The sequence below is a fragment of the Aulonocara sp. 'chitande type north' Nkhata Bay genome, linkage group LG11, assembly GCF_057382095.1.
Source record: "Aulonocara sp. 'chitande type north' Nkhata Bay isolate Kocher_YH1m ecotype deep benthic linkage group LG11, A_spYH_male_GT1.1, whole genome shotgun sequence".
Taxonomy (NCBI): domain Eukaryota; kingdom Metazoa; phylum Chordata; class Actinopteri; order Cichliformes; family Cichlidae; genus Aulonocara; species Aulonocara sp. 'chitande type north' Nkhata Bay.
Window position 1 is genome coordinate 36,487,340 of NC_141354.1, and position 72,089 is coordinate 36,559,428.

A 72,089-nucleotide genomic window follows, 5' to 3' on the forward strand; every position below is an offset into this window, starting at 1 on the left:
AGAGTGACTTCACAGTATTCAAACTCACCAACGGTTGAATCACAGGGCAGAAAAATGAATCACCTTCACTTCACTTCCTCATGTACAAACCAGCGACCCCCCTCTGGTTCGTCAGAGGAATGGTGCCTGCTGTAAGAGAGATGGGAGCACAGGGAGCAGGAGGGGGAGGAAGCAGAGGGGGCGGTGTCTCCATCTAAGAAGGATGCTGTGTAGTAAGTGAAGGGGCTGGAGGAGGGGAGGAGGAGAGTGCAGCTCTTTGCTACTACGTCAGCGTACATCACAGGATCGCACAGGACCTTTTTTTGCTTCCAATAGTCGGGGTGACTTCCTTGCGCTGAAAATCCCGGTCACCCTAAAACCTCCCAGTAAGGTAAGAAAATGAATAATCTGCTCTGATCAGATCATTTTGTCTTTGCGTCACTTCTTTAATTTTCATAACTGCGTTGTTCCCAAAGGCGAATGACATTCGGGAATATCCGTGTATTTCTGACACAAATCGAGATCTATTTTCCACTAAAACACGAGTTTATAGGCCTGCGCTGCGCAATGCGTTGACCCCTACACATGCATCCAAAGACAGTCAATATTACGCAGAGAATTAATAAGAAACATTACAGCTGGAGAGAAATTAAGGCTAATTTGGGAGTAAAAGGCGCCGTCCGCTCTTGTTCCTGCGGGCAGGTCTTGTGCGCTAAGAGCCATTCTCGTCTTCATCCGTCCCGGCGCACAGATTTCAGACATGAAGAGAAGGATAGGAGCAGATATGAGGTTATATTTTATTACCTTTGAACAGTAAAGAAGACCAGCTTCAAATCACTGCTCCAGTCTAATTAGCGGTGTTGTTGGCACCAAATGCCCTTGCCCTTCCTGCCTCTCCTGTTCCGCCTTCCGCTACCACTACACGGTCACAAATGTGCCACCTTAAACCAGCTGCACTCTTCTCTCACTATTTAGAAAGTTTCCGAGCTTGAGTTACGTTTAATTTGTGCGATCAGCTCAAAGGTGCCCGTGTGGCCGGGGTTTCGTGCGCTGCGTCGTGCACCAGAATGACCTTGTAGAAACCCAGCGGGAAGAACGTGACGGAGAAAGAGTGATGGGCATTTTTTTTCTGCTTTCCTCTGTGGTTTTGCTTTGCGGTGGTTTGTGTCAGCGGTGCTGAGAGGACTCTTCTCTGAGAGGATGCTGTTTGGTGTTCATGGCCACAAAATGCTGTAAACTGCGTTTTGAAGGCGGAATATTGCAGTTAATGGATGCGGGAAAACAAATTAGTGATTTGTTTATCGTAGATGATGCATTTTACAACTTTGCATGTGTGATGTCTTGTCCCTGCGGCAGCCATCACTGCAGCTCAGTCAGCCTCTGAGCTATTTATGCATCCAGCCAACAGGAGGGGTTGCAGATACTGTTTCAAACATACAGGATTACTGACAGCACTTAAAAAATGTAAATATTTATCCCCCTATTTAGGCTCGAAACACAGCGCTTGTTACAGGATCTATAATTTGTCTTTCATGTATCTGACATCCAATGACGACCAGTTTATTCTTCAGGAAATGTGTCTTCTGTGTGCAGTTTTCATCCAGTGCAGCTTGTTCTGCATGCAGATGCTTTGGACCTGCAGGTATGGGTGTTTCCACTGAAGCACCAGGAGGGGATGAACCATGCTTACATTTCTAGGCAGAGAGGCCCAATCCAACTACTGCAGTCAAATCCAAAGTCAAATTCAATTCAGTTTTAATTATATAGCACCAAATCACAAAAACAGTCACCTCGAGGTGCTTTATATTGTAATTTTAAGACCTAGAATAATATATACTCCCTCAAACAACCTGGCTGTTGTTGCAGATATGCAACAGAAAATGATTGCTTCAAACATTATTAGATGATTTTGGTAGGCACCAGGAATCAAATACATAAGATAACACTTGCTTCCTTTATTTATGGTGTAAGATTACATTCTGACATTTTCCAAACAAAAGACTGATTAAAAAAATGTCAGAATGTAAACAATCTTAATCTCTAAATGGGTAATTTGGCTGTTTTCTGAATTTTTCAAAAGATTTGACAGAATTTATAAAAGCCTATCAAGATTTTGTATAGTTTATACACCGAAGCATCACTCAAGGCTCTATAAAAACAGGCTGAGGTGCAGGTGAAGGTGTTTGCTAAGCTTGATCCAAAGGAGCAAAGGGAGCTGCTCTGTTTGGTGTTCTCATTTTGTGCCTGCTACCCCTGCTGATTGGGCCGTGCTCCGGTGTGTCCGCTGAGATTAGCCTCATCACAAGTTACAACTCGCCTCTCCCTGCAGCTGGGGGTGGTGGTGCCGGATATATTTGCATAATGGCTGAAAAAATGCATTAAATAAGTAGGTATGACTGTCTGCGGCAGTGTGGAACACAACTACACACCTGTCAACTTCTCCATCCGGGTGTTGTAAAGTTCAGCAATTAGCACAGCTGTTCCACCACTTCAGTGAAACGCTTCATGGCTTCTCCAGACAGATCAGCTCTTGGCTCGTGATGCTGCTGCTGCTGAGACACTACTCCCTGCTGAAGATTTACTGCAAGGGTGAAAGATAATCGATGGCCTTTTCCCTCATCTCCACATGGTGGTGGGGGGAGTTCAAGCAGCAATTAATGTCAAGCACATAACTCTCCATTAACAACTGAAAGTGCATTTGTTTGTTATCGGCCAGAACCAATATTGTCTCTTCTGCTTTTAATTAGCCTTCAGAAGCTCTTTTATTTTTTCATTTTTGATATACAGTATGGAGTTATGTAATAAATGATTGGTGGTAATAAATCTTAGAGTAAAAGTTCCAAACCTTCCATCATAAAAATTATTTCACAGGTTGAATTTATTCATACCTGTCTCTGGAAAGACTGAGCGACTCAATGGTAATAAATCAGACTAATTATTACATGATTTTACAGACGTGACTGCATATTTTAGAATGAAATATTTCTGTCACTGAAATTCTACTAGCTTTTTCTATTACCTCAAACCTGCTGGTTTATTTCTATAAATTTCGGATAAAAAAAAATTTTTTTAAAAGAAGCGCTCTTTTAGTCATTCCTGTGTTTTGTTCTCAGACAGAAAGGGAAGCACAGAGTAGAAATATGATATACTTTATTGGTCTTTGTGGGAATTTAATCCATTACAATCATTAGAGGCTGTGGGAAGCCAGTGTACAGTACCCAGGGACGCCAGTGACTTGGTCAAGGTCACAATGACTGAGCATGTTTTCATTGTGGCAGAAACCAGAAGTGCTGGAGGAAACACACAAAAGCACAGCGAGTAGTGGAGATAAACCTGTGTTCTTTATAATCCCAGCAGGGGGGCAAGTCATCATGTTGTATGGAAATTTACAGGAAAATGGGTCTCAGTTCCCTTATGTTCTGACCTCCACATACAGTAAGGGATCTGCAAAATAATAAAGAAAGACCAGAAAGATTAGAGGATAAGAGAGGGAATCCTCATTAGCTAATGACTTTTCAGTTTCAAGTCTAGTTTCAAAACAGCAACATGGCAATGGGGAAAGCCATCAGCTCGAGGATTCACAGGGCTTCACCAACCAATAAGAGACGTCGTGGTGACTACATGCGTCTGTTATAAACGGTCTCTGGTTTGATCCCAGGATCGTGTCCTTTGAGGCAACAGTGCTGATCCTCATAAACACAGCCTGGTATTATTACCTTGTGAGTGTGGATTAAGCAGATATACTGAGAATTAGCAAGCTTTACCGGTGCTGCGTATATTTTGAAGCAATAAAAATAATCCTGGAGGAAATTCTCAGCTAACTAATCATCTTCTGCCTCCAGGTAAATATATAGTTATTGTTATGTACCAGTACTGACCATAACTGTAATAATTAAAAAAATAACTTTTGGTTCCTCACAAAATATTGATATGAATATTTTGTGTTTCTTCATTTAGTTTTGATTTATTTGCCTTTGTATCACTGAAAGTGTTAGTTCAGATCTTCTCCACTGTAATATTTGACTTATTGGAATACATGGAAGGATTATGAAGCAGATTATGAAGAAACCATGGACGCTGTAATTTAGCACCTCTTCTTCTTTCCTCTTGCTACTATAAATACTGTGTCCAGTAGAATAAAACATGCTCTGTTATGAGATGAAACTGTTTGCTGCTCCAGTTTTACACAAATACCTTTCATGTGCAGGGACCCAAGAGCAAAGCTTGTAGTGGCAACAATCTAATTCACACAAGCATGAAAAAACATTGCACCCATTGTTCACTGGGAGAGAAGAGCTACAGCAGAGTATCTGCAAAGTGCACTGCTAATGATATCTACATGCTGAGTTTGGCCTACAGCAGCTTTATAGCCTCCTTGTGTAATCCCTGCAGCATATTCTTGGGTGTTGGGAAGACTTTAGCTCCAGCCACGGTACGGCATCCTGCTGGAGCAGAACTCCACAATGCACACCTTCACAAGGATGATGCAGAGTTCTTGTCACTGGATTCTAAAGCGTAAGCATGCAAACGTCTAGACCCCAGGGGCCACGGACTCCAGAGGTGTCATTTTTCTTCTTTCTAAGATCATCACTGATGTAATGATCATCTAACAAATATTCTCTTTTGAAGGTCACTTGCTATTACGACATGTGCTTTTGGTTGTCATGGTTGCATCCTGTTCCCAAATATTTACTTTTCTGTGACCTCTGATTATACCTTCATACTTACTTCTTTATAACTGCTTGTTCTCACACTGCCTTCCAGCCTAAATTATCTTCAGCACAGCCACATGTTCCCCAGCTATAGGGCTGGATATTATGACCCTTATTTAAATAGCATTGGGTAAATGAAACCTTAGGAACCCCAACTTTTTACCACCCCCTTGCAGAGCTTCCTAAGTGATGGTGTAACGTTGAGTGCACTTAGTTTTCATTCACCTGTTCCAAGGATGTTTTCATCCTTCTCGAAAAGAATTCCATCTTATCATATTTTATCATTTCAATTTCTTCAAGACTGCCTGCTCAGAGGCTCATCATGGTCATATTGTGAAACAAACCCCCCACCCCACCTCACCCTACGGACAGTGGCTCTTCCAGTTCCTCTTGGTATGATGCAGTGGGACTCAAACCTTCCAAAACCTCATCTTTGGATATTTTCCAAGATGTTTTTTGGCAAATGTGAGACAAGCCTTTGTGTTTTTTTTGGTCAGTAGTGGTTTTCTTCTTGAACTCTTCCATGGAGGTCATTTTTGCCCGGTCTCTTTCTTATGTTGAATAATGAGCTCTGACCTTAACTGAGACATGTGAAGTCTGTGGTTCTTTTTTGACCTCTTGGATGAGTCGTCGCTGCAGTCCTCGGTCACTCCTCAGAAGCTTCACCACTGTTCTAAGTTTTCTCAGCTTGTGGCTCTCACCCTGGTTAAGTGGAGTCCCAAAGCCTCAGAAATGGCTCTGTTACCCTTCCCGGACTGATAGATTTCAGCGGCTTTGTTTCTCAAGTGTGTCTTTAGATTGTGGCTCGATGTGTTGCTGTTTGAGATATTTTAGCCCGCTTTACTTTATCAGACAGGTTCTAGTTAAGTGATTTCTCAAGTGATTCCAACAGGTCTGCCAGTAATCAGGCCCGAGTGTATTTATGGAAACTGAACAAAAAAATGTGGTCAATCACAGTTAATTCACCATTTAACAAGAGGTGCAATTACTTTTTCACACAGGACCAGGTAGGTTTGGTTACTCAGGTTATCTTTGTCTAATATTAAAATTTGTTTGAAACATGTGAGTGTGACAAATATGTAAAATGCTGGGAAATCAGGAAGGAGGCAAACACTTTTTCACACCACTGCATCAAATCAATGACTGTGATATTTGCACCTCCAGTGCAGTTTTCATCCCTCCTTGCACCGCTTACAATCACGCTGGCAAGTGGGGCATTTAATGTGCAGTAGGTCTCTTATTTTGAAAACCGAGCAGGTTCTTTATTCTGTTTCCTGTCCTTTTCATCTGCTCTGTGTAGCTGGATGTGATTGTGATGTGTCTGACTGAGTTGCACCAGCTGTATATCCAGGATTAAATATCTCAGTTATTACCCACAGAGGATAAATCTCACAACTTTCCACCCAGCACTTTATAAATAAGTCCAATAAGTGAACATATCATTCGTTCTTCAAGGCCATCAAGTTAAACCCTACCACATTTCACTTTATCCCCCCAAATCAGGGGTGCTGATACTCCTCTACTCATTCAACTGGAAGATCTTATATAGAGTACATCTGTAACCCGCGCTCACCCCAGCTCGCACTTCCATGCAGTTTGTGTCTGAATCCCGCTTGTGTTTATTGTGATAATAGCGGCTCTGTTCTGTACTGTGCTGCTTTCCCTGCATCAGAGTTTCCACATATGGAAAGTCGTTGAAGTTTGAAAGCAGACACATGCTGACAGATATACTGCAGATGGAAATCTGCTTTTGACTCTGGCAGTATAATACTGCAGTGTGTCTTTGTAACCCCCCACCGAGCTGTCGTTATGGTTGTAGACTTCTAGCTTATCGTGTCATTAATGCTTAATTCGCTGTAACTGACACATATTTGTACATATTTGTCAGTTTCTAACAAACACACATTCAGCTGCACTGAAACTGCAGTGGACTTGTGGAGACGGTGCACCAGTGCTGAATACTAATGAACTAAAATGACAATAAAGTGAGCTGCTGTAATATGTTCATGTTGTCCACACAGCTTTTTCAGGAATTGAGCTGAACCTCTGCAGCTGCCCTGGGTCTGACTCCTCTTCAGTCCATTTTGCAGCGTGGAAAGCCAAAATGGATGCAGAGAGCTGACGTCACAGTGTTTGACACGGTGTTGCTAGCCACTTTGGTGCCACCAGGGTGACGGTGCACACTGAGCAGGGAGCAGTGATGTGAGTCATGTTAGTTGGGCTGCAGATTCTCCCAGAGGGGAATTGTGCATGCACAACCTAGCTTTGGGATGGGGGTGCAATCTAGTCAGTCTATACCAACCAAACATCGCACCCTCCTCTTATGGCTTTACCCTGGATGGGCCCGAGGCCATGCAGGAACGTGGTGCAGCTGAATAGCTGTCACTTCCTGTGTGACCCTGTGCAGATGTCTCAGTGCGGCTGGTGCGGATGAAAAAGCAGGAACTGGACAGAGATGGTGAGAAGTGGTTTATCGCACCAATACATCACTCCTGAGGGACGAGCCGAATCAGGCACCTCTGTCCTTGTGGCCAGAAAACAAGACATGAATAATTGATGGAATATTCACATGGTCTCAGCTGGAGTTCCCTGGATGCTTAGACTAGGCTAGCTGATAGAAAAATGATGAATGAGGAAGGATGAAAAATGCCGGGTGAAGCTGCCTGAGGAAGATTGGCTGGAGCAGGCTGATGAGTAAAAGCCAGTGTGTTTGTGTGCAACACCTTCAAAACAATGCAGATTGTTCCAGCTCACCCTGCTTAAGACTACAGGGCATTTCAGTGACTTTTACAAGCAGGGGACAAAAACACATACATGAGGATTATTATTAGTGGCAGATATTAATGTTGATGATATCAGACCCGTAGAATGAATAAAAAATTAGCCAATATAAATCACTTTAAACAAAAAACGAGTCAGTTTAATGAGGAGCTTTATATCATTTGTAGTAAGATCTTATTTATGAGTGATGATTAAATGGAGTTGGTGGGTCAGGGCAGTTACAGTTGTCATTATCTCTGGGTAACTGTACCAATACAGCTTACAGATTTAACACATTATTGTTCTGGGAAAAGTGTTTTACCTTTAAGGCAAGCTTCTTTATTTAAATCTAGAAGATTCAGATTAAGCAGCAACCTTTGATGCTGAAAAAAAAGTGACAGCTCTTAAAAATGGCAGCTCATCAAAAGTGTGCCAGTTTGCAGGTTGATTGGCTAATTGGACTCAGGTGAGACACATTCAAACAGGGGAAACTCGTAAGTGCGGGGCAGGTGATTACAAGGAGGGAAAACCTCCAAAGCAAAGCAAACAGAGACACAGAAAGAGAGCTGGTGCCAAAACGGAAACAGGAAGTATGGTGAATATCAGAGACACAGACAAAGAAACACAAGCGACATGGACAAGGTGAACAATGGGGAAACACAATAAAAACAAAATAACTTGGATAAAAAGGCAACATTAGACTATCAGCGCCATCTCCACTTATTTTTCCCATAAACTGTCTTTAGATTTTCATAACTGCTCTGTTTGTACAGCCTCCCACAGCCAGTGAAACACATACAGTATATAGACAGTCAGCTGGCACGTCTCGCTTTTCCACTTTAGTGAGCTGATATGAAATGAACCCGTGGCTGAATGTAATCTCCTCCTGTGGTCTGAGCTCATAATGGCAGCGGAGACCGTGCTTTATTATGAGCATTGGTGGTTGTTGACTGAGTATTTGGGAGGGGGTGGGTGGACCTTACTGACCCCACCCAGAATGCAATGCTCCCGATGCACTCAAGAGAGCAGAAAAGACTGTATGTATCTGAGATATCAGTAGGCTGAGAATGAACACACAGCTGTCTGTGTGCTCGGGAGGATTTTATGTGCATCTTAATGGGCTGTGAATAATTAGTTAGATTAGACCTGTTTCCCCTTATTTTCCAGTGTTGATTATAAAGAAAAAGTGTCCAGCAAATGATGGAAGGGCACAGGAAACTGGACTGAAAGCTGGGTGTGAGAAAGCACCACTGAAAAGCAGTTATAACGCCTGAGTCGCCTTGATGAAAGGCCTTGGCTTTAGTTCTACTTGTGTTGACTTCAGAGGGGATTGTGACAGCAACTTACCTGGCATCATGATGATTGCAGTGCTTGTTGTTGCCAAGAAACTGAAAGGTTTGTCCTAAAATACCTTGGTACCAATGAATTTGACACCACAACCTCAGACACCCCCTCAGTCTATTAACACCACGGATTGAGAATGTGATGTGTAATTTGAAGGCCAGCCCGTGAAAGGTACACAATATTGTGAAATACACTGAAAATTATATTAATTTTAAGCCGATTTAATGTCTTTTTGATTCTGGAATGAATCTTTTTCTATCTATCAGCATGTCATCTTGATCAAGATGTGCTGAGCCACAGGGACAATCAGAGGAGAATATTCACTACGTGCGTCACAGCATGAAATCAAAGATGTCAGGAGGAATGAATTCAGTGCATGACATTACCAGCCATCTGCAGCTTGCAGGAATTACCACTGGGCCGTCTTTGGCTTTTTCACACTGCTTTTTTTTAATCACTCTGACTCTGCTCGTAACTGACATTAACTTGGATGTGGGGGGCGATCTGATCCCACCTGGATCACTCACTTAAGGTCAGGTGTGGAAAAGGCTTTCAGCTCTCTAAGGCTCACCTCTACGTACAAACATTTGCAGCGATTCACAGAGAAGCTCTCATCACTCAGGCTCGTCTCTGTCACGCTTGCTAATTACTGCGTCTGTGCTGTCAAATGCGCAACAAAATTCAGTGTGTCAATAAGAGCTTGGGTAATAATTATGAATATTTACTGGGTTCATGTTGGTTAGCTTTTTATAATAAGTTGCAAAAATCGTTGCAAGTTATCTTTTAATGTAATGACTGTTATATTTTGCATGGATTGCCATATTGTGCATTGTGCAAGCTGTGCAACAAGTAACATAAATGCTGGTGAGGGTAGTTTTTTTTTTTTAAAGAAGTTTTGGTCTTCAGTAATGACTCTGCAATCATTTCACCACTCAAGTGGAGAGATGATGGGACAGCTAACCTTTCAGGTCATAGGATTGTCGTGTTTTAGAAGCAGGACAGAGAGGTGTGGTGAGTGCAGGTGAAGGTTTACGTGTTGATGACGACAGGTAATTAACAATGTGCAGTGAAGGGTGGGGGGTGTTACGTTATGTGACTCTGGAAAACACACGGCTTTGCAGTGAGTGTTGCATGTGCTTCATTGTCTAAATTGCACTGCACTTGTCCCACTGAGTTTTATGACCTCTTGTTGTCTTTCACTTTATCCTATAAACTCACTTATTCATGTAAATTCTGGTGCCAATAATCAGTTTGCATTGGCAGTGCACAACCTAATTGGGGGCTTGATATATGAATCCTTCTCAGGTCACTAACGAACACAGTGCAGAGCCTAAAAAGCCCAGTCCTGTCTGGGTGGAGAGGACGATCAGGTGGTTTATTGTATCAGGTTGAAGAGTATGACAACACTTGTCATAAACAGCTGCTGATTGATGAGAACAAACCAACCAGTGAAGCTGTGGTTCAGGAAACCAAAACAAACTGTTGCAAAGATGCTCTCCAAAGAGCCGAGGGCAACTCACTGCACTGTGTGTCAAGTGTGATGGGATCTGATCGAAGCCAGTCTGTTCAGATGATGTTTTCAGTGTTGTTTTATAAAGTGGTTTAAGGGTGATGCTGCTGCACGATGAACTCTGCATTGGTTTCTTCTACGTCATCCATCTCCTCTCAGCACACCACTGCTTATCTTTTTCTGGGCCGAAACCTGTCTGCTGCTAAGTGGGTCTTGGATTTCCACAAAATAAAATGTCTCATTCTTATCAGTGCGTGCCACAGCCTGGTGTCAATGACAACATCCATTTTATTAGCTCAGTTTAACAGATGCTTTGGATTTTTTTTCTCTGTATGAAAGAGTAACTGTTGAAAGCTCAGGGCCATCAGCGAGCGTTATGAATGGTGGTTATACGCTGCTGTCGATAGAAGTGCCTCATCATTTAGACTAATTTAGTGGCAGATGGGAATCTCCAGTGCTCTTTGAAAGGAATATCAGTGAGGCTTACAGTTTAAAATACCACCGGTTATATGGATAGCTGCAACAAAACAGATTAATGATCACATTATCTTGTCTTAACGAGGGGAAAACCCAAAGTCTGGTTTTAAAAGGTCAATTCTCACAGATACAAACAACATTATGCTTCTTCCATTATCCCTGTAGTGGTTTTTATTTGGAGCAGGTTCAAAGGTGCGCTCAGAATTTAAGGGCTGATGTACTTTGTCTGAGATTCATTACTTAAGTAATTTTTGGTCACAATATATTAACACATGAACACTTTATTCTAACCTGCGAATCTGTTAAGTGAAGCAAATAAAGTCACAAAGATTGCAGTTCCTCAAATGGCCACTTGGGGCTTACTTCAAATGGATGTCAAGCTGCATAGGCTTGTTTGTAAAATGCCAACACATTCTTGGTCCCATAACATATTACGCTATGTGACAAGTTGTCAGAAAATGCCTGACTTTAGAACAAAGATAAACAATGCTGATTTTCTCCTACATAACAACAAAAGAAGGTGAATTTTCATAAAATGCAGATTTAAGGTTTAAAGGTATGCATCATTATAACACTCTGCCTTGACTGACGTGTATTTCCGCTAGCTGTCTGCACTCTTCCACCTTAGTTTATTTCAGTCACTGAACTCTTGACTTTGTGGTGTTGTAACTGTTTGGACAAGTTTACCAGCAGAGACCTTTTAGGCAGGCGGCCTGGTTGGTAATGTGCGCGATGTAGTTGTGCTGTTGCGGGAAATGAGAGACCACACCTCACTGCTTGGTCAAAGAGTGAGAGTAGCAAGACTGTGTGAGAGACTATGGCAGCCAAAAATGTGTCTAGATAGCTTAATTTGAGGTAAGACAGTTATCAACCTGCTGCATGCTGTGTTTGATGCCTTTGGAAAAGGTCAAGTTTGCTGCAGGTTTGCATCGATGACTCTGCTCGTCTCGCCATTTCTTCAAATTTGTCTGTGATTATGAGCCTCGGGTCCACTGAGGTATCGATGTTTGTGTCAAAATGTGGGGACCTGTCCATAAATACACAAACCATGTGCGATGTAAGGCTACATCCATCTATTGTATTCTTTCTGTGATTCATACACATTTAGGAACCACAAGTAACAACAGTATTTATGGATTCATGTTTTTGACCACATGCCAACCGTACGTCCAATATCACAGCTCCTTTTAGCTCTCTTTGTCTCCACCAGCTCCTGAATTACGTACTCATTTACCAGTTCTGCAGCTGGTGGTAAAAGAATGAGCTGTTAATGGTGAAAATGTATTGGCCTTGAATGCAAATATGGCTTTCACCATAAGTAGCCTACTGGCATATTCATTTATTAGAACTAAGATCCTCATGTGTTAAGTTGTTTAAGCAGATGTTTTTCTATTTTCTGAAGCAGTTCCTCCACCCGAGTGTGTGACTTGTAACTGTGTGACTTGTGCAGTCTAGACTGCAGTGTAGCTCCAAGACAGCATCATTTATTTAACTCCCATATTTTTTGTTTTGTTAGCATGCTTTTAGGCTGCCGCATTTTATGTTGCATGTGTGGCTGTGTGTAAGGCAGTGCTTCCCAACCCTCTGGCATTGTCTCTGCTCACTGGAAGAAAATAGGATTACATAATTAAGTCTTTCATCAGCAGCCAACGACAGGCGGAGTATTTGCTCGGTTCCCCATTTGACTGTTAATTTATTATCATTTTACACGTCTTCGGAGATGACAGAGCAGTTTGGGAAAATGCTTTGTTTCACAATAATTCTTTGCACTGCACAACTCAGCCAGCCATTTCTGTAAAACTCCCAAAGGCCAGCAAAAGTGTATATTTATTGAAAATCTGTGAACAGGGAGATATTTTCAGTGCTGAGGAAGCAGCCACAGCTGCACACTAACCCTACAAATGCACTCCACCAAACTGTTTGTTATTCATAGGCAGCGAGTCAAGCAGAACACACTCTCATCTCAGCGTCTCCGGCTTGTGAAAGGCTTATCATAAGGTGATGGGATACTTCGTTATATTCAGATGGGCCTCAAGAGTCCCCTGGTACAAAGGTTGTGACCATGGTGATGAAAGAGGATCAGTTATTCGGTTGGCTTCTTAAAGAGTGGTTGATAATAGATTGAGCCATATGCAAACATGGATGTAGAACATTGTGGCTCTATAATGGCTAAAAATAGAGAAACAGACAAACAAATTTGTCATCTGACATGTGACGTAGCTAAGGTGATGCAGGATCAAAAGGTCAGAAATAAGTTAAGAGTTAATGTTACCAACAGTGATAGTAACAGCCTAACACAGTGGTAAGACCCGCCTCCATGTCCTTTTTTGTCACAAGTCATAAAGGTAGAGAGTGGACTGGTTGTTTTGACTGGCTGCTGTCATTTCAAATGACTTCTTCTACTGCAAAGCATTTTCAGTGTTTAGGCAGCTCACTTCATTAGGATGAGTCAGCATTTAAACACTTGAATGCACTGTACTCCAGTCCATTTAAGAGTGTATATTTTCCCTTTCAGATCATCTCTTTGATCCTTTCTAATTTGTGCTGCAGTCTTTACGCTACAGAACACAGACAAAGTGTCTTCCTGCTCTGTCGCACAGTGATTCAGACAGGATGGTGGATAAAAGCTGGAGTCTCAGGTTTATCACTTCTCTCTTTGCAGCCGTGAAATTCATCTTTTTCTGCAGCAGCAAGCACAGCCATCACGGCTGACGTGTTTCTTAATGTGTTCTTGGTAGAATCGCTCTCAAAATTGCTTCTAAAACACAGATCAGAGGAAGTTAAAGCTTTAGACTCAAAGGGGGAAAACCATATACACTTTATACGCCCATCTCTGGCAGTTATCTTCATTATATGAATTCATCCAACACCATCAGGTTGGTGCTAAATTCTAAATTTTATTAATAACGTGTGTTAATTAGGTAACACTTACAAACAGGTTCTGATATTGATGTCGGACAATATGAGACCAAATGGCATTATTTACTTTTTTAATCTTTTGCATATTGTAAGTTCCAATCATATTAAAAATTATACACTAATCAGCCAATTTACTATAGCCAAACCTTGCTAGTACTGGTTTAGACCCACTTTTACCTTCAAAACTGACTTTTGGTTGACTCAACTAGCCAGTTAAGATGCAGGTCATATCCATATTTGTCAGATTGTTATATACAAAAGAGTCTGTAGAATTTAATAAAAGGTCTGTTTAACTGTTTTATGCTTGGTTGTTAAATCTGATAAGCAGTCACTGCTTTCAAATACGAATCTGCAAAGATGTGTAGATTCTTCACACACATCTTCAACCCAGTGACAGAGAAGACCCCCGTTTTAAAGTGTCAGTGTAAAATATGATCTCCACCCTGGCGTCCGGTGCTGCGTTCTGGGGTGGAATAATGGCTAAAAGGATTATTGAATATTATGTCACAGTAAAGCCAATCTTTGACCCTTTAAATGTAAAATGTTATCATGGCATTATTTCCTCCCATTACACATTTGTGTGGACTAACTTCTGAGTTTCTCAGTTTCTTCTGCTTCAACATTTCTAACCTTCTTATTCGTGGGACTGCTGACCAGGCAACAGATTGATTAGCAGCAGGTGAACATGTGAGTCCAAGCTGAGCAACCAAAACAAAGCAGTTTGTTAATATGTCTGTACTGCCTTTATCCTCCGTATGTTTCTGATTTTCTATCTGCCTGCTGTATCTCTATAGAAACGACATTGATGCTTGTTTTGCTTGTTAATAACACATGTTTGAATCTCCTGGCTGGAGCTCCATGAATTGGTCATTCACTTAACACAAACATGCAAGTGAAGACTAATAATGAGCAATGAGCAGGATGAGATCCAGGCTGATGACCAAGCACCAAATGCCTTTCACAGCATTTGCTCGTGCTGTGATGCTGCGCTTCACAGTGTGAATGTGTGGAAAACAAAGATCTCCAGTCTGTTTAAGATAACCTCAGTGCGAATGATGATGGATAGGTGGACCAATAAGTGATGTTGGATGAACTATAAGAATAATTAAATCTGTGCAGCAACCTGAATAGTTTCTGTCAAAATCCATCCAGAGTCTGCGACCTGAGGGACTCACTGTAAGCCAAAAAATCCAAAGCAATAACTCAGCTCCAAATATTTGCTTTTCTCTCACTTGATTTGAGCAGAACTGTTAAGTGAGAAATTTAGTGACCCTGCACCGTACCTCTGAGGCCCAACTAACTTATGTACACAAGAAATCGATGTAACCTCGACTGCTTGTCGCTGCAGTTCAATCTGAAGTGTTTGTGTTTTTGACCCCTGTGTGTTTGTGACTGATGCAGTTCAGCAGTCATTAATCCTTAGTTCTCTGCCTGTATAAAGTACAGTGGTGGGAAAAATACTGGAAGAATCAGCTTCTTCACACTGGAAGAAGCTGAACTAGAACAGATACCTGAATTCAAGCTCCTTAGAAAAGATAGCTCAAGCTATAGATTAGTACAAAGAAGTCATCCTAATTGGGCTTTCATCAGCACAGAAAAGAAGATCAGACACCAACTAGGGAGGATCAGAAAGACAAACGCAACAACACTGTCATCCCCTCTGTATCGGAAAAACTCAGGAGTCTTCTCCAAGCACGACATCCCAGTGTACTTCAGGCCCAGCCGCACACTCAGACAAACACTGGTTCATCCCAAAGACAAAACTCCTAAACATAAGCTTAACAATTAGAGTATGCTATACAGTGTAGCAAGGAATGCTCAGACCTCTACATTGGAGAGACCAAACAGCCACTTCACAAACGCATGGCACAACATAGAAGAGCCACCTCCACGGGTGTCCACCTGCATCTAAAGGACAAAGGTCACTCTTTCGAAGATGCCAGTGTTCACATTTTGGACGGAGAAGACAGTTTGAAAAAGGGGTGAAAGAAGCCATCTATATCCACTGTGAGCGACCATCTTTGAACAGAGGTGAAGAGGCGAAGGTAGACATTTGGTGGTCTGCCATCTATAATCCAGTTCTGAGATCCCTTCCCACACGCCTTAATGCCCACTCACATCCTGGTCCATCCGGGGGGACACTCCCACTGGGCTTAAATCTGGGACTCTCCACCATTTGACCCTAAAACTAAAGAAGCTTCTTGAATGAGAGGTGAAACATCTTCAAGCAACTTAAAGAAGTCCAGATGCTTTTCTTTCCAAGCTCCTTAGACAGCTTTAAGGATCCTTTGACTTTTCCTTTAGCGCTGGCATAATATCGGCATTTGTTCTTTTTTGTGTGATGTGTCTACACTGTTGGATGCATAGGGCCTTTTCATGTTAGCATGTAGCTCAGAGCACTGCTCTGTCTCACTGTTGCGTCCTTGTGGGAAGATCTTGGTTTAACTTTATTTTTGACATTTTTCACCTTTCATTCTGAGAGGTACAGAGCATAGACAGGAAAGCAGGGAGAAGGTGGATTTACATGCAGGTGATACAGGTGCCATTTAAGTAGATTTGTATTCTGTAACCTCTGCATTTATTTTGCTGTTCTCTTCTAATCCTGACAGCCAGAGTGAAAGAGGATCTCACTGATGCAGTTTTCTCTCGTCTCCTTGGGTTTTGCTTTCAGCTGGCTCTCACTGAGCTTGTTCTTAGACACTCAGTTGTCCCAGCAGACCTCTGGGTCGTGTGATGTTGGCTCGGCAGTCTGTCTGTTCATCACCCCCGAGGCTACACAGGAAGTTTTCAGGGATTCCCTCCCTCCTACCTTCCCAGTATTTAACATCCTGCCCCCTGTTTTGCATCTGTAATTTTCTTGCTATAATAATATCATTGTGCACTTGTTAACACTTTTACAAATGGGCCAGTGTTATTTATAATGAGCAGGAACAATGATAATGAGGTTAGCTTGGCACTTACCCAGTGTTGTTTAATACTGCCCATCTGTAGTGCCTGACATGTTTCTCTAATTACACTGTCCACTGATTTATTGATCCGAGCTCTCTCTGCACATCTGATCACTCCCTGAACATTCGGGCAACATAGTACACTTTTTATGAAGTCCAATATTTCCCCCCAACAGGAGAGAAGGTTTTCCAGGGCCTTTTAATGTCACAAAATGACAACTTTAAAGAATCATTTGAACCTTTTTATTTTGTTATTACTGGTGCCAGCTTCTTGACTACTAAGAGTAACTTCCGTGTTAGAGCCATGAAATAGATCGTAAAATAATTACACACATAATTTCTTTTTATTTTGTACCAATAATATTTTTAAATATTTTTTTGTGAAAGACAATAACAGGGGACTAAGCGAGGAAGAGAATACTTTATACTTTTTTGAGAACACTTCAGGTTAGTGTTCATAATTAGTGAGTAACTATTACAATTCAGTAAAACAAGATTGTAAGAATTTCAACTGTTGATCATTTTTACCTTTGTGACCTGAATATTTCACACTACTGAATATTTACATCATGGTGTGCTTGTACTGATCATATTCACTCTAAGCAGGCAGATAGCGCTGTTCTTTTGACCTGCTGCAGAACATTCAGCCAGCGTTTGTAGTCGTGACGCTCGGAGCTGCTTGATCCCTCAGGCTGAACGTTGTCTTTCTCTCTCCCACTGAGCTGCTGCTGCTGCTGCTGCAGTTCTCTTTAAAGAGATTGTGGAAAGCTACTAAAATTACTTCAGTGCCTGCTACAGCTGCAGTCGACCCTCAGAGACTTTCTCTCCAAGGACATGTCATCTCTGCCTGTTCTCCTGAGCACATACATGTCGAAGATTTGTCATCGCTGCAGGCAAACAGTAAACAATCTTGGAGAAATTCTGCATGGCGGGCAGATGTCACGGCTTTATTAGCTTCCATGTTTGCTTGTGATTTCTTAAGATGAAGCAATGGGATGGAGAGATTTTGTGTCTCAGAATTATTTGATTTACAACCCTGTTAAACTTTACACCATCACTAATGGGTGTCATTGGGTGCAGCCTTTTAATTAGTAACCACGGCAAAGACTGACACCACAGGAAATTGGAATAAATGACCTCACTTCAGTAAGATGACTAGTTAAATCCACTGGACACTAAATAATTTACAGGGTTAATAACCTGCTCACTAAATACATATTATTATTCTTAGACTATACTAGAGTAGCTTTGCATGATTTACATGAATAGTTCATAACAATACTTGTTTGTCTTACGCTAGGCCTCAGTACAGCCCCTCTAAAACAAGCTTTTTATCAATATTTAAGCAAACTTCTTGACTGCCCCTCATAAACAAAAGACTTGCTATAGTTCATGTGAGCATCCACCATTATAAGAATGGATGTGTGATAGAAAATAAGAAACAGTGAAATAGATCCCATTTGAGGATTTCTAAGGACTCAAAGAGGCGAATGTGTCCAGTATTTAACACAATATAAATTGAGACACATTTTATCTCCTTCTTAATGTGGTGAATCATCACATTAATCCTTCCAGTCGGGAACTGTTCGTAGGATGCCAAATTGATCATACAGTAAATGCTCAGTTTATTATGTCTATTTGTTGAGCTTACAGCCTTTTCCTTTGGCACAGCATGCTCCTGTCAGTAAGACAAAACAGAGCAGCTTCACAGAGACAGAGGTGCCATGAAAAAGAGCAGGCAGTCCTGCTGATACAATCAGGATTGCTAATTATGACTCAATGAGGAAAGACAAGTTCTTTTCTGTACAAACTAAATATTTTATAAATACCTAATGATGTCTTGAAAAGGGAATCCTCTATGTGGGAATGACTCTTCAGACCATTTTGAAGTAGTATTATATTCTGACTGTGATATCATGGGATTGCCTGACTGTTTCCAGTATTCAGTGTCTGGATTTAAAAACAGTACATGGATTATAATCACAAGTGTTCTTGGGGTAAACTTGAATTTAACCCCCACCACGGCGATACTTTCTGTATATGCTGACCTTTGCTGCAGCTCTTTGCTTGTTAATTGCACAGACCTGTGTCACAGCATGGACCATTATATGTTCGGTAGCTCTGTGGTGCACCGCTGTAAATGCCACAGAGTGATTTGGGCTGTAGAGAGAGCTGTGAGATAACTATTAATATAGGCCACTGAGCTCTAGACTCAGTTGTCAGCTTCTTAAAGCTGTCATGTCCTTTTTTTTTCTCCAACCATTAGTGCTGAGCCAGATAATATGTCCTGCAAATGTCAATGCGATGTGAATGCCTGTGGTCCTGTGCATTTCAGTATTAATTACCTTGAACCTAGACTGTTTAAAAATGTGTCTCTGCCTGACAGGTATTGTATGACTCATGCTAACTCTACTCTTTTCTTTGCTTTTCCACAGGATTTATTGTGTCTGAGCCGACTCTGTCCAGCAGCAGCAGTGCAGTGGAGCTGGGAGCTGTCCTCAGTGCTGAATTTATCAGCTCACATAAATACCCATTGCACACTCATGTGCCTGGGCTGCTCCTGATACTTCCTATTCCTTGCAGCAACTGACCAACACCACCTCTACATATCCAAGATGGACGATGACGGTCGCTACAGAGACAGCCGCTCAGACTTCGTCCGTGGCGCCAAGGACATTGCCAAAGTTGCTAAGAAGCAGGTCGGTAAGAAGGTGGGGCGTGGCATGGACAAAATGACAGATGAGTACACCAAACGCTCTTATAAACGATTTGAAGAGGAAGATGACGACGACGATTATGCTGGCGTGCCGAGCAATGATGGCGGATATTATCGCAACGACAGCCGTGCCAATGATGAAGAAGGCCACAGCGACTCCACTGAAGGACACGATGAGGATGACGAGATCTATGAGGGCGAGTACCAGGGCATCCCAAGAGCTGAATCGGGGAAGGCTGGCAGCATGGATGGCGTGACAGCCGCACAGGCACAGCAGTTCAGGGATCTTTCGGCCTATGAGGGCGAGAGGAGAAAAGATCAGGAGGAGTTGGCACAGCAGTATGAGGCCATCCTGCAGGAGTGTGGCCACGGGAAGTTCCAGTGGACGCTCTACTTTGTCCTGGGCCTGGCACTAATGGCAGATGGTGTGGAGATCTTTGTTGTTGGCTTCGTGTTGCCCAGTGCTCAAATAGACATGTGTCTCTCCGAGCCCAACAAAGGCATGCTGGGTAAGACATCCAGATTTCACTCTCTTGCTTGCCCTGAGCTCGCTTGTCAACACTCAGGAGGGGGGATTACATAAGAGCCAATGTGCAACTTTTCTTTCAACTAGTCTACTCTGTATTGTCTCTCTCTCTTTATTTTTTATCTGTGTGCCTCCTTTGGCAGCGTAGGCCACCACTTCACATTTTATCTCTGCCTCATCTTAGCCATTACCTTTGCAGCTTATTCCCTGGTAATTGGTTTTCGACGGCCTCGTTGGCAGTGGAACTACAGCTATTTAAGATTCAATTGCCCATGCAGCTCCTGAACAGCAGCAGAATTTAAAATTGAACGCTCAGCCAGTCCAAACATAGTGTTCTCTGCTTCACTTCAGCTGTTTTTAGCTGGATACAATGTGTGTATTTATGTGTATGCATGTGTGTGTGTGTGTGTGTGTGTGTTCACACTCAGAAAATGAGGCACCTTCTTGGAGTCCAACCGCTTGTTTCTGTGCTGGTACCCTCTAAAGCAGGGGTCCCCAATCCCAGTCCACGAGGGCCGGTGTCCCTGCAGGTTTCAGATGTGTCCTTGATCCATCACAGCTGATTTAAATGGATAAATTACCTTCTCAGCATGTCTTGAAGTTCTCCAGAGGCCTGGTAATGAACTAATCATGTGATTCAGGTGTGTTGACCCAGGGTGAGATCTAAAACCTGCAGGGACACCGGCCCTCGTGGACTGGGATTGGGGACCCCTGCTCTAAAGTAATGATGTAGTACCATGGACCACAATGTTTGCAGACGATATTGTGATCTGTGGTGAGAACCTGGAGAGGTGTAGGTTTGTTCTGGAGAGAAGAAGAATGAAAATCAGTAGAAGTATGGTGTGAAGATGGTGGAGTTTTAATTGGGAGTGACCAGGATGGACATGACTAGAAATCATTACATTTTTAATCTCATGATGAGCAGTTTGGAGACAAATTGAGAAAGATGTGCAGAAGAAGGATAGTAGATCAGGTAGGAGGAAAACAGGAAGACCTCAGGGACGATTCATAGCTGTAGTGAAGGAGGACCTGCAGAGTGGTGGTGTGACAGGGAAGGATATTAGGGATAGGGTGAGATACAGGCAGATGATGTGCTATGGTCGCCCCGAAAGGCAGGAAGAAGAAGAAGAAGAAGAAAAAGGAGAAGTAAATACACTTCAGTGAAAGCGACGCATGATTTTGATTGAAGCACTGCTGAATCCATTAACAGATCCCTGTTAGAGCTCTGCCTGGACTCTGTGTTGTTGGTTTTATTTACTGTAATGTTGATGAGTTGGATGCGTTCTGATTACATAATTTCCTCTCAGAGGGGTGTTGACTGTTCAACTGTATGCTGCTCGATGCACATCGTCGCAGCAGATGTGGATGTTGAATATCTGTGGTGTTTAAAGTGAACATCATGGGTTCATAAAAGTGTCCTCTGTACAAACATTACCTGTTAATTCTGATTGACAGTTCAAGTGCTCAAAGTTTGTTTCAGTATGAAACTTTCATTTCAGATTAATTTGAACTTTTGGTGATGATAGACATTCTGATTAAGTGCAGGATGTTTTTATCAACAGTATTATATGATTGATTAACTGGGCTATGCATAAATCAATGGAAACAGCCCAAACAGGCTTATGAGACACAAATAAATAAAAAGAAATCAGGGCCATGAAGTGAAAATAAGACAAAAAGCATGATGCCACCTGAGAAGGGCTAATTTACCCATATCCCCAAAAGAACATTTCATTCTGTCGCCCTCAGTGCACCAAAACATTGAATTTTAAAGATTTGGATATTCTTGCATCTTAATCAGGACAGAACGTCTTCTAATTTACATAACTCACACAGTCCGTTATCCTCCTGGATGTTTTTAAATCTGCCAGCTTCAAGGACAAGAGGAAGGGTTCCCCATAATGTCTTTGATTCCTCAGTGATTTTGCAGTATAAGGTTCAGAATCACAGTTAAGCTTCATTTCAATATTTTTTTGTAGTTTTGGCTTCAACAAAATGTCTTTTTCAAATCTAGTAAACATCTTTGTTCTGATTTCATGTTGGTCATATTAAATTATTCAACATGAAATTCTATATCGCTCATGGAGAGCTGTGTGAAACCTTGTTATTGAGTCGATCTTCTGCCAAATTAAGCAAATTCATCATTTTACATTTTTGCTTTCTGATCCAGGAATCCATGTCAGAAAAGTCAATGTACAAAAGAAATTATGAACATACAGCTAAAGCTGGTCTGTACAGAGTCTGCTGCAGTTTATTATAAATGATTAGTGCCACATTTATGCAAGATTATCACTCAGTATGGTAACACCCAGAGCATGAGTTACTGTATATGTGTAATACATGAAAATACATGCTCAATTGTCCAGATACAGAGGTCCACAAGATCACTTTTGTTCATCTGGGAAGACCTTACCAGAAACGTTCATCAAGATGTATGCTTACGACAGCCAATGGTATTCATGAATGTAGCCTGTATATAAAAGATGGAAATGGTCACAGTGACATCACCCATTGGTTCTGGACTTTGTTGCCACAAATAATCATACTTCTCAGTTAACAACAGCAAGTTCTTACCACCGATAAGACAGAGAGGTCCAACTCAGTGATGACGACGAAAAGGAAAGATGGAAGAAACAGGAAAGAGGCGGAAGGGCAAATTATTAAAGAAAGCCAATGAAATAACTACTTGTATATAATTTTTCAAAATATTAAAAATTATTACATTTTTCAAAACATTTTCCCTCCAGCTCTCAGACAAACACATTAGCCAGTGCATATGATGGATCATTCTAAAAGGAAGTGGAGCAAAATTAGAAAACTTGCGACTTGAATTGCTGCCTAGTCTGGCTGCCATCTATACCTCTGTTATGTTACTGCTTAGTTAATTTCATGTTTTAAATGTTAGTAAGTGCGCCGCCCTGCGGTCCCTTTAAGTCGATATTTTGTGACAGTAGAAGAAGAGTTAGACAGGAAGTTCATGTTTGCTTGCGATGCTGCTTCAAGATGGCTGCTCCACATTCGTGTCCTTCTTTGGGTGTTTGTTAAAGCATTGTCTGTAAGTACTCAATGGTAAAGCAACGAGGCATTCAAAGTGCTGTCTTTATGTGTGATGGACCACAGTTAGCAAGTTTTCTATGTGCTATTCATATGTAAATGAGATCGCCAGTTCATATGCTAATTAACGGTGCTAATCGTCATGTTAGCTCTTCGAATGCATTGTCAGATCATTGGCACATGTTGTTGTTAACAGTACAGATTATTAATGTACATTTCCACATATGTTTTATTGTTACAGTTTCACAAAATGAAAGAACCAGTAAACTTCTCAAGATCTCATCTATTGTCTGGAGTTCCTGGGTTCATGTTTAGCTGTGTGGATAGCTAGTCAGACTTCTAGCGAGGCCATTTACAGTGAAAAGACAGCACCACAGCAAACATCATAGCTACAGAAGCCACCGCGTGGAGCTACAACCATCCTATAAGCTAAGTAAAGTATACGGGCGGACACAATCAAAATACAATAAATCCAAAATGTCTGAAAGTAAATCCTCCAAAGCCGAGACAGAGTCAGTCCGTTCCCACAAACCACCATCAAGAGCAGGTTCGTCAGCTAGCATTGAACTGCTCAGAGCAAGAGCAAAGGCTGAAGCTGCCCAAACAAGAGCCTCATATACAAAGAAAGAAATAGAAATTAAAGTCGAGCAAGCACGCTTACAAGCTACTCTTGACGCGCTGAGAGCGGAACAAGAGAAGGAAGCTGCCATAGCAGAAGCTAATTCTTTAGAAGCTGGTCTACTTGAATTAGGCTTCGAAACACGCAGTGTAGCTTATGGGCCACCCCTATCTGAGAGCAAAGAAAAACGCACTGCGCAGTATGTTTTGGAACAAACAGCTATCAATGCAGCAGAATCAACAGCCCCAGTAAAAACTGAATACAAAGACCCTACACCCGCCTTTCAAGAAATTGCTATAAAAGAAGGAAACAAAACAAACTGTGCTGCTACTCATAACGAACTGTACAAGCCCCCATCCACCAACTACAAAGAGTTTACACCTCTTGTTCAGACACCATATAAATCCAGTTATACTCAGGGCAATGAACATGCCCCGAGCCAACACACTTACGACCTTGCCAAATATCTAGCCCGCAGCCAGCTCATTACTACAGGCCTTACCAGCTTTGATGACCAACCCATGAGTTACTGGGCATGGAAATCATCTTTCAAAACCGCAATAGCAGGGTTAGACCTTTCACCAGGAGAAGAGCTGGATTTGCTGGTGCGCTACCTTGGTAAAGATTCAGCTAAACAAGCCAAACAAATGAGAGCTGTCAATATCAGATGCCCTGAAGTTGGTTTAGCTATGGCTTGGGACAGACTTGAAGAAATATATGGCTCCCCAGAAGCTGTAGAGCAAGCTCTCTTTCAAAAGGTCGACAGCTTCCCTAAAATCACACTTAAAGAGCCTTATAGACTCCGTGATCTTGCCGACCTAATGTTAGAGCTAGAGACAGCCAAGTTGGACGGTTACTTACCTGGCTTGACCTACTTAGACACATCAAGAGGGATCCAAGCGATAGTCGAAAAATTGCCGTACAATCTACAAGAAAGGTGGATGAATATTGGTTCAAGGTACAAGCACGATTATGGCGTCAGCTTTCCCCCCTTTACTGTGTTTGTCAACTTCATTCGCACTGAAGCCAGAACACGAACTGACCCTAGCTTCAGCGTCCACAGCCCTAACCAACCCATAACATCAGAACGAAGACACATGCACGAAAGGTTCTCCAAAGGACCCATATCTGTTCACAAAACTCAAGTACAGGACAAGGCAGATGCAGAAAAGTCTAAGTATGCTGTGAATCCAAATAAACAGTGCCCAATTCACAGCAAGCCTCATCCTCTGAAAAGGTGCAGAGGGTTCAGAGAGAAACCCTTGGAAGAGCGCAAACAGATCCTCAAAAAATTAAACGTCTGCTTTCGCTGCTGCTCATCTACTGACCATTTAGCCAAGAACTGTGAATCAGAAACCACGTGCACTGAGTGTGACAGCAAAAATCACATTTCTGCCCTCCACCCAGGTCCAGCACCATGGGAGTCTAAATCGCCCCCTTCCCCACAGCAAGGCGGGGAGAGAGACAAAGCAGACACCCAAGAAGTCACGTCTCGGTGTACTGAGGTGTGTGGGGAAGGAGTGAGCGCCAGAGAATGTTCAAAAATCACACTAGTGAATGTATACCCTGCTGGACACAGAGATCAAACAAAGAAAATGTATGCAATCTTGGACGATCAGAGCAATCGATCGCTGGCACGTTCCCAGTTCTTTGATGTTTTTCAGGTCCAAGGAGAGAGTCGCCCGTACATGTTAAAGACGTGTGCCGGACTCACAGGAGTATCAGGGAGAAGTGCTTCTGGCTTTATAGTAGAGTCAGTGAATGGAAAGGCAAGTCTTCCTCTGCCAACACTCCTCGAATGTAACGAAATTCCAGATAACCGCTCTGAGATACCAACTCCAGAAGCTGCCCAACACCACGCCCATCTACGACAGATTGCCAACTTGATCCCGCCATTAGACCCAAATGCTGACATACTACTACTGCTGGGACGAGACATGCTTCGAGTCCACAAAGTCCGGGAGCAGATAAACGGCCCAGACGACGCCCCATTTGCTCAGAGACTCGACATGGGTTGGGTCGTGGTAGGTGACATCTGTCTCGATGGAGTGCACAGACCCCCACACGTGAACAGCTATAAGACTTTCATACTGGAGAATGGCCGTGCAAGCCATTTTCAGCCATGCAACGGTCAAATAACTGTTAAAGAGACATTTACCAAAGCTCCTGAGCGCAGTCACAGCCTCCCAAGCCTTCCTGTGTCAGGATGTAATGTGGACAGCATTGGTCAGCAGGTCTTCACACGAACAGCGGATGATCACAAACTTGCACCATCAGTTGAGGATATGCAGTTTCTCCAAATAATGGACTCAGAGTTCTATCAGGGCAGCGACAATAGCTGGGTTGGTCCTCTGCCTTTTCGATCGCCTCGACAACGGCTCCCGAACAACAGACAACTAGCCTACGATCGCCTTATGTCACTCCGGCGCACTCTTGAAAAACGACCTGAAATGAAAACACACTTTCTGGAGTTTATGGAGAACATGCTTACCAGAGGACATGCTGAAGTGGCACCAGCTCTCAGTCAGAACCAGGAATGCTGGTACCTCCCTTTGTTTGGGGTTTACCATCCAAAGAAACCCGCCAAAATTAGGGTCGTGTTCGACTCAAGCGCCCCACATGAAGGAGTCTCTCTCAACGACGTGTTGCTAACAGGCCCCGACCTCAACAACAGTCTTGTTGGGGTGCTCATAAGATTCAGAAAGGAGCAGGTGGCCATAACGGCGGACATTGAACATATGTTCCACTGTTTTGTTGTCAAAGAGAGCCACAGAGACTTTCTCCGCTTCTTGTGGTACAAAGATAACGACATGTCATCTGAAGTTATAGAGTATCGCATGCGAGTGCACATTTTTGGGAACAGTCCCTCCCCCTCTGTCGCCATATATGGGTTGAAGAAAGCAGCAGCGACTGGTGAGCTAGATTTTGGGATTGAGGTGCGGACATTCATTGAGCGAGATTTCTATGTCGATGACGCTCTCAAGTCATTTCCTACTGAAGAAAAGGCCATACAAGTTCTCCAACAAGCTCAACGGGCTCTTGCTTCTTCAAACCTCAGACTACACAAAGTAATCTCCAACCGCCCTACAGTCCTAGAAGCTTTCCCACCAGAGGACAGGGCAAAAAACATTGGAAACTTAGACCTGTGTGCTCAAGACTCGCCAGTGCAACGCAGTTTGGGGCTGCTGTGGAATGTTGACACAGACACCTTCACATTCAAAGTTGACAATGAGCAAAAGGCCTTCACACGTAGAGGTGTCCTCTCTACTGTCAACAGTCTCTACGACCCTCTGGGGTTTCTCGCTCCAATCACAATTCAAGGCAGACTGATTCTTAGAGAACTTACCAGCTTGACGGACGACTGGGATGCAGCACTCCCAGACAACATGAAGGCAGAGTGGAGCAATTGGAAGGACTCACTTCAAGATTTAGAAGATCTCCAAATACCACGCCCCTACACTTCTCTCTCTACATCTGGCGCCCAAACCAAAACACTTTGTGTATTTGCTGATGCATCCGTGAAAGCCATTGCAGCTGTCGCTTACATCAAACTGTCTACTTTGAACAAAACAGAAATCGGCTTTGTGTTTGGAAAAACAAAGCTAGCTCCTCAAGCCGGCCTCACAATTCCAAGACTAGAGTTATGTGCCGCAGTGCTTGCAGTTGAAGTTGCGGAGCTGATAGTAGCAGAAATAGACATCATGTTTGACGACATTGAGTACTACACTGACAGTAAAGTCGTGCTAGGCTACATCCACAATCAGTCACGAAGGTTTTATGTGTACGTGCATAACAGGGTCCAACGCATCCTCCAATCAACATGCTCCAACCAGTGGAGGCACGTTCCATCCGAACTCAACCCAGCAGATCATGGGTCCCGCTCCGTTGCAGCAGCGCAACTGAGCAGCACAACATGGTTTAAAGGGCCAGCCTTTCTCCTCAAACCGTCCGCACAGTCGCAATCTCCAGTCACGTTTGACCTTGTGGATCCCACTCTTGATACAGAAATACGTCCGCTGGTGACAACAAATCTGACACAAATCGCAAGGTCAACAGTAAGTTCATCCCATCTTGAGAGGTTTTCCAACTACAGTCCTCTCCTCAGAGCAGTTGCCCGCTTGACCCACATTGCTCGTTCCTTTAGTCGATCCAACCAAGCATCCAGCTGTCGTGGTTGGCATCTCTGTCAACCCACAGTGGAAGAATTGGAAAATGCGAAGGTCTGTATCATAAAGAGCGTTCAGAGTGAGTGCTACGAAAAGGAAATAAAGTGTATTCAGGAAGGGATCCCTATTCCCCCCTCAAGCAGTCTTTGGAAACTGCATCCTATTCTAGATAGCAATGGACTCTTAAGAGTTGGAGGCCGAATCATACAATCTGAACTGGGTATCGACACCACTCACCCTCTCATCATCCCTGCCCGACACCACTTGGGAACGCTCTTAATACGGCACTATCACGAGACTGTGAAACACCAAGGAAGACATTTCACGGAAGGTGCCATTAGAGCTGCAGGATTCTGGATGGTAGGAGCCAAAAGGGCTATCAGCACAGTGCTTTTTAAGTGTGTCACATGCAAGAAATTGAGAGGAAAAGCGGAATGTCAGCAAATGGGAAACTTACCATCTGAACGAATGCAAGTTGCACCCCCCTTCACATATGTGGGTGTAGACGTGTTCGGGCCATGGGACATTGTAACCCGGCGCACGAGAGGAGGACAAGCTAGCTCTAAAAGGTGGGCCGTGATGTTCTCATGTCTGTCAACAAGAGCAGTCCATATCGAGTTGATCGAATCAATGAGCACAGACAGCTTTATAAATGCTTTAAGGCGACTTTTTGCAATCAGAGGCCCAGCAAGACAACTAAGATCGGATTGCGGTACGAACTTTATCGGCGCCTCTCGGGAACTGAAAATGGACGGATCGAACATGTCAGTCAAGGATGTCGAAGGCTACTTAAGCAAACAAAACTGTTCATGGATCTTCAACCCACCTCATGCATCCCATATGGGCGGTGCCTGGGAGCGGATGATTGGGATTGCGAGGCGTATCCTCGACTCTATGTTACAGGACTGCAAAAGAACACTACTAACACATGAACTGTTGTCAACATTCATGGCAGAAGTCTGTGCCATCATGAATGCTCGCCCCCTGATTCCTGTGTCCACCGATCCTGAGTCACCCCTCATCCTCACGCCGTCGATGCTGCTCACGATGAAACCAGACTCAGCAGCGCCACCCCCTGGTGACTTTGGAAAGGGGATATTTCTGAAAGAACAATGGAGAAGAGTACAAGGTCTCGCTGACATGTTCTGGTCCAAATGGAGACGGGAATACCTTCATACTCTTCAGTTGCGACACAAATGGCAGGACAAGAAACAAAGTCTCAAGGAAGGAGACATCGTTCTGCTCAAAGACATTCAGGTGAAGAGGGGCGATTGGCCCATGTGTATCATAACCAAGACTTTCCCAGGGAACGATGGACTTGTCCGGAAAGTCGAAGTAACTACTTCGCACTCAGGCAATAAGAAGACTTTCTGTCGTCCTGTAACAGAAGTGGTTTTGCTGCTGTCCCCCGAAAAGTTTAGTGACTGACAGTTTAATGTGGGATTGTTATAATCCCAGGCGGGGAGTGTTATGTTACTGCTTAGTTAATTTCATGTTTTAAATGTTAGTAAGTGCGCCGCCCTGCGGTCCCTTTAAGTCGATATTTTGTGACAGTAGAAGAAGAGTTAGACAGGAAGTTCATGTTTGCTTGCGATGCTGCTTCAAGATGGCTGCTCCACATTCGTGTCCTTCTTTGGGTGTTTGTTAAAGCATTGTCTGTAAGTACTCAATGGTAAAGCAACGAGGCATTCAAAGTGCTGTCTTTATGTGTGATGGACCACAGTTAGCAAGTTTTCTATGTGCTATTCATATGTAAATGAGATCGCCAGTTCATATGCTAATTAACGGTGCTAATCGTCATGTTAGCTCTTCGAATGCATTGTCAGATCATTGGCACATGTTGTTGTTAACAGTACAGATTATTAATGTACATTTCCACATATGTTTTATTGTTACAGTTTCACAAAATGAAAGAACCAGTAAACTTCTCAAGATCTCATCTATTGTCTGGAGTTCCTGGGTTCATGTTTAGCTGTGTGGATAGCTAGTCAGACTTCTAGCGAGGCCATTTACAACCTCCTTTCCCCTTCTTTCTCCCTCTGGGTTTGTGTCATGCTGGGGGAGGGGCAGGGAGACACGACTGGCCTCCATTCCCTCCCCTCTTCCTGTTACGCAACATTCCTGACTCATGCGAGAGAGCCTCTTGTGCTCGTACCTCTCTGCATGCAGTCTCCTCTTCCGACCCCCATCCTCAGGCTCCATCTCAGCCTATCCTGCTAGCTGCTCTTACCCCACGCAGTGTTCTGGATCATCTGTTTTGTGTGTGCATTAGTATGTGCATGTAATGGGTGACTGCAACAATGTCGACATCATCACGGATCCGTCGTTTGACATTTCAGCAACACAAAAACTAGAATTAAATAAGGATCAAACACAGGAAATGATGACAGCTCGAGCGGTCTAAATAAAACCCTGGTGCAGCGTTTCTGCTCGACGAGCTCGACGAAACACATCGACACAGCAGTGAAACAGTGAAGTGGTTGTCATTGATTTGCCCTTGTTGTGAAGCTGCAATGGACTGTAGCTTTTTTGTCATATAGGAGACGGGAGTATGTTCCATGCAGGATATGTGCAGGATCAGCGCATCCTCAGCCTTTTGGTGTTAAGAAGTTTTCTCACTGCTCAGCATTCAGTGTATTTCCAGCCACAGTTCTGTTAAATATAGTCTTGAGAAGGTTTTTTAAATCTGTAACCTTTGCTACAATATGTTCACTGCCTCCTCTAATTATTGCAGTTGCATGGCTGCATTTTGAGACAGCGACTGCACAGTTCTCCTCAGGCTAAAAGGAACCTTTGTGTAATATAATGTATCCTCAGCCTTTTCATGGACATGGAATAAGTAACTGAAATCAAGGATGAAGGGATAAAATGGGTGAAAACAGTCAATCGGTCCTGGGGATGATCTGTCAGAGAAAACTGTAGGCAAAAAGATTTGGATATTGTAGCCTGCTGTACATGTATGAGCATCAGAAAGATGTTAAGTTTGCATATCAGTACTTCTCCAATACTAGAAAATTAATATTGAAGCTCCTGGGTTACATATTCATTTGAAAAACACTGAGCTTTGTTATCAAAATGAGCTTTTTCTTAAATTTCATTTGTATTTTTATAAACCACTAAAAGTAATATTTCCAGTCAGTACAGAAACAGCAGTCGTAAATTATCTTTACTACACGCAACACACAAATAAGCCTTATAACAAATGATTCAGAATACCAGAAAAAACACCTGACTTTGTTTACAAAATTGGAAGCAGCGTAAACAGTGCGGAGGATTTGATGAGTGCTGCCAAACAGAGCTGCAGGTAACCGAGCAAACAGCTTATTCAGGAGATATTTCCCCTCTTTTTGAAGGCATTTTAATCAGCTGCTGCAGTGTTTGTTTGGACCAAACACCCTTATTCACACTACCATCACAAAGTGAGACCACTGCAAAGCACTTATAGCATTTATTACTTCAGCTTTCAGTGGTAGCAGTGGATATTTGCTGGCTGACTTTCAGTCACCACAAGAAACTGCAGCTGTATTCTCCTCCTGCGCTACTTTTTATTTAGTTGTTCAATAAAAACAAAGCAGGGGAAGCACCACAAAGGAGAACCATGCTAATTTTTGCAGGTGATATGAAGGAAAACTAGAAGTTTACAGAAGACATCTCAGCTCACTGTGCTTCACAAGCAAATCGAAAAGTCATAAAATCCACAAACAACAAACCACTGGATGAAAAGTGAATTATTTAAATCACACAGGAAAATGAAATAAATAGACTAATATATAATAAGTAGGGTATAGAGGATGCATATGCTTTTTACTGAAAGACTGACCTTAAATGAACTCCTTTTGAGACATTTTAAATGCTTTTCATTTAACTTATATAAATCTTAAAACCTAAGTGAAAAGATAATCGTTTGCTCAACAGTTGAACACTGACTGTCTACTGATATTAATATCTAGAAGACATGTACATGTACCTTTTGCTTCCTGTGAACATATTGTGTCTTTAAAGGAACCCATAATTACCTTGAACCCTAATAATGAACCCTGAGGGGCACATTTGTGTAGATTGTACCTGTAGGAATACAATTTGGCTTTACTGTACCCTGTTTCTGAGACTTGTAAGTTCATGAGAGAAGAACACTGCAGTGTAAGCCATCTATAAATGATCAGTTCTGCTCTACAAGAGCTGCTAACATGTCTCCCTCACTGGATCCTTAAACAAGCCCCGTGTACTCTGCTAGTTGGGGAAAACCTGCTATTAATAGAAGCCTCCTGCCCTGCCCCCTCTTCATGCACATAGACACACAGTCTCGCACACTTTTGTCCATTTCCACACACACACACACACATGCATATACACTACCCTGGAGCCCTTGGGAGTTCTGTCACAGCGCTGACTGGCCATCGTCCTCCCCCCTTTCTCCCCCCCCCCTCCTCTCTCCCCCCCCCCCCCCCCCCCCCATTCAGAGTGCAAAGGTGCTCAGCTGTCTGGAGATTTCTGCTTCTCTCCTTTCTCTTCATTTTGCACCTCGTCCTGCTCACCTCTCTCCTTTTGTCTCTCTTTCTGTCTTCACCACATTTTGTTTCAGCTTTCTCTGAAAAACAAAACGCAAAACGCGTCTCATGAATGATTAAAATGTAGACGAATAGAAAGCAGTGGTTGTTTTGATGTTACTGAGCATCTGCAGCTTACTGCAGCATCAGATTCACTGGAATTCAATGAAGTGTGTTACTAGTGGTTTGAAAATCATGAAAACGTCACCAATAGGAACATTATTTAATTGAATGCAATTCTAGATTCAAGAGTTTGTTGGGAAAACTGTCAAATAAAAAAAATCACAAAGAAATAGTCGGGATCTCATTACTGCTGAATGATTTCAAATACAAAAGCCGTTGGCAGCAGAACTGTTTTTGATAGGATGCTTCACCTCCACACTGTAGGCTGTAATGGCTTTTCTGTCTCCTTCTCCTTTTATTTAACTGGAATGAGGCTCAAGCTGTAGACTGTGCAGAGTGAATGCAGCCATGAATGTAGCATCTTCTCCAGCTTGGTGTTGTGAACCCAGGCATGATGAAACAGAGGAATTAAATCATATATTGCTTTATTTTCTGGTTTCTTTTCACTGAATCATACTATAGTTTACAAAAGAAATGGCATGCTATATTGAACTAGTGCTTCAGGCTATTAACCTAATCAGGTAAGGTCATTTCCTCATAGAATTCTCTGTGAATGAACTTCTTTGCAGGTCAGTTTTGCCCTTAAAACATCATTTGTTCACTATAAAATCCATATGCTGCCTTTTTGCCATTTCTACCCCATTTCCATACAGTTTACATCATATGGTTCATGTTCTGCTGTAGTCCCTGTTGGTGGTGACCCCATTTAATCCCATAAGGGTGTAGCCAGAACAACCTGCACAAGCATCAATCACAGCATCCCATCAGGCACCACTACTGCTAAGAACTGGGTCATTGCAGTGGTTATGTTTTTTTTTTTTTTTTTTTGCACTATGATGCTTCCTTATTTAACAGTTTAAAACAAAAGCACAGTGTTGTCTCTTTGGCCATTAAATAATAAACTTTTTTCATTAGCTTTTTGGAAACATTTCTGTTTTCTGCTGATTGGTTTGCAGCTTTTCCCTGTAAAGAGCTCCCTGCTGTGGCCAAAACCAGCTCCACGAGTGTAAAAGTCCACAGGCTGTAAAAAAAAAAGAAATACCTGAAAGAAGCCACCTGTTCATCCACTGGGAATATAGTAGTATTGATTGGTCTTTCGACTGTTATGTGCATCTTTAGGAATTTGGTGAAAAATATTGTTTTTACTGCCAGAATGTATTTTACCTTTAATATTTTAGTTGGTTTCTGCCGTATTTGTCCATTTAAAAGTACATAAAAGCAACAACTTGGGCTTAAATCAAACTCTTCCCTAAGATAATGTTATTTTATTAGTCAAACTAAATATTGATGACATTGTGGTTTAGCTTTAAGGCGAGCTTTGTTAGCCTCTTAATTAATTATTTTACCCCTCAGATATAGAAGAGCGATAAATTGGGACACAATTCATCCTCGAGCCAAAAGCAGCTGCTAATGCATTCTAGCCACATAGACAAGCAAATGTGATGACAGGGGAAATGATAATGACGTGGTTACTGGTCACGACAGCAATCAGGCTTCCAGCTCCCAGCTGGATATGGTGGTTTAGAAAGAAATATTTACCATTTGATCCATCCTACTCACTATGGCTGTCTGTCTGTTTGTTTACTTTGATGCTGCTGCAATGCGGCGACATTTATCATCACCATCACTTGCTAGTTGTTGCTGCTGCTATGAAGGATATTTCCAGGAGAAGTAGCTCACAGCGGTACCGCTGCTTTGGAACACACACAGCTTTATGATTCCTTATCTTCAGCGGACTTTCTGCTGTACTTCTTAATCTCCTGAAGATTTAACCTAATTCTATAGGATGTTAGCAGTGAGTGAAAAGGAAATAAAGCATAAAACAAGTCACCAGATATGATTGGGTGACCATTAATAACACACACACTTGTTCAATGAAGGGAATGAAAGTCACCTTGCTCCTCATTTCACAGCTGCAAAAGTTTACACTGAAATATACAACCAAAGGACAGACAGCAGGAATGAAACATGTGCAGCCAGAAACAAATACACACTTCAATAATTTCATTTAAAGGTCTTTTCATTTAAAAAGAAAAAGGACGCCCACCGTCACATTATTCTAGTTCAGGACATCCATCCTCTGTGTTAACCTGACTTTTCAACCAGCTTCATCATCCCAGCACTTTGCACCTCTGTCAGACTGTTTAATAACGGATCGTATTACCAGATGCGTTTAAAACCTGTGTAGAATTATTTTTTTTCCTGCCTAATTCAGTATTTTTTCTGGATGTCTTACACCAGCGGTCCCCAACCTCTTTTGCGCCACGGACCGGTTTATGCCCGACAATATTTTCACGGACCGGCCTTTAAGGTGTCGCGGATAAATACAACAAAATAAAACTAGTACTGGTACCGAAAAAAAGAAAATTTATTCATAACACACGTGAAAACCGAGTAAACGATAAAAACAATAACAAAACAACGCTGAAAACTGTTAAAAACCCTGAAAACTATACATTTCACATCTGAGCCTCAACTCTCGCGGCCCGGTACCAAACGACTCACGGGCCGGTACCGGTCCGAGGCCCGGGGGTTGGGGACCGCTGTCTTACACCACTAGCAGTTGGCAGGACTGTGTTGTTTTTGTTATGCAAGAAACAATATTAAATGTAACAATGTGATTCCCATGGCATTGAGTATAGTTTGTGCCTTGATTACTGGTACTTGTCCTCAGGTTAATGACCGTTTCAGATTTTCCCCATGAATTCTAAGCCTACCTTGAAATAGCAGTCAGCCTTTTCGGTCAGAAACTGAAAAATCTTGTCATGATAAAACAATGTCATCTCAAGGTTCACTGATACACTTATACCAGGACCTGTGTAGCAATAAATCTATTATAGCCCAGCAGTCCTTAATGAATCTGTTCCTTGGCATTGACACTACATGCACAGCTCATGTTCATGAACTGTGTGCTGAATGTTTCTCAGTAAACCACTCTGCTGAATGGATGGTGTGTCTCTGGCTCTTCACCTTTACTGTTTGCACCTTACCTGAAGGATAAAGCTCACAGGGTGACATTAAAGGATCAGTGTCTGAGCCATGCTGCTTCACAGCGGGAATTCGACAAGACTACGTCTTGGGCCTTGTTCTGTCTTACACATACACTCTGCTTCTTGTACCACTGTGGTGTTGAATTCAGTTAGAAGTTCACAATTCAGTAGAAGAAGTAATTGTCACCTGTCTGGTTGATGTCTCAGAGTTTAAGTCAAACCTGGACAAAATGGTGCTACTGTTCCTCTGGGACAAAATATCTCAGTGAGACCGCCCACCGGTCTGTCCTTCATCACTTTGCTGGTTCTAGTCATAGACTGTACATAAAAGATGGACACAGCCACTATGACATCACCCAGTGGTTTGCATTCTTTAGCTTGCTGGTTGTATTATTTATCAGGTCATTCCATTATAATTACCCCAGTACACAACAACATCAAAAAATATGTTTGAGAACTTCATTTCAATAAGGTGACGCTAACACTGTTATTTGAAGAGACCACGCCCCTATCATTAACAAAATCCAGAAGTACTGTTGTTATGAAGAGCAAACTCAGCAACAAAGGTCAAAGTGGACTGGGATATAAATGCATATTCAACCTCTGAAGTTGGGAATTTTCACAGTGAATGGAGTTTTTAGGGATTAACATTGTCATTATCATTTATCTGCCATAACAATGACACTCATTTCATGTGCACGTGCAGTAGTGGTGCAGCAACTGATCAAAAATCTCACGGATCGGATCAGATCACGGTTTTAAGTTACGGGTCGGATCAATTTTCGGATCAGCAAAAAAAAGAAAAAAGACAAAAATGTAACATTTACTTAATGAAGTATTTTTTGCCTGTTAAAAACATTCAACTCAAGACTCATTCCACGCAATTATAAAAAAAAAATTATGATACAATATAGGGCAGTGTAGGGCTTTGTATCTACCACTCAATTCAATTCAATTTTATTTATAAAGCGCCAAATCACAACAACAGTCACCTCAAGGCGCTTTATATTGTAAGGTAGACCCTACAATAATACATACCGCTCATTATATCGCACTCCGCTGTGATATAATGAGCTGTCACGGTCACGTAGCTTTCCGTTGCCCTGGAGGTCCACAAATTTGTAGTAGTTAGAGCAACAGAAGATGCCTGGGACAGTTCAGCCATAACTTTAAACTTTTCCTGCTCATACATGCTTGGAACAATCTTGCCACTAAAGCGGACGCGCAACGGGATATCATCAAGCACGTTCATCATAGTTTAAACCCCTTGTTTTGCACAACGGAATACGGCCTCCTGTCTGCAGCTAAACCTAAACACCCCAATAGCTTCTGTAATAGCTTTAGCCCGGTCGGACTGGGCTGCTTAAATGCCGCAGACCGCTAGCGCTGGCCATAACTATCGCTTGACAGACCCACCACGCGCACCATACACATACTTTTTTTCCTTCTTTTTCGAATCTTCAGATCACGTGTGTACCGAACCGTGGAGTGGGATCGGTTCGGATTACGGATCAACCGTGATCCGTTGCACCACTAATGTGCAGATACTGTGGAAAGCATAAAGGGTCCCCAAAAACGTGACTCAGTCTAATGGGTTTTTGCAATAGTCAGTAATCAGCAACCTGTGGAGCTCTAGGCATTGCATTATTCTATGCATTTTAACACTTTTTCAAAATTTCAGCATCACAGTTAATTGAGACATTTTCTACTCGATCTTTTGAAATGTCAGATAAAACAGTCAGAACAGAACTGTGACCCTGTGCTCTTAGAGTAATGAGCCTTAAAAATACTCCGCAAAATTTAACTAAATCTTTCACCTCCAGGGGGTAGTATTTCACAAAAGGGTGATTTAAAATGATTTTGGATCTGGTTCGATGTTCTTTTTACTTTTTAGCACTTTGACTGTTTTATCAACTGTCTTTGCCACTTAAATTAATCCTTAATCAATAAAATTGACTGAGAAATTTGACTCTAATGCACTAGAAAAAATACATTGTGCTTATTCTCCAATCCAATTGAATATTTTGAGAGCTTTGGGGTTAATTCTTGCCAAAAAATAGTATACAAATGCATGATTACTACCTTTTCACATACAAAAAAGTGATAATGAGAATTTAAATATAGATGTCACAATCAGACACAGTATGGTGAAAAGTTTCTCCTTAAATATTCAGAGTGATCTCACCAATAACTTGTCTCACTGAACACCCTCAGAGTGCGAACACTGTTGACAGGATGTCAATAAGGTGCTGATTGCAGGAGAACAACTGGTGTATGTGTGGTGTGGGAGCATCATCAGTTTTGCAGAGAGAGAAAAGGTTTGACAGACAGAGTGTGGGATATGAGTCATGTTGGCACCTTAAATCACAAGTCGGGTTGACAAAGGTGCTGCTTGTTTCTGTTAACGGCATCTCCTCCCTGGTGGCAACTTCCTGATGCAGAAGAGAATAAAGCAGTTTTATCCACGGGTTTCAGTTTATACTGTTTGGCTGTATAGAGAATTTCATTTGGGTAGAAACACCAGGAAGCAGCCACTAAAGGGATTGTATTGAAGTTGTAAAAGAATAAAATCTTTAGGGGCAGCGAGTGATGAAAAGGTTTCTTCAGATTCAAACAGAGGTGTCATTTATAGGAAAGCAACACAACATGTATACTTATTTTAAGGCTGCAGCAGTTTGTTCCTGTTCTCTGGTTCCAGCCTTTGTCTAAGATTTTTTTATCAGCACTTTCATGTTTTGGAAGATTGTCACCTTTTTGGTGACATCATTATTAAGCCCAGGTCTTTAATGCATGCTAGCTCATTCAACTTAGCCAGTGTCTCAGATGAGTATATATCCATGTATGTCACTAAAACTATTCAGTGTAATTATATAAACCTTATAGTTTCCAAAACACTAATATTTCATATTATGAATGTAATAAAGCTCTAGTTAAAGCTAATAATCATTTACCAACACCTCTAAAGTTCATTTATTTGATCTGATTACAGATTATACCATATTTGAGCTTGAATATAAGCTCAGCATGGCCCATTTCCTAGGTTTGTGCTAACATCAGCTAATTGCCACCTGCATTTTGCTCCATGCTCCAGTTTTAGAGATTCATCTTTTGCCTGCTCACACTTTCTGAAATACACATCTGAAATATTGCAACAAGGAAACAAGGAAACAAGGAAAAAAATGCTTAACTGTCTTTTGTGTGAAACCCAGCTCTCAGTTACAACCTGATTATACTATAATACTATAATACGTGTGTATTGTACTATAATACACATGGTCTTGATTAAATTTGAGAACCCCTTGAAACCACCTCCCTGTTTAAGTCTCCTGTCTCTTCTCGGTCACTTACTGTTACTCAAACTAGTATTGTCCAGTAATCAGTCTCTCTGGTTCCTTTACTTTGCTGCTTTTTAAAAGAAAAATACATTTATACAATTTAGGGATAGATCAGTGTTTCTTTTTTATTATACACATAGTGAAGGATGATATTTTGCATATTTCACAAAATCTGTTGTGAATAAGATGTACGCCACGACCCTCTCTGCTATGAAATATATGGTTTGGATGCTTATATTGCATTAACTTGCTGTTTCATGCTTAATGCAAAATGCTTGAGTCCAGTGAGGCAGTCAGATGAGCTAATTTACTGGGCAGTGGAAGTTTAATGAAAGTGCAAGTGGAGGCTGGAAGTAATATCAATGAGTTTACTGATGAATAATAACTCATTATCTTGCCCTTTGTCTCTCTCCGTCTCATTATCTCTTCCCATGACGTTCTCTTCCATTACTCTTCCCTCTTAATCCCCCCTCCCTCCAGGTCTGATTGTGTACCTGGGGATGATGGTTGGGGCGTTTTTGTGGGGCGGCCTGGCCGACCGAATCGGGCGACGGCAGACCCTCCTCATCTCCCTCTCCATCAACAGTGTGTTTGCCTTCTTCTCGTCCTTCGTCCAGGGCTACAGCTCCTTCCTGTTGTGCCGCCTGATCTCTGGTGTGGGGTAAGGGGATAGATGAGTCACTCAGACACAGCTGCCAGAGTTGGAGATGAGGCAGTCACGACCCACTGTAGTACATCAGTCAAACTGATAAGCAGAGCAATGTCACGTGGCACAGAGCAGATTAAATATGAAGTGGCTATATTTCATTAAAAGAAAAAAAAATAGTGTGCCCTTAGATACTGGTTGTATTTGGTGTTTGCTGTATCTCAGGTGAAGTGTTGAAAGGTACTTTTGGGCCTCCCATTTCCTCAGGTTTGGGCTTAGAAACGTCAACAGCTTCCATAACATGGTCCAAAGTCATTGACTAACAATGTGAACACTGACCTACTGCAACAAGCCAACCTGTCTGTAGTTTTACTTGCATGCAGCATCTTAAGGCTGTTGTAAAAGGATTTTAGTCAAAGCATTTTGTGCTCATTGCTGGTGGTTATAGCAGAATGCCAGCAGAATGACAGCCTGCATGAAATCATGCCCTTTCAGCTGGTTGTAAGAAATAATTCATAAATATTTTTCTGTTTTCATTTTTGGTGAAATCCATTAAAATGATTTGCTGTACATGCTATAGTTAAAAGACACAAACAGAATTAATATCTATATTACAAATCTTTAGAAATATTTCATTTAATATTAGCACACATGCAAGAAAGTATGTATATAATACCAAGATGGACAGTTCAATGAATTCTCAGTCATTCACTGATAAATAAAAAAAATCACAAATGACTGAATCTTTTGTTATGGGAACAGATGCTACCTTTTCTAATTCGGTTACCTTCCGTTTTAACTCCACAGCATTGGTGGCTCCATCCCAATTGTGTTTTCTTATTACTCTGAGTTCCTCGCCCAAGAGAAGCGAGGAGAGCATCTGTCCTGGCTCTGCATGTTCTGGATGATTGGTGGCATCTACGCATCTGCTATGGCTTGGGCCATCATCCCACACTATGGTAAGAAAATGTACAGTATTTAAATATGAACATTCTAAGCTTCGAGATTGTTTCCTCACGCACCAGTAGGCCAGTATCCATTCTAAGCTATGTAAATGCTAATTTTGTCTTTACATTTCTCTACAGTTTTTATTGCAAATGACAAATGCTGCAGTTCTGTCTCACGTCTCTTCTTGCTTCCTTTCCTCATGTAGGCTGGAGTTTCCAGATGGGCTCAGCCTACCAGTTCCATAGCTGGCGTGTCTTTGTGTTGGTGTGTGCCTTCCCCTCTGTGGCGGCCATCTCTGCCCTCACCACCATGCCTGAGAGCCCCCGCTTTTACCTTGAGGTCAGCCTGACAGCTCATACCCCACTTAGACCTTGTGGAAATATATTTTTGAATACATTTTGAATGCTTGAAAGCATAAACAGCCTTAAAGACAAAGTGCTGCTTATGCACTTTTCCAAAACATTTTGAATAACTTAATATGTACATATTTATCGTCCAGGAGAAATCTGAACATTGGAGATTCTGAAATATACATCATAGATTCTGAATTCAGTTCAGTATGTTTTAAACACTGACACAGAAAAAAAAACTGATTTTTATTTAAAAATGCCCAATATATAAAAAAAATCAGGCATGTTGTCAGTATTTTAGTACTAAACCACTTTTAGCTAATCATGTTAGCTGCTGGTTTATACCACCAGATGTTCTCACTTCTTGTATCTCCTTGTTTCTACATATTTACTTATTTATTTTATTTTACACCTGCACTCACGTCCCACGCACTTTCATTCACATCAGAATATCTCAGTTTAGTAAATGAAGCTGCAGCTGGTGGCAGACAAAGATAAAACACTGTAGAATCAACAACCTCTCATTTGGCATTTTGAAACATTTCCACGTGTACTGTGTGTGGTTTAGTCTCGATTTGGACTGAAATGTAGTCAGGCTTTCACATAAACATAACTGCAGCACTTACTGAAATTTAACGAAGAATAAGAATCAAATGGAGGGCAAGATTACAGGCAGAGAAATAAATGCAGAGGCAGCAGACTGAGGTAAAATCCAAAGCAAAATGAAAAGGTCATAAAATACAAAACAAGACGCTGGGTGAGGAACATGAACTGACAACTGAAGACTCTGCACTATATATAACCTGCACATTCTTAATCATCCAGGTCATGGTATTCTGAAGGCTAGAAATAAAAGCAAGTGGATTTCTTTTTGATTCATGAAAATATTCAGTTTCTAATCCAAGAGGCCATCTATGTCCACTGTGAAAGATCATCACTGAACAGAGGTGGTGGCTCACGACACCAGCTATCAGCTGCCCATAACGCAGTCTCGAGATTCTTTGCGAGCCAATTGTGACCAGCGTAACTTTAATAGCTCAAAGGATGTTGAAGTATGGCTGTGTTTCAGAAAGTAGCCACACCCCTGGCTCGCGTGAATCTCAGAACCACCTCCAAGGGCACGAAGGTTACATCTTTATCTGTTTAAGAAAAACAAAAACGTAATTTATCTAAGTGTGCACATTGTTTAATAGTTGTATAAATATGGATTTATCTGAATGTGACTCTAAGTACTGCACAAGATTTCCTATATGCCCAGACCTAGTTTACAAACGGTAAATGAAAGATCTTGTCTTTATCTAGGATTTTAAGTACTGAAGAAACCAAAAAGACGTCCAGTTGCCTTCAGTTCAAATGGTTAGGAATAAACTAAGTTAAGATAACTTGAAAACGAGTGTCACATTAAAATTAAAAATCTATTCATAATAAAACAAACAATGAACTAAAAACAAACAAAACAAAAAACCCAAAACAAATAATCATCAATGATGGAAAGACAACAACACCAAATGAAAACTAATATAATAAATAAATAATAAAATATAAGCTGCGTTAATTTAACTGAAAATGGAAATGAAAGATCTGCTAAACATCTTTTTTTGTGCCCCTCCTAAAAGAATGGCAAACATGACGAGGCGTGGATGATTCTGAAGCAAGTTCACGACACCAACATGAGGGCCAAGGGTTACCCCGAGAGGGTCTTCTCTGTAAGTAACACTCAAGAATGTTAAGCTTCTTTCATGCTAACACTTTTGCATTAATGCAGAAAATAACATCATCATAATAGTTTGCAGTTTGTGGGCTTATAGAGTGCAGCAGGTTTAGAGCTCTGTGCTGCATATTTTTGCATATTAATGAGTTAAAACAGATGCTCTTTAAACTTCTGTAATCTCTTTATGCCTCAGGCTGTACAGTTCATATTAATAATTTAAATGAAAAATGGTGATTCAAAGATGTTTTATAATCTTTTCTTTGAGTAAAATTATTAAAACAACTTTCTGTTTTACAGATTGTGGTGTTACTGGTCAGCTGTTAGCCTCATAACATGGATACATTGTAATACTAACTGAACTTTAATGGAAAAATACATCATTTTATATGAAGTTGTGTGATTATTCTATGAAACTTTTTTAACAAAGAGATTTGTAAAGCACTCTCAAGAGGAGCACGATTAACAATCGTTAAACAGAACAATTAAATCATACCTCCCAGGTGACCACCATCAAAACAGTGAAGCAGATGGATGAGCTGGTAAACCTGGGCGATGGTGCTGCCTGGCACGAGAAATGGAGGATAAAGCTCACCACGCTCTTCCATCAGGTAAGAAAAAACCCTGATTATTCTTTTTTAAAATCAATTTCTTACTTGATACATATTTAAATGAAAAAGAACGAGAATGAAAAGGAGAAAGGATTCAAACTACTTGTGGCTCAGGAGGTTGTCCATTAATTAGAAGGTCTGTTTTGATCCGTGGCTACTCCAGAACCAGGTGTAATGGATAAAGTGCCTGAAATGAATAGAATAAATAACTGAATGTTTCTGTAAATGGTCTCATGTGGTTTGTAGTGTAAAGTGTTCTGAGCAGTCAACAACACTAGAAAAGCAAAACACAATTCATTAACCTTGTTGCTGCAAATGGACAAGAAAATGTGCACAGCAAATTTGTGATATCAGCGATACATTTACATACAGCTACTTTAACTTGAAAACAATCAGTGGATTTGAAAAATTTATACAGTCTTTTGATAACACTTTTTGTTGCTTTACTTAGTCCTACGTCTGTGGAAACATAGACTGTGTATTAACCTCCTAGGACCTGCCGTTCACATATGTGGACATCACATTTTTTACATTCATCGGGACCCAATATGTCCAAATATCAAAGAGAAATTAAAATGCATGCCGTGGAAGAGTTCGGGTCTTAGGAGGTTAAAGATGGATCTAGTCTCCCACTGGTTTGTGTTGTCCTGGTCTGGAGGCTCAAACGGAACATTTTTTGCCATCGTTGCTTTGATCTTTTAAAACTGGGACGACTGAAGGTTGTGTCTGAGAAGCCAAGAGCCACAGAATCAAATGGCAGCATCTTGTTTTCTGTGACGATCAGAACTCCACTGACAGGCTTTGAGTTGGCTTCACTTGTTAAAATGGACCTGGTCTTGAGCTGAAGGAATTGTAACTAAAAAGAAGGTATATTAAAAATCTCACCAAGGCTCTGTTTATCTTGTTAGATCTTATTGTGTGTTTAGTGATTCTGTGTGTTTGTGTTCTCCCTTTTCGGTCTTTGTTTACACTAAAACTGGAAAGGGATTCTGGGAGATGCTTTTTATTTCTCACAGTTGGTGAAAAGAACCCTGTTTTCAGAAATGTCTGAAGTCTATTGACTTTTTAGCTGAGTGTACTTTACATTTATTACTTTCTCTTTGCACATCTCTTGTGTCTGTCTGTGTGTTTCTTCAGGTTTGGAGTAATTTCCAGACCATTTTCTCTCCCGAGTACCGGCGCACCACCTACATGATGATGGCTGTGTGGTTCTCTATGTCCTTCAGGTAGGATCAGGTGTATTAACTAATGCAGGATTTTCTGTGTTGCATAGTGAAATCTGTTTATTTGTCTAAACTAAAAAGAGCAGATGGCTGTTGATCACAGCGGCTTTGTGTTTGTTTATCAGGAGTCAGTTGGCTGTTGGTGATTTAAATGTAAAGGCCAACATTATCTCCTGGTCTAGCTGGCCACGGCAGGTTCATAATTATAATAGTTGGTGAAAGCAGGAATTTATCAGTGAGTATAAAACAAAAAGGGGCTTGAAGCAGGATCTGCGAATGGATGCGATCACTTTCATGTCATTTAGTGTCAGCAGTGCTGCTGAATCACTCAAATGGCTCTTTTTGTAGCTGAGAATGAAAAAGCAGAATCAAATAGAGATTCACCCTGAACCCATGACCCCTCTCACAGGGTTATGCTGTTTTGTTGGCATGAGCACTACAAATCAATACGAACAAAGTCTTGGGCGATCACGTTTATTCTGTGATCATCATTTCTATCCTGATGGGATCTGTTCCAGGATGACAGCACTGCTTTCTGCAGGGTCCAAAGAGTTATTCATGGTGTCTCTCTCATGGCCATCTTGGTGTTCATCATGTTACTGTTGCTCCACAGTCATTGTTACATCTGAAGAATCATGCGGCTGTGATGCCATTGCAGCCTGGCCACTATACCAAAGCACAGCTTGCCCTATTTCACAAAAATATTCATGTATTAAATAATCTTTAACACATATCCTAAAAATGTGATTGTCCTCAGGCACCACTTACCACGTTGCGGAAGGTGCAATAAAATATTATGCCTTATTTAAAATAATGTGAATCATGTGCTGCAATCTTTATAATGATCCACAAAATAATGAATTGATGTGAATTTATTTTAATGTTCAAGGAAATGTAAGACAATAAATTTTCACCAGTGAACCTTTATTAAGCCTGGTAAACAGGTTCAGTTTGATACAGTAGTTTGCTAAAGCAAAACATAACATTACTTGGATTTATCTAACATTTATTTCAGTTAGTGCCAATATATTATGTATATAACTAATAACGAATATAAATCCATAAAGCCATAGTGCACTGAAATATTAATTTACTCAGTAACGCTTGTCTTCCAACATCCTTCTAGAAGCCAGTCACTAATCAAATTTCCCTGGACGTTATATTCTATTGTTCCTGTACACAACATTATGTTTAATTAAAGGCTTCATCGAAGGCTTAATTACCTCGAGCTCTCTCCAACAGAGCGCTGAACAAACGGCTTGCAAATTCATATTATGTAGATGGTAAAAAAGAAATGACACTTATGTATAACCATAAAGCGTCACTGGCTCTTTTTTCCCTTTTCTCTTAGAGGTAAATTGATCTTTTCTGTGAGAGAATTTTTCTTTGTCTTCCAGCTACTATGGTTTGACGGTGTGGTTCCCCGACATGATCAAATACCTGCAGAAGCAGGAGTACTCCTCGCGCACCAAGGTTTTTGTCAAGGAGAAGGTAGAACACGTCACCTTTAACTTCACCCTGGAAAACCAGGTTCACCGTCAAGGAGAGTACTTTAACGACAAGTGAGTTGTCTTTTACTCCTCATTAGTGTTTGCGTTTTGAATGACAGCGAATCCTTTGGAATTGGGCTTCATGTCAGTCAGATGCCTTTTGGTCCAACGCTTAATGAATGAATTCATTCAGACAGAACTAGCTTGTGGTGGACGGCAACAAATGAGATGCAAATATAAATGAGGCTCCGAAATGTTTTATTCTAAACACTGGTTTGATTGCATGAAAGCCCTGGGGACTTTTTCATGTTCAACTAGCCTGTCTTTGATGTTTCCTTTGACCTTGCCTTTTCAGCCTGAACTCTGCATGTGATTTCAGATGTTACAAATTTACAGCATTATGCTAATGCCATATCTGACACTCTTGTGATAAATCACTTGTTTCTCTGTCTCTTTGCATCTTCCTTTGTCTCTGTCTGCTCTCCACCTCCGTGCTGCACCTGTTCATTTTCTCCATGCCTCCATTCCTTAATTCCACTGTTCCTCCATGTGTTCGCTTGCAGGTTTATGAACCTGAAAATGAAGTCTATGGTTTTTGAGGATTCCCTCTTTGAGGAGTGTTACTTTGAGGACATCACCTCCACCAACACCTTCTTCAAGAACTGCACCTTCATTGCCACCCTTTTCTACAACACTGGTAGGGAACACACATACAAACACTCGCAGGTGTTTTATAATAGGAAAATATGGTCTTGTATAAGTAAAACCTTTAAATTAGAAGCTTTTATGTGTGTTTCAGCAGGCCCTGAAAAAATGCAGAATAAATTATATATGGACATTTATGGTAAAAATGTAATGTTGCTGTTGCTCTGTGCCCCTGTTCTTTCTTTGCTATTTATAGACCTTTCAGAGGTCTCTTTATAAATAACTTCCTTGCAAGTAGTTCTACTGGCTCAGTTTCACTCCTGTGTTTTCTGTTGAAAAGTGACAGTTTGTTGCTACTGTCTAGTAAATACATTGTTACCGGTGAGTTCTGTGCGCTCTGTGTGTTCTCTGAGCAGTTTGGCTGTTTGTCAGACTGCTAAATTGCTTCCTTATTCACCTTCACAGAATGACTGGATCTATACTGAACTGAGTATTCTGGAGCTGCAAAATCCCCTTACACACCGGGGGATTGTTATATTAATGTTATTCTTTCTTCACTGAAAAAGACAAATGATACCACATGTGGAAATCTATATCACACAGTTTCAGATTCAGCAGCTGTGTCCACACATGCAAACACCGCCCTGGTCTCGCTTTGTTGGTTATTTGCAGTCTTTACACAAGTCAAGCGATCACTCAGCTGTGCTATCACTGCTGGCCAGGAGTTCCTTGTTATAATGGAAATTAGAAACTTGTTTGCTTATTAAGGATTAAGGTCTCTTTGGGTTTTCTATGCAGAACTTGAGACTTTAGTGCTAGTTGCCATGGTGCACCTTATTTTTACACTGTAGAATGACGAGGAAATAACACATGAAAAATGCAGCTGGGCTGTACCTCATTTTAGTCTTTGAATGTACAGATCTACAGGTTTAAAAAAGGCTCAACTTTGCACACTTTCATTTTCTAAGGTCTGACATATCAGGAAATCTTTTTAGAATAATAATTGTAACATATGGCTGCATGTACCGTATCTGCGTGAGTCAATCTGAATGAAGCTTAGCATAAATATCGTCACATTTTCAGAGATGATTAACATCTTTATATTTTAAAAAACATCTAATACAATCCCAGTTCTTTTGCACCCAGGTGTTTCATATTCATCTTACATTCTCCATTTGCATTTGTGTCGCATGTCATGTTCAATGTACGTTGCCTATCATCAAAATTTGGATACGCAACAGAAGTTTGTTTGATTCACCTCTAAATACAGACTGAAGAATTGGAAAAGGCACCACAGGTCTGGTAATAAAAAAAATCATCTAATCCTGAGTAAAAATGTCATGAATGTTTAACTTTCACAGTGTTTGACTGTGCCCATAAAAATTAAGTGGGGTCGACATTAAATGGAGAAAAGTCCATAACAATCAGCTCTCAGTTTTCTTCTTTTAGGTTTATTTGGGCTCAGCGTCATGCTTCAGTATGGCTGCATGTGTCCAGCTCCAAGGTAGCAAAATACCCCCAGAATGTGGATTTGAGCTACTGTAGTTTAATTTTCTCTCTCCTTTTCATTTCCTCACATTCATCCTTCGGTTGCTTCCATTATTCTCCACTTGGCAGTGAATGATAGATGATTTTCTCTTCTGGGAAATATTTTGGAATTGCTGCTCATCCTATAGGTTCATTACTAGAGAGCTTAATTTTGACAGGACCTGCTCATTGTAATCTTGTGTTCTTTATTTCGTAAATTCAGCACCAAAGCAGCTTTTTTATGCTGCTTAGTGAATACAACTTGTGTGAATTTTCTGATCGACAGATTTTCTGTGACCCCTCTGTGGTCCAAGAGTAATATTTGATCTTGCAAATGTTGTCCTCTTAGTATCATTCACTGAGTGTTAATAAAGTGTCTTGCTTTGTCCACCTGACAGCAGTTTACTGACCAGTTCTTTGAACCTCTTACTCTTTCTGTCTCCTCTCCTGCTATCCTGAACATCGCTCCTTATCCCTTCTTTCTCCTCACAGATCTTTTCAAGTACAGGTTGATCAACTGTAAGCTCATCAACAGCACTTTCCTGCACAACAAAGAGGGCTGCCTGCTCAGTGACATAAGCGATGAAAATAATGCCTACATGGTCTACTTTGTCAGTTTCCTGGGTACCTTGGCTGTGTTGCCAGGCAACATCGTCTCTGCGCTGCTCATGGACAAGATCGGACGGTTGAGGATGCTTGGTATGGGCCATGTTACTCAGTGGTGCTTGAATCAGAAGTTAGGCCTGCTTTGATCCAATTCATTTTTAAATATAAATACAGCACATGTTTAAATATAACTCCCTCTGCACTGTAAATCACTTGTTTTAAAGAACTTTTATCAGCTGCTGCCTGAGGGCATGAAAAGACAACTTTCCTGTGGAAGATTACTTCTTTTGCCGTGTGGTGCTAAAAGAGCCAACAAGCAGCACTGTCCAGATTGTGAAAAAAGAAATCCACAAACCTTATTATGTGTAGTTTTCCTACATTAACCTGCTCATGATAAGATTTCTGGATGCCATCTAGTTCTGTTCAAGGGCAACTCATCCAAAAGCAATATAGATGGAACAATGGAACAATTTTGTTTGGTCTGGAAACGTATCCTATTGGTCAGAATGAGAAATTATAGCTATAGATTTAGATAAGAAAAAGAAAAATAGAGGGAGATAAAGAGAGATCATTTTATTTTATCTGTTTAATAAGTGTTCTGTGGAATAGAGATTTATGTGCAAAGGTGCAAAATGATTTGATCCTCAGTCATTTTCAGCTGAGTTATGCAGGAATCCCATCAGTTCTTCTGACATCATTCTTTCCCCCTCTTTATCCACAGCGGGCTCAAGCGTGATATCTTGCATCAGCTGTTTCTTCCTTTCTTTTGGCAACAGCGAATCAGCTATGATTGCCCTGCTCTGCCTGTTTGGAGGAATTAGCATCGCCTCCTGGAATTCCCTGGACGTGCTGACCGTCGAGCTCTATCCCTCTGACAAGAGGTAGGTAATCCAGGCAAGCCCAGAAATCTCCCTGACACCATAAAGGCTGTGACGTGTTAAGTTATGTCATAACAGATGCCCCTTTATGATTGGTTGGCTTGCAGGGATGGATGACATTGTGGGATTCTGGGTTTTCTTGATTCCAAATAATGGTTTTAAAAGGAGCTTCTCTGGGTTCCACTTTATATTTATAACTTGTAGTATAATATATATATATTGAAAGTAATATAAAGTAAGAGCACCTGTATTGTCAGACTCATCAAAGAGGAGCACTACCTTTAGTAGCGTGCCAAACGCTGTTGATTTTTAGGAGCTCTAGCACCACCCTGTGGTAACTCAAGCAACTGTTTTCTCTGCTGGTTTACTTTAAACATGCTCAGGCACCGAAGTGACTCTGTGCTTCTTATCTTTCTTTTCTCAGAACCACAGCATTTGGCTTCCTCAACGCCCTCTGTAAATTAGCGGCGGTGTTAGGCATAAGCATCTTCACTTCGTTCGTTGGCATAACCAAGGCTGTACCCATCCTGTTTGCCTCAGGTGCACTGGCAGCAGGCAGTTTTCTGGCCCTCAAACTACCTGAGACGCGGGGCCAGGTGCTGCAATAATGTGGCACCAACAACTTTCCAGAGGGCAGAAGAGTTTTTGCCACACTGTGAACGAATAGCTCAAGAGCCCTCCAAATCCTGCACTCTAACCTCTCCCCATCTACAAGAGTAAATTGTAATGCAGGTAAATATTAGTAATTATTTGATTGGTACAACTCCATTCCACAAAGAGCTGTAAAAAAGAAAAAGCTAAAGTAAAATCTGCTGCCTGTGCCTCATTGTTACTCTAAATTGGAAAAGATGAAAACACCAGAAACATAGTTAATGACATATTTAGTTATTAGAGTCTGTCTCCCACACTGTAAATACATTCCTCTGGGGTTGGAGGTCAGGGATGGGGACTCTTGATGATGAGCCATGCAAATAGACTCATAGAAATGACCACTAGCCATTGTTGCAGAATTCTCTGTAGTCACCTCCATTCTTCCGAGCAAATCCAACTCACCTTTCCAGTCTTGAGTGCTTTACCATTGTTGGACACTGACTCAAAAATGCAACATTTTCTGCCTTGATTTGAAGCATTTTTGACTTTGCGAGGTAAAACCAAGACACTCTTCTCTTGGCTTCCTCCTTAACAAAGATCTGTCGTCATTCTTTATCTCCTGAGGTCTTGTGTTGGTGTACAGACTAACTGCCATTTTTTTAGATAATAGAACATTCCAGGTTTGCTTTTGTTGCGATAAGGAGCTCCATTGAGCTCCTCTCTCCCTTTATTGCATTGCTATAGTGAAACACCGCTCACCTCCAAGCAGCCATAAGATCATACATACACATTTCCCACTCAAAGGGAAAACTGCATTCTACCATGAAACCCATTTAAATCACAAAGGTGAAGATATCTGTTGAAATGTACATGTAAAGCACAACCACTTGTCAGTGTGAGTGCCCCTAACATTTTCCTGACTTGAAGAAAATGTTTAGAATCTCACACTCAATCATCGTTTCCAGCCACTCTGTATATCCCTTTGTGAGAAATGCCTTTTTAGTACTCTTTCTCCCAGACTTACAGTATGTTTGTCTCTTGTATGCTTTGGATGGTGTTCTGCATGTCACAACGTATGTATGTAACGTTATGAAAACTGAGAGTACAACATGTAAGCAGCACATGTTGCATCTGCCCATCAATTACTCTGAATTAAGTTGTATTTTGATATTTTTTATCCATAAAAGACAGCACAGTGCTTTTATTCTGATGTAGGGATCCAATACTTCTGAACTGTTCTTAAAGCACATGCCACAGATTTAATCTGGTTATTACACATGAAAAAAAAGAAGAAGATAATAGAAAGTTTTTTAAATGTTACCCCACAAGCTAATGTTTTAGATGCAGCCATAGATTGTGTTAGATGTGTAAGCTGACCTAAATACCTTTATCTGTTTGAGCTGAATGTTTTCATTAATGTGAGTGTGCTTCTTGGTGCAATATTGAACCTCTGTGCAATATTGAATATTTTGTTTTTATTTATTTATTTTGTCTTCTACCATTTCACAAATGCAACTTTGATTTGTGGATGGATGTGGAGTAACCTATCTAATATACAGTAGATAACTAACAAGGCACGATAACATACAGTACTGGACATGATTAAAGGACAGTTCAAACCAAATCAGATTTGCATGTTTTTTTCACCCAAACTCCACAAACCTCGATTTGAATAATGTTACACATAAATAATTTTCTCTCCATTGTCTCCACCTCCCCACCAAAAGAAGTTTGCAGCGAGCTAACATGGCAGCAGTATTTATATCCTGTCACTCTGTCATTTGCACATCATGAGCTTCTCGTCATGTGTAGATGAAGAGCGATGCTGAGTAATACCACTGGCTGGTGTAGTTCAATAGAAAAACCAAACCAAACAAAAGAAACAGGAAAATATTGCAACATCTCATTTGTAAGCCTGTCGTGGACCACAGTCAGCAGCTTTAACCTGGACACGCCCAGGGTTCCAGCACAGTCCTCTGTAGGTTTGAGAGCCTACAGGTGTGAGGCAGAAACACTAACCACTGAGCCACTGTGCTGCCACCTGAAAATACTGAGTAGCTAGGTCATGATTTCTGTAAAGATGCTATTGTTGATTTTTGGGCACTTGGTGCACGCCAACGCAAGTGTCATCTGATTCTCTTAGATTCAGGAGAGGGAACGATGCTTTCCACAGCTTACACCGAAGCAAGGTGGAACAATAGCACTTTAAGTCAGAGAACAAAAAAACTGTCCCTTAATCTGTCTTTTGCTCTTGAAACAAGAAAAAATACAGTTCAACAGTTGGAGAGTAAATATTTGAGCTGTTGTAAAGTACTTCAGGCAAAGTAAAGGACATGTGATCGCACGAGAGTTATTCATCTTAATTGTTCTTATTTTGGGGCTTGTATGTTCTTTAGGCCTGTTACAGGATTTACTGCATTTCAAGGGGATTGTTATGCTGATGAGAGTGTGAATTTTGGACATTGTGTTTAAGTCTGCTGTATGGTTGAAAGGTATCCAGATATAACATGAAATTCATCATAGAGAACTCACTGCCAAGGGCTGACTGTCATAAATTCCACACATACAACAGCACAGAAAATATTGCCACATTCCCCTGATCCGCAAAATGATTATGATGTGTTCACATTTGCAATGTTTAAGAAAAACAATCATCGACATGCCAGATTAACAAGAATACAATCCTTTTCTCCAGACTGCCATTTTCTTAGGATAGCAGCCATACGTAGACTCGAGACAGTCGAAAACAACAGACAAACCATTGCACTAAATGAACACTGTCATAAAGGCACAGTGGAGAATCCCTCGATTCCTTCTCGACACATCTGGATGCGGCCTTGCTAGAAAGTGAAGTGAAAGACAAGGTTTAGCAAGAGCACAATGACCAAAATCTACCAAATGACAATTTTGTAATTGTGAACATGAGGTGCTCACGCAACCCCCCCCTCCACCAGGACAGTGACCTGCCCTTTATACATTTTCCCGTCTCACTCTGATCCAAATCTGACATCGGACCCCTCATCTATGAGTGTGCCATGAGACCACCTCTCATTAATTATTGCCAAATATTTCCTATGCCCTGAGTTTACATATGATACCATTAATTCTCTGTTATACATATGAAGATATGTAAATAAAAATAACTAATGTAACTAATAAGATAAGCCTTTCAAACCAATGTTGCAGTCAGTCTTTGCCACCCGTCACATGAAACAAGAACATCTGGACTTTTCATCTTTTCACGACTCTTAACAAATCTGACTTTAAGGGTTCAGATGTTCTTGTTGGAAATCTGCAACAAATAACATCTTTAGAAGCCCAAACGGCCAGCGAGCCTGAAAATAAAATTAGCCAGATCCTCCCTTAAGAGCACACTGATACACAAACGCACATTCACAGCATAAATATAAATGCCAAGCGTTAGCAGTTCAATTCTCTGTATATCGTCCTGTATCACCCATGAAATTAAGAGCAAGGATGTCAAGATAATCGTTGTATTTGTTTAGCATGGTACACTGTCAAGACGCTAACATGTCTCGGTGACTCGGTTCACGTCAAGATTGTCTCTTGTAGATACATATCCTAGCTTATGTTACAGGGTTTTTTCTATAATTAACGTGTGGCCTGAGCAACAGTCAATTGTGAGTGCAAAAAGTTATCAAAGCAATAAGTGTTTGGATATTTGTCTTTTATTCTCTCCTTTGAAGTTATTGGGAATCGGAGCACATTAGCTATACGCTGGCCTTGTCCACGGAAATGCTGGTTGTTGGCTCAATAATGACACAGAAATAAACAGCTGACATTTGTGTGTACTCTCTGAAGCTACCCTAAGTCTTGACGCCTTTGTCAATAAAATTGCATTGCCATTAATTAAATGTAAGGAAGAATTTATCACCCTTGTCACTGTACTGTGCTGTAGAAACTGTAGTTGATTGTAAGTTTAGAAACTGTGGTATCATAAATATTAAAAAACAAAAAGCTGTAAAAAAAAAAAAAAGCAGTGTAAATGAACAATACTGTATGTTGTCTTTGATTTTATGTATTTTGTAAATGAGAATGAAACACAAGTAAATACATCAATGTTAAATACCAGTTATAAATCATAATTAGAGTAAATATGGCGGCATCATTTCTGTTTAAAGGTGTGTGAGATTTTTTTTTCTTATATTTTCTCATTGTTGATTTTTGGGTTTACATTTTTCTGTGACCCTTTGGAATCACAATGGATAACAAAGAATCATGATGAATAAACAAATTAAAAGAATTATTTTGTTTTTTATATTACCATTAAGTATAATGGGATATTCACTCGCCCTAGGTACTATTGTTCATCCACTCATTGCCACAAATATCTAATAGACCAATCAGATGGCAGCGACTGAAAGTATGTAGACAAGATTACCTGCTGAATTTCAGGCTGAACATCAGAATGGGGAAGAAAGGTAAGTGACACTTACTTAATACAGCTGTTGGTTGTCAGACAGGCTGTCTGAGTGTCTCAGAAACTGATTGTCTACTGGGATTTTCCCCGTCACAGCCATCTCTAGGATTTACAGACAAAGGTCAAAAGAAGAGAAAAATACCCAGTGAGCAGCAGTTCTTTGGTCAGACAGGAATGGTCGGAATGCTGTGAGGTGATAAGAAGGGCAGAATAACTCAGATTACTACTTGTTAAAAGCAAACTATGCAGAAGAGCATCTCTAAACACACAATACATTGTACCTGGAAGCAGATGTGCTACAGCAGCAGCAGAAGACGACACTGGGTTTCATTCCTGCTAAACCAGCTAAGACCAGGAACCTGAGACTATGTTGAAAAAACAAACAAAAAAACCTCAAAAACATTGCTTGGTCTGATGAGCCTCAGTTTCTTCTGCAACATTTCGGATGGCATTATGGACTGATGATTTCACCTTATATTTCCTCCAGCGTGTGTCAGAATTTAGAGTAAACAATATAAAAGCATTGATTCACCCTGTTCCATGTGGTAGGACAGGAGATTCAAATCATGGATGAAGAGAGTGACAACTCTGCAGCAACTGTGTGATACTGTCAGGTCAATATACATCTGAATCTTGGAGGAATGTTTCCACACATTGTTGAACCTGTGCCACAAAGAATTAAGGCAGTTCTGATGACAAAACAGGGTGGAAATCTGCATTAGCAAGGGTGTACTCAGTCAGATGCACTGCCTGAAACAGGAAAACATAATGCAGGGTGATGTGTTATTTGAGGGAAAGAGTATTCCAGAAGATATTCTCTTATTGGGTGTTTTGATGAAGGTAATGGACAACATGGTTGGTTACACTGGTTGCTTAAGCAACCCTACACATTTACTTAGGTTTAGATGATTCACATAATCATCATAATCCTTGAACCACCTGGTGTCCAATGCATGTGCAAACATACTAGTTTGATTTCTTGTATGTTTGTTTATATGTTTGCCAGCATACAAGAAATCCAAAGACGAAGAATACAGCCAGAAACGGCTTTTCCTGCACAAGAAGACTTATTTATCCAAGATAGGCTAAGACTTTGTTAATATGGGCTTCGGGGTGGGTTCATCTTACTGGCAAAATCCTGATAATAAGTGTGAGTGAGACGACTCAGAGAGACTCAATCGTGAAAATGACTCTCCTCAGAGTGCTTTTTAAAAATGCCTGGCAGCTGGAGCCCTGATGCTACTCTTCACACCATGCTTAACCTGGACAAATTTGATTACAGAAACTTATGGAACGTCTACATGACTGTGGGCTGTTTAATAAACTATAAATATAAATGCATTAAAAATGGAGTGGGTGTGCAAACAATAAATGGCAACAATATACTAGCGATGCATCCAGTATGCTCAAACTCAAGAAGAAGCAGAACAAATGAAATTGGAAATAAAGGTAATAATACCATTCAAAGAAGAAGAAAACGGCGACAATGTAACAGCAGAGGGGGGCGAAGCGGGAGATGATACACCCTTATTCAGTATACAGAAAAATATTGGTAAAAGCTTATTTATTTTAGAAATATGAAATCAATGGTAGGCAGAAGGTAATTTTAGTTATTTTATTGAAAAGTCTTATCAATTATGGAATGACAACATTTTTCTTTTTAAGAGAGACAGACTTTTTAAGAGAGTCTAGAGATGAAATATAAAATGAAGTAGTTTGCTGTGTGTAGAAAACCTTCGTGAAACAGGAACTTCCCATTTCCTGCCGCAGATTTGCATTTGGGGGTGTTGTGTATTTACTCCAGCCCAGCAGGTGGCAGTAACACGCTGGTTGTCAACATCCAAAGCCAAGTAGAACAACGAGACAGCAGCAGCACTGAGCATACTTTGCTGGAAGGTTAGTAGCCAAATTTACTTTGGTTAATTATTATCTTGTCAATTATTATAGTTATAATATTAAAGACAGAGTGTGCGTGTCTTGTGTGAAAATGTTCGGTGTAAACACAGCTTCCTTCTCTCAGTTTTTACTATGAAAGCTGGAAATCTCAAGCTAGCAAGCAACGACTTCATGCCACCAAGCAAACAGTTACACAACCGTCCTTTCGGTCGGTGTACCTTTGTAAAAGGGACAATGGGAGAGCTGTGAGGTCTTTATTAAGTTGCCAGGGTAATGCAGTCTGTAAAAATTAAATGCGCATGTGTCATTTTAATCCATGCATGAATGACTGACTGCATGAAGTCGGTTTTGGCGCTGAAGCTGCTCTCACGGCAGCACAGTGGCTAAATAAGAGCCTCCTCACCAAGCTAACAGATATTTTCCTGTTATATGGTGAATCAAAAGCATCCTAACCCAGACATGATAAAGACACAATACCCTAATTCTTTTTCAGAGATAATTTGTGCCTCAACAGAAGAAGATATCTGTTTATTGCTTTTATCATGTAATGGGCATCGACTAAAACTGCTTTTTCACCCCAGCTGAAGCCCTGAACATGTCTTTACTTGATTCTCCAGATGTTGTCCTGAACACAAGTATGTCACATTACCTTACATGTCACATGTTTTTATGCCTTCCTAGTTGGTCAACTGCTACAGCTTGATGCTTCCCAGCGTCCTCCGCTGTGCTCGGCCCGTATCCTCCCATCCTGCTTTAACCCGTCCCTTTGCCCACTTCAGACCACATATGGACCCAGACCCCAGCCGGCCCGTTCAAAGGGCTATCACAACCAAACTGACCGACGCGCTGAAGCCAGACCACTTAGAAGTCCAAAATGAAAGCCACATGCACGCTGTGCCCTCCGGTTCGGAATCCCATTTCCGTGTCCTTGTTGTCAGCTCCAAATTTGAGGGCCTGCCGCTGATTCAGCGTCACCGTCTGGTTAACGAAGCTTTGAAGGAGGAGTTAAGTAGCTGTGTTCATGCACTGGCGATCCAAGCAAAGACTCCTGAGCAGTGGCAAAGTAACCCTACCGTGGCTAAGAGTCCGCCCTGCATGGGAGGTTCGAAAGGTGATCACACAGTGGAGGAGAAGTTAAAGGCTGGGCGAGAATGAAGTGTTGGACTGTGAAGTAGTTTCACTGTGCTGAGGGACTGAAATGTGAAGACTACAGGAAAATACTTGACAAGTATAAAGAGCAGCATTTCCTCTTTTATTTGGAGATCATTTTGTTGTGGTCTTATTTCTAAATCTTTTTTTTAATTCATTAATAATGCAAAATTTGGTTTGAATGGTTCTGTTGTTATAAAACTGCATATAAATTATATGATTTTAGATGGTCACAGGTGTTTTTATCATCCAGGTGCTGCATGAATACAATACAGGGATGCACTCTTCTTCTTTAAGCTACTGTATGGTTTTATTTTTGTTTGATTTGTGCTCATAGCATTTAGTGATTTTCCTGAAATCTAAATTTCAGGAAAGCCCCTATTTGCCTGTATACTTGCATTTACTTAGTCACCTCTTAGAATAAAGCAATGCTTGCATTGCTGTGAGTGGCAATAAAAAGTTCCATTTGTGAGACTTGATAATTAAAAGTTTGAATGAAGTTATTCGAGTAGGTATTGGGTATTGAGTATTGGGGATAATACGTGAGTGCAGTTTAGTGTTTCTTACTATTAAGTCTGAAGAAACAGGTCTTCTGTGTTTGCTCAACCATTAAGTTACAGTTTTCCACAGTGGTATACTACAAAGTGGGTACAAAAAGGCAGATTTTCTTTGTGTTGGAAGGCTCAACATCTGAAACCCCAGTAAGAGATGGGGTGAAGTCAGGGTTGTCTGTGCACCTTCAAGCAAACGGTAGATATATCAGGTGCTTCTTAGCAGCAGTTCTGGCAGGATGAACTGTGAAGAGTTTGGGGCTTTACTCTGCTCAGATTCAGCAAAATGCTGCAAAACCAGTTGGATAGAGCTTCACCGTGCAACTGTATAATGAAGCGAACTGCAAAAGCAAATCAAGAATTACTTAAAGCAAAGATGGGATCTCTGCCCACCAGAACATGTTTTCAGTTATTAAATGCAAAACTGAATGCAGGAAGGTTGTTCGTCCAAGTATTAAATGCAACCAAGTGTTTCAAATATATGTTCATTTTAGCCTCTGAAAATGGGGCCTGTGTGTAAAACTGTCTGCAATTCTAAAGTAGTTAGTTCAATACTTTTGTTAAAGCGCTTTAATTAAACCTGAAAGTCTGCAGTTCAGTTACAGAAGAAAAAAAGTTATTGTCTAAATGCTGTGGACATAAAACGAACTCATGATATGCTGCTGGTGTTCAGGGAGATGACGGCAGTGTTGCAGTTTCAACACTAGAGGGCAGTATGTGTGAACAAATCGGATTATTTGAATGGCTAAATCAAAAAACAAAACAAAAACGTTGACCTAGTGTTGGATATCAGTTATTGTGCTGCTTTTTAATTTTCTCCTTATGATTATGCATGTAGTGATATTAAAAACACAAACTGGTATAATGCTCAAATCCCAGGACTAAGCTAAGAGAAGCTTATCAACAAAATACACTTTAAGACAAAAATGTGTTTATTTAAATAGAAGTATTTTATTGCTAATTTGTAAATTAGATGTATTTTGAATTATAATTCATGTATTTTTGTTCTCAGAGTTTCACATTGAACTTTTACACAAAAAGTACAAAATGGAGTTTCTGCTTGTTCTCAGGATGATGCATACTTTACAGTCAGTTTGCGTGCGCTGTATGTGGGTGGGCGTCTATTTTTGAGTCGTGTCACTGTAAAGGTCAGCCTGTCCTGTCCTCAACCCTGATGATGGCCAAAAATCACCTCTCACGCCTGCGAAGGAGATAAGACAAGAAAAATAACTGGAGGGAGTCTGACTCAACATAAGGTTTCATTCAACTGAAAGATTCATTTGAGTTTTGTTCAGATTACGTGTAGGACAAAAGCAGCAATGCCAAGCAGATATCACCGAGCCAAAGCAAGCGTTAAACCCTGTGCTGCAAAACTGTTCAAAGTTATTGTTAGCTCAAGACAAGTTGCTGAACTCAGGCCTTTGGTGGAATGTGATGTCACCTCAAGGTAATGCGTGTCATCTTCTACAATCATCCCCTGCCTGGAATTGACAGCCTGTCAGGCCGCACAAAAGGCTTCGGTGAGGAAGGTGAACAACTGGTGTCACTGGTTTGGAAAAAGGAAAAACAGAAACAACCACTTTATGACCCCTGCTTGCCCATTAGAGTCAGACCTAAGGGTGCAAGAAATGAAGCTGGGGCTGTGAGAGAAAGCCGTACGTTGGGCTGCAAGGCCCCGGGACCTGCAGACTGTCTCTGCTGACGTGATTTATTGGTCACAATTCCAGGTGCTGTTATGGATGGAGAGGGAAAAGACATCAAGGATGATGAGGTGGAGTGCAGGGACTTGTTTTGCACTTAAAAGGTTGGACTGTTTTACATGCGCTTCTAGTACATCACCTATTCAGCCGTGGCAGTTATACGGGAAAATAATAGGGTTGCTCGGTCACTGTTTTGGCCAGAGGTGCAGTTCTAAGTGTATCCAGAGATCAGTAATTTAGCTTTCACTGAAATGACTGTTCATTAAATAATTGGGTCAACTAGCTCAGCTAGGAAAATAAAATTTAAGAGTTGCCTGTAGCAGTACAATTAGCGTCCAGTCAGATGGAGACTCCACTCATGGTTGTTTGGAAGGTGACAGTTCAGTGAGAGTGAGCGTTCATTACTTCAGTTTAAAAAGTTTTTTCTTTTTACATGTTCTTATTTTTGTTTGTTTTTTCTTTCTTACTGTATTTAATCTTTACAGTCAGCTTGGCACATTTGGTCTAAAGACTTATTAGGATAGTCTAGTATTTTTCCCACATTTTTAAAAATGCTGAAGTAGAGACATCAAAAGAAAGAGACATGTAACTCAAAGGATCCTGTAACTTCCAACTGAGAAATGTCTTTTTTTCTTTTGATCCAAATAAAACAATTAAAACAGTTTTTATTTTTAGCCAGTTATTCCACAACTGTTCTTTTTATGTCCTTTTCGCCTTTAAAATTAAAGTTAATTATTAAATGCTTCAAAATAAGTAATAAGAGATGTTTCAGGGTGGCTGCTGAGTGGCTAGAGTTTATGAAAGGGCTTGATTGATGTTTGGATGTGCCAAGTTAATGTAAAGACATACTTTTATGAGCAGTGTTTTATTCTATTAGTTATAAAACGCCAGTTAAACACCAACTTCGCTAAATATATGCAAGGTGTATTTTATGTATTAATTTCTGCAGGTACTCGTCTATCAGAAATTCACTGTAAAGCTATGGTTTTTATGATGTAACTGACTATAGTTTACCATAAGGAATTTCTGTTATTGTTGAAAATGGGGTTCATTCTTCCCTTGTATCAGCTCATTCTCACACAGAACTACTGTTCACTAGATGTATACCATGCCTCTTCCATCATCTCCAGACTCCAGCAGTGATGGATCTGTCTCCGGTCTCAGATCTGGCCTGCATGGCCTGGGGGGTGCACCAGGTCAGTGGGAACCCACCTTGGCAGTTCTGTTTCTGCGTCAGAGGCCTGGGACAGATGGTGCCAGCCTGGGCTGGGACCCCGGGCAGGGCAGGGTTCCCGCGATGAACAGTCCCTGATTTACGCTGCGGCTCCGGACCGAGGGCCGGAGTGCAGGGGGCTCCCTTTGCGCAGCTGACCCTGGCTGGCCGCAGGGTCATCCATCGGTAGGGACAGAGAGGGGGGAGGTGGGGTGGGTACGACAAATGGGTGTCTGAGAAAGGGTGGTTTGTCTGTCTCGAGGGACTGGCGTCTTCTTTTGGCCCCCTGGGCAGCTGCAGGATCTGTGCAGCATGTGTGGAGGAAGAGTCGCCTGTTAAACACATTTCATTTAAACCCCTCTAAGAACAACACTCATTACATTTACTGCCTTTAATGCCAAACCTGGTGTACTGCACAGTACCAATAGCTCAACAAAAGCACCCAGTTTGGTCCTTTAGTCTTTGGTGTTAATTGGAACAATTCTATATCACAGACTCAATATTAGCAAAAAGGTCTCAAAATGATCAGTCCTACTTACAATTTAATAATTACCGAATTACTTTGAGGGGGTAGGGACAAATAAGTAAATACTTCAGCCTACTCCTTTTCAAACAAATAATGGAATGATATTTTGTAATGATTGTGAAGGCACATGTTTGAAATGTTTGAAATAAAAATGAACTGAACTGAACTGAACTGAACTGAACTTTTATGAGCTCCCGCGCTCCTCTGCTGGTGATTAATCTTTAGCTTGTTTCATGTTGTAAAAAAGAAAAAAAAGAGTTGAACTAAAGGTGATGGTAATAGGCTATTAAGGCTTTTTAATTGGAAAGCCCCCACCCTCACCAACTCTCTCACACCACACCGCTGACTAATGAAATCAGTGAATAGCTGCCTTGAAAGGAAAGGACAAAAGCAGAGATAGGGAGAAGACAATATCCTTGTGTGGGAGAATTAGTTACACTCGGTAGTCTAAGTATTCAAAGCGCAGAAAAAAAAAGATTTGGGGGGTGGAGGAGGATTAAGAGAAAAGTCTACACAGGTGGGTTGCTGGGAGGGAGGAGGGGTCACATGACAGCACATTACCTCGTTTGATAAACAACAGCCGGGGCCCACAGGAAGGAGGAAGGGAGTTATTTTATAGGCGGAATTAACTGCTTCACCACATCAGGTATTCATTATGGTAAATCTCCCAGGTGTGCTGTACATGCAAGTAAAAGCAAACAACTTAGGAGGTTGGACTAGATGCAAAACAACTTGTGCTGATAGGTACAAGGTTTGCTGAATGAACTGATACCTAATCACAGCTGAAGTGTTAAATGTGATTTCGAGAAACAACCCGCTCCCCCCCCCATCCTTTTATTGTACAAGCACTCACTGCCATTTGTGCACCTTCATTATTGCCAAATGTTTAAGACTGTGCCAAAAGTTACATGTAATTTACTAGATGAATGAGATAAAGTCATTAAAGCGCTCATGTACATAAGCAAAACCACATTTTATGTTACAATAGAGAGAAGTGTTACTAGTTGGCTACAGATGGCAATTATTTATATTAGATAACTAAAAATATTAGTTATCTAATATAAATAAGTATAAAATAATCCAATCAAAAAAGAATAAATAACTGAAAGTAACAGATGAAATTTAGTTTCCTGAAGAAAATTTTCAGTGTAAAATAATCTTTAGTGTCTCAGGAAATAGGTTGGTGATTGTAACTCTTAAACTTAATAATGAGAAGAAATTAAACTTTTATTTATATTTTAGAACGTCACCTCATAGATGCTCATTCCACTTTCATGAGTTAAAAGTCCCAGTTTTCAATGATTTTCGATAATTGCTATTTAATCACAGACTGTATATAAGAGATGCATGTAGCAATTGTGACATTACCCATGGATTAACAATGTCCTGTCTTGCATTTGAGAGCTGAGCGGTTTTCCGTTGCTTTGCTGGTGGCTTGGAAACTACAGATGTGAATCTGACTGAGAAACTGAGCACACTGCACACTCTTCACTTCACAAGATAACCCACCCTAAATTAAAGCCTGTTTAATACTCTTTTTTACTTTAATGGGAGCAGTAATGTACAAAATAAACATTATGTGGTCTATTCAGTACGACTTCAAAATAATGATTGAGACCATAAACTCATCAGAAAAATGTTTACTGAAGTCATAGAAGGAAGGATGTACTACCAACAAAGTTCAACAAAGCAGACTCTCCTTTAGTCTATCGTGGTTGACAAAACCTAAAACCCAAGTCACAAGTTTCATGTTGGTGGTTATTGACTTTGTCTTTGAACCCAGGCTTTCTATTTCAGGCTGTGTGCGCGTTCACATAAAAAGGGGCGTGTGTGAGTTTTGCCTACTCTGATCAGTGACATTATCTGCAATTATGATGAAATATACGAAGACCACAGAGAATGTAACAATAAAATGCAACACTGTTGCAAATATGAGAAGAGATCAACGAAGCAGAAAATTACTAATCTGGTGTTTTAGCGCACAGAACGGTAAAAAACCTCCAAACACTTTAATTGCAGTTAACTATTTTAACATTGAGTGTGCTCTAAGTGGTGACAGCTGCTCGTTACAACTCTGAAACTTTAAACTGGTTACATTTAAATATTAAAGGTTATTGTTTCACAACCTAATAAGGGAAACATGGAAATTGCTTTGTAACTTTACATTTATTTAAAAAAGGAAATCAATAAAAAACACTTAATTTGTGACATTTGTGAGGTATGGCTCAACTTGAACATATAAAACATTTTCCCCCAGCAGGAGGTTGTATATGTACATATTGGGAAAAAAAATGAAGTCATGGTTGACCCGGCTGATTTTAAAACAAAACTGAACATAATCCGCTCCTGTTTATTAAAAAAAAGTTACCATGGAGACTAACTTGTCTCACAAACCCATTAATGTTGCTAACTGAGAAGAATGTAGGTTTAAAGCGCCTTAAGATTAAATAACATTTATATAAAGTCTTTGGTTGAACTCATTTCAAAAATCACGCTTTTCCATGAATTAAAAGGTTCATCTCCAAAAGTTGAATTCGTTCATTTGGACGTAACGTTTTGTGGGAGAAATGTTTCGTCACTCATCCAAATGACTTCTTCAGTCTCAGCTGACTGCAGGTTTCCCCAATCTTATAAACAGTGGGCTGGTTTCAGTCATTATGCAAATGTACTGTTTATAAGATTGGGGAAACCTGCAGTCAGCTGAGACTGAAGAAGTCACTTGGATGAGTGACGAAACGTTTCTCCCACAAAACGCTACGACCAGATGAACGGATTCAACTTTTGGAGATTTACTTTCCTGGATGATTGAGAATGCATTAAAAGGTTCGTCATTCATCTGGGCTTGACTAACAAAATGTGTGACAAATCAGCTGACAGCTATGGTGAAGAGAAAAGCGAGAGAAGAAGAGAAAGAAAGTAACATCTTTATCTTCACTGACGTGTAACACCCTTTTTCCTTACTCTGTTTTTAGTTCCCAGTGTAGAGCTCAGTCAATCACATGATCACAGCAGTAAGTCACGGGAGTTTTTCCTGGGGGTGTTAAAGCATGGGGCTGGTTAGGCTAGTTTTTGGGCCAGAGTGCACAGGCCAATGCCTTAGCCCTAAGCCTTGTGCACTCAGTAACTGACACGCATGCAGCTCCCCTTCCCTCCCCTCCAGGGCACTAACCAGAGGAGTGTGCATGTCAAGACAGATGGGTCACAGATAAGACTCTTTCAAGGCCTTCTCTTGCGACTCACTCATTACCCTCTCCCAGCTCTCCCTCAACCTTTTTGCTCGACATCTGTGATCTTCCTACTCCTGCTCACAGACTTCAAACCTGTGTCTCATTCCTGTTGCACCTCACTTGCTGTCAATCACATCATTCTCAGTGCAAGTCATGACCCAGTTTGCACACTTGGGCTAGCTGCTCCTTGCCTTAAGTGGCATTCTCCTCATAAACTTATTTTGACCTCTCTTTATCAGCTTTCATTCAGCATTTTAAAGAGTGCTCCTTAATGCTGAGCTGAACATGCTCCGTGTTCCCTCTTCACTCAGCCTCTCTGGGGTTCCCAGGTATTCATGACTGAACCCTGACACAAGACTTTCTTTGCCTCTATTTCCCACCCCATTTTTTAGCACTATGTCTCAAGGAGGGTTGCATTCACTTAACCCCCTGGAGTACTCTACACTCTATATGATCATGTTTATATCTCATGCACAGCCTGAAGCTATTATCATATTATCATATCATATCACCATATTATATTATCACCTCTCCCTTTGGGTATTACTCGGTGCTTATGTTTTTAGTCAAGAGGTTGTAAGTTATTCAAACACCAGTGTTTAGAATATTTTGTGGGATTTGAGTGACAGCCGGTGTGTAAGAACGTTCAGCTGACCAACAAAGCTCATGATATTCACACAGCTGCTTTTATATTTGCTGCAGAAAGACACATAAACCTGTGCTCATAAAGCTCCACTCCAATAAGTTTATCATCATAAAATCAGAGTGAGAGTTAACAGACACTGGTCACATTTATGGCTCAGCTCCAAATATCATAAACGGAACTGATCAGCATCGAGTTTTCTCTTGTGGTCATTGGTGTCACTCTGCACCTGCTGCACATTAGTTTTCGATGATGGACGTATGCATTAGCAGTGTTAGGAGTATGTAGGGATGTCTGTTGGACAGTCAGTCTAATGCTTTGGTTGACAATATCTGTAAGTACTGACTGAGTGGTTGGCACAGTGGTAGCTGTGTAGTTTTCCTCCACAATCCAAAGACATGGACGTTAGCTTAGTTCAGAGGTGGGCAATTCCAGGCCCCGAGGGCCGGTGTCCTGCAGGTTTTAGATCTCACCTTGGGTCAACACACCTGAATCACATGATTAGTTCGTTACCAGGCCTCTGGAGAACTTCAGGACATGTTGAGGAGCTAATTTAGCCATTTAAATCAGCTGTGTTGGTTTAAGGACACATCTAAAACCTGCAGTTGCCTGGAGTTGCCCACCCCTGGCTTAGTTGGTCACTGTAAATTAATTCAATGTGATTCAATTGTATTTATAAAATGCCAAATCAAAGCAACAGTCACCTCAAGGCACTTTATATACAGAGAAGCCCCAACAGTCCGATTAGATTTGATTCTGGATTTAACTGTGAGAAAATGAAGAGAAACCAATATGAGAGAAATATGCGGATTACTGGCACGGAAGTTGCCTCGAATGCTTGTCTGTCTCTGTGTTGTTTGCCTGTGATGGGTTGGTGACCTGTCCATTATCAGCTGTGTTAGAGACCCTGGCCTTGTGACCCTTGTTGGATAAGTTTTAGAACAATAGATAACTGACTCTTGGATGCCACAACAGAGTGCTACAGAGGTAGTGCAACCTATGTTAACATCACTCTGGTTCACTCAACAAAAAGCCAGTTTTCTCACATAATAAGCTCTTTTTGAGCGTGCCTTGCAGGTAAAAGTCTGTGTGGACAGTGAAAGAAGAAACCCATTTGCTGAAATCCAATCTCGGCTCCATCAGCTACAGTCTGAGTAAGATTCATAAATAATAGCCAGCAGGCGGAGCAGGACGTCTTAAACCTGATATCCACAATTTGGATATCCCAGATAAACCAGCAGGTGCTTATTGTTTTGGCCAGTACTATCATGATTAAATGTTCATTTTTACAGGGGTTCTCACTCTGGCCTTGGGAGGGGGACACATGCACATGCAATGCAGACTTTATCATTAGACAGACAGAGTTGTGTATCAGAGCAAGAGTTTTGGACTCAACATTAAATGATCTTTAACTGGAATCTTCACTGTATAAAATCATGTAATGTAAAATGACACACATTTGAGAATAGCCAAAGTAACTGTTAAGTAAATAGATAGTGGGTCTAATGTTTCCTGCCTGCCTTCTGCACACTCTACCCAGACAGCGCAGTTGTCAAGGCTCAGATCTAGACTCAGACACAAGACACTGAAATAAAAGTTTAACAGATTTATTGCAGGCATGGAGAATAAACAGGTATTGCAAGGCAGTAATTTTGGAGCAGATGGTCAACTGAAACACTCTCAGTTTATCTTTGGATGGTGTGGTAGTGGAGAGCAAGAATAGAGAATGGGGGAAGACATACAACTAAGGGCTCCAGGCCGGACTAAAACTGTTGCATTTCAGCCTAAGGAGATAGCTATCTGCTCAGTCCATGAGCTAAACTGGCACCCTGCTTTCAGATTCTTGTTCTCATGGCTTCACAGAGGTAAGCCAGGTTAGATCAAGGTAAGCAAACCCAGTAACATAGCCCATACGGACCATAGAAGTCAAACAACACCATCACAGTAGCAACAACGAGGCATTTCTTTAGACTTGAGTAGCAGGTAGGTTAATGACCAATTGTACACAGGTTACTTGATTGCAAACAGCTTTCAGGTGTGTCAGTTGTGCAGGGAGTGCAGGGAAATCCTGTGTCTGAAAGGCAGCATAAACCCATAATGCATACCGACAGGAGAGAGAGGGAGAGAAAAAACAAAGTCGAAGGACAGAAACGGCAGGTTAGCATCAAGGACCAGAGGACCACAACAGGCATGGCAAAGTTTTTCCACTGGTGGGAATGCATCCTGAGCTTCTGCTGCATGTTCCCTAGACACTCTTTGTGATTGTAAATTATCCTGAAAAGTTTTTCAGAAGGAGTTGTGCAGTAAACAAACAAATAAAAAAAGGTATCTGCTTCACTCAGGTTGTCGGTTGTGGTCTAAAGTAAATTGCATTGGACACAACCCCCTAAATTTAATGCCACTGCATTGGAAATAGATTTCCAAAGCTGTTTCATCCTCTGACAATCTGTTTTGCAGTAGGATCTGTACAGATTAAGTGCAGCCTCAGAAAACCAGTGGTGTGCCTTTCACGCTTCCATTTTGATTCCAACTGAAAACAGCCAGCTGTTGTAATCTCCTAAAAACATGCAACACTTTTGTAGTTTTTCAATCATGTCTAAAAAGGATGCCCCCTCTATGGGGTATCTTTAACTTCTATAATATCCCATAAGCAATATTGTTAAGGCTGCAGCTCAGGTCAAAGGGGTCAGCCATATGCAAGGCCAGCAAGCACAGGGTTAATCTTGGCTCTTCCAGATGTACTCACCAACTCAAAGGACCTGCGAACGCTCTGGTCGGACTTCCACAGAACGTGATCTATTGTTCGTCTGTCAGCTGCTCCGTGATATATTCTATCCTACTCTCGTGGACAAAACATATCTGAGCGATTATACAAGTGAGGCCATTTGCCCTGCAACAACGGCAGCCCGGTGACTGTGGACACCAGGCAGCTTGACCTCAGGGTCTCGCGCTTCTTTGTTTCCTTTGACCTATGTTTCTTTTACCCCCCTCTGAACCTAAAACCTCTGTCCTTCCAGTTCTCTCCCCCCGCCTCTATTCCATGCCCTTTTCTCCCACAGACTCTTCACACACATACAAATAAAGAAATGGGGCCCCCTTCAGTTTATTTTATTAGCACTTTGAAACCCGGGCCTTTTACAGGGGAAAGGACGGAAAAATAATAGGAAAGAGGTTTAATTAGGAGAGTTGTTAGGGTTCAAATAAAACAACAGGGTCAGGGGGAAGTGTTGGGTCAAATAGGAGTGTGTGGGTGTTGATATGAGGACTTTGTCATCTTTGGGTTTGACCCCCATATCCACAGAAAAAGGAAGGGCAACACTGAAGACCTGAAGAGTGTCTTAAGATAGGGGCACACTTTCTCTGAAGTGTTAGCAAGGCCACGGGCAATTCTTTTACGAATCCAAAGTGAGAATGTGAATGAAGGAGTTCAAGGTGTTGCACACTTTCTACTCTCTGAGGATTTACATTGTTCCTACAAAAGGATGGCTGCTCACCACATAAAGCAGTATGTACAGTTTCAGCTGTGTGTCTGTGTATACATATGTGTTTGTTCAGTACCAGGTGTGCCGTCCCCTTCCTTTGTGATCAGCCCATCTGTGGATTGTGACATGGAAACCCCTGCAATTTCCTTTACTCAACTCTTTACCGGCTTCCGACTCCCTGAGCGTACGATCCCCTTCTGTCCCCCTTCTCGCGTTCCCTCTCCTCCATTTCCCCTTCCCCTCTTCCTCTCCTCCCGAGTGGCCGCTCCCTTCGGCTTTCTCGCTGTTTACCAAACATACCAACGGCCTCCTCCTCCCTCTTCCCTTGCTCCTGCACATGCATGTCTTTGTTTGCGCTCATCTGAGTAGAAAATGCTTTCCAACTATTGGTGCGGCTGCAGTGTGAGACAGAAGGCCTTAAGTGGTGCTCGCCAGGGGGGAAATCGGGGGCTCTGGATGCTGCTGAGTGCTAAGACACTCCATCCACCTCCTCCAAGGGTGTGCAGGGGGTGAGGGAGGGTGAGAAAGGATGATGCAGAGGAGGGGAATCCCCAGAGCTTGGCACAAAGAGAGCCTGCACTGTGATCAGTGAAGTCTTAACACCATATCATCAGAGGCAGACAAAGAACATGATGAATATATTGCAAAACTTTGTTTGTTTTTCAAACCATGGCTTCTTGCCACTGTTTCACAGATGAAACAGTCTAAACATTTCTAAGGTAAGAAATGGATCTGTATGATTTTTATATATGTATATATATATCTATATATACATATAGATATTGGTATATCAATCTTTATGCTTTTTGCCAGTGGTGGTGTGTTTTTAAAGGAAGCATTCTATATCTAATTTTATGTGAGCTTTATAGCTTGTCCCCACATGTGAAATCATATGACAAATCCCTAGAGATTTGGATTAAAAAGGAAACAATGCATTTCCCGGAATTCTGTAAGCGGTACAATATTCGGCACAAAGGGATTAAACCTTTATCTCTAAACTTTTGCATCAGTCACAGTCAGATGTCGCTGCCAAAGAGCCCTGCAGATGGGATGATGAGCGTGCTGCTCGGTGAGATGTAGGTATTATAAGTGGCTTGCTCCAGGATGACCAAGTAGGTCAAGAGAATCAAGGCGGGAGTGAAGGGGCTCACAAAGCTGTGAGGGGAAGGTCAAGCGTGAAATCCCTCCCTCCTTGCCGCTGTGACCCCCCAGGGAGGATCTGTGGACAAGCAGTGAGGTTTGTGCGTTTGTAGCTGTACTGATGTGGCAGTAGTGCCAGTCAAGCAGAGTCCTGAAAAATCCATGTTACATAAGTTAAACTACCTGAAGAACCTATTTAGTGGTACAAAACAACCTTGGCAAGGTTGTTTTTAATAAAGTCCTTTCCTTCTTTCACAGTTTAAAGTGCTTTGCTGTATCAGCAGCAGCTATTTTCAGGACATAGAACAAAGGAGTATCTCATGAGAAGGCTGTCCAGCTGACCTTTAATGCAGAAATGCCTTTAAGTGTAGCAGGTGCATCTATTGGAGCACAGATACTCCAGGTAGGCAGTCCTGGAATGTAGTCTAAAGTAAAGTGAAAAAATCAGCTTTATACAAGTATGTGGGTGTTGGCCCCGTGGTTATGTGTGAAGTTGAAGAAAGTGTTTGAAGAAGCAAATGTTGAATTTACTTACTGTCTGTTAATAAAGGTGATATATTGATATACTTATATTTCAACTAATAAAAAGACAGTCACAACTCTACATTTATCACAGCTTTAAATCTATTTAATTAGAATCAACCGTTTCAACTCAAGTGCCAATGACTCGGATATTCTTTGTGATTGACAGGTGGTATCTGTTTTATTTAAACCTGTGACATGTTTAATCTGGCCTCATCTTAGTTATTGGACAGTGATCTAAAGGCCAAAGCCTCAGAAAAATTCAAATGAGCCTGACAGGGTATTTAAAAAGATTTCCAATTATTTATTTTAATAAATAATTCCACTGTTATAGAGCTAAAATACAAGTGGCAGAGATTTCAAGCAACGTGTCAGTTCAACATGACCAGCAATTTCAACCTTAGAGTAAATAAAATGTTCAAGAACCCCAACAGTCTCATCACAGCATCTTTGCAGCTACTGGTGCATCCATATGCAATCAGAAAGAGTTTTACAAATTTGATTTTCATTTAATAAATTACTGATAAGATCATGTTCCTTTTGGTTGTATTCAGTTTTCTTTATCTGGCAAGACAACTGCTTCTTGTTCAAATATATGTAGCTTCTTTTTCATATATCTGTATATATAAGATACTCATGCATGCAGGCTTCATCTAGGGGCTCATCTTCCTCCAGCCAGATTGTGTTAGCATGCACTGCCGCCTCCATTTTTGTCCATATTTTGTTGCCTCGAATGCTTGTCTGTCTCTGTGTTGTTTGCCTGTGATGGGTTGGTGACCTGTCCATTATCAGCTGTGTTAGAGACCCTGGCCTTGTGACCCTTGTTGGATAAGTTTTAGAACAATAGATAACTGACTCTTGGATGCCACAACAGAGTGCTACAGAGGTAGTGCAACCCATAAATGTTTTACAGGTGAAACTGTGAGTTTACTGGCATTAATTAAGAATTTATTTATCCTTCAAAGAGTCACTAAAGTTGCAAACACTGGGCTCATTGTGTTGTAATTAACACTGTTAAGGCTTTGCAATGTCATATTGTCTGCAGTAACATTAAAGTGCCTTATCAGGATGTCAGTTATATAGGGGTACCATGTCTTGATGATCCCTAATACCAAGACAAAAGCAAGAAACCCAGGCATGTCCGACAGCGAGAGCTGTATCAGGTCCGGATGGTAACAAAAAATGGGAGCAGCTTCAACAACTTCCAAACCAGCACAATGCTACTACTGCACATTCACCTAATGTATATAATATATAATGTTTTTCCTCTCTCCCCCCTTTTGCACAAGTCGAGGAGCGTGTCAGGTTACATTTCACTGCGTGTTATACTTGTATAACTATGCATGTGACGAATAAAGAATCTTGAATCTTGAATGTTTTCAAATTATGCAAGAAAACTGTCTCCGCTAAACGTGGAGACAACATACTTGTTTCATGCATGCAGTGGGAGATATGAGCAGCTGGTGATGGTCTGAAAGCAAACAAATGACTCACCCGAGGAGGAAGCTTTTGGTGGAGCCTGTGATATTTGTGCTCGACAAGCAGAGCCCTAGAAAAAAAATCCCAGTTTCAGTATTATTATTTTATTATTATTAATTATAGTTTTATTATTTATGTGACAATATTGTGCAGGGTCCTGAAGAATTGCATG

The 72,089-nt window shown here is 41.1% G+C and overlaps 2 protein-coding genes across 2 annotated transcripts; both read left to right on the top strand.

Annotated features, from left to right (window-relative positions):
• Positions 1-222: 222 nt before the first annotated feature.
• sv2a (synaptic vesicle glycoprotein 2A) lies at positions 223-54,212 on the top strand. Its single transcript, XM_086312407.1, has 13 exons — positions 223-370; positions 19,085-19,874; positions 39,206-39,386; positions 40,179-40,330; positions 40,525-40,658; positions 42,286-42,375; positions 42,881-42,988; positions 44,126-44,214; positions 45,609-45,773; positions 46,265-46,398; positions 48,366-48,572; positions 49,201-49,360; positions 49,782-54,212. The coding sequence occupies exons 2-13, from the start codon at positions 19,265-19,267 to the stop codon at positions 49,963-49,965; spliced, it is 2,214 nt and encodes a 737-aa protein (XP_086168533.1). The 5' UTR covers positions 223-370; positions 19,085-19,264; the 3' UTR covers positions 49,966-54,212.
• A 1,983-nt stretch (positions 54,213-56,195) lies between these two features.
• Positions 56,196-57,893, top strand: bola1 (bolA family member 1). The gene is made up of 2 exons (XM_086312408.1): positions 56,196-56,285; positions 56,967-57,893. The coding sequence occupies exon 2, from the start codon at positions 56,988-56,990 to the stop codon at positions 57,438-57,440; it is 453 nt and encodes a 150-aa protein (XP_086168534.1). The 5' UTR covers positions 56,196-56,285; positions 56,967-56,987; the 3' UTR covers positions 57,441-57,893.
• The last annotated feature ends 14,196 nt before the right edge of the window (positions 57,894-72,089 follow it).

What these genes read in the sequence shown, in the direction of transcription:
- bola1 (XM_086312408.1), top strand. Translation starts at nt 56,988, where the DNA reads ATGCTTCCCAGCGTCCTCCGCTGTGCTCGGCCCGTATCCTCCCATCCT.
- sv2a (XM_086312407.1), top strand. Translation starts at nt 19,265, where the DNA reads ATGGACGATGACGGTCGCTACAGAGACAGCCGCTCAGACTTCGTCCGT. An exon ending in TCACCACGCTCTTCCATCAG is followed by an intron (nt 42,989 to 44,125) that starts GTAAGAAAAAAC and finishes GTGTTTCTTCAG; the next exon opens with GTTTGGAGTAATTTCCAGAC. An exon ending in CACCCTTTTCTACAACACTG is followed by an intron (nt 46,399 to 48,365) that starts GTAGGGAACACA and finishes TTCTCCTCACAG; the next exon opens with ATCTTTTCAAGTACAGGTTG.